The sequence below is a fragment of the Elgaria multicarinata genome, chromosome 9, assembly GCF_023053635.1.
Source record: "Elgaria multicarinata webbii isolate HBS135686 ecotype San Diego chromosome 9, rElgMul1.1.pri, whole genome shotgun sequence".
NCBI classification, from domain to species: Eukaryota; Metazoa; Chordata; class Lepidosauria; order Squamata; family Anguidae; genus Elgaria; species Elgaria multicarinata.
In genome coordinates this window covers 82969046-83031541 of record NC_086179.1, presented here as the reverse complement: position 1 = coordinate 83031541, position 62496 = coordinate 82969046, and the positions used below count along the sequence as shown (strand labels likewise).

The window sequence follows — 62496 nt, the reverse complement described above, 5'->3', positions numbered from 1 at the left end:
TTGACCTGGCACCGAAAAGATAACAATGTTGGTGCCAGGCGAGCCTCATCGGGGAGATCATTCCATAATTGGGGTGCCACCACTGAAAAGGCCCTCTCCCTTGTTGCCATCCTCCGAGCTTCCCTCGGAGTAGGCACTCGGAGGAGGACCTAGGATGCTGAGCGCAGTGTGTGGGTAGGTTCACGTCAGGAGAGGCGTTCCATCAGGTATTGTGGTCCCAAGCTGTGTAAGGCTTTATAGTAGGGGTGTGATCCGCTCCGATTAGGAGCGTAGAAGCAGTAGCGGATTGGCCTGCTCCGCCTTACCCAGAGGCGGAGTAGGAGCGGACCGCGGACCCCCTAGAAGCAAGGCGAAGAGAAGCGCCAATTTTTCGGAGCTCCTAGTTCAGGCGGAGCGCTCTGGTCGCCATCTTGAAAACATTTCACCTTAGGATTGCATTGCGGCAAATAATCGTGCATAACTATGTTCTTTTTGAAGCTATCGTTCTAGAAATTCTTGTGCTCAGAGAGTCGTGGATGGGGGTCATTTTGAGACCACTCTCACCTCTCTGCGTTGTCTGGGTCGCGTGCTATATTTTTGTGAAAATCGGGTCAACCGCGCGGCTCAAACGGCGTTTTCGGCTTTTCGCCCATAGGATTGCATTGAGGGAAAGACTCGGGCATAACTGGGTTGGTTTTTAAGCTATCGTTCTGAAAATTCTTGTGCACAGAGAGTCGTGGATGGGGGTCATTTTGAGACCACTCTCACCTCTCTGCGTTGTCTGGGTCGCGTGCTATATTTTTGTGAAAATCGGGTCAACCGCGCTGCTCAAACGGCGTTTTCGGCTTTTCGCCCATAGGATTGCATTGAGGGAAAGACTCGGGCATAACTGGGTTGGTTTTTAAGCTATCGTTCTGAAAATTCTTGTGCACAGAGAGTCGTGGATGTGGGTCATTTTGAGACTACTCTCAACTTTCTGCGTTGTCCGGGTCGCGCGCTAGAAGTTTTTTAAAAATCGGCGGGAAAAATACCTTTTTCAAAGGGCTGAGGGGCAGAGTCAGCTCCCGGTCATGATGATCCCAAAGTTAGAGGAGGGCATAGGCAAAACAGGTAACTTGGGATTCTGGGAAACTTCTCTTTCTTCATCTGAACGGGCTTTTCCCCGTGTTTTTTAACACAGTAGCCCCACCAAATGCACAAACACAACCTGAAATCATATACTAAGCCAAGAATAAGAGATAGAAACACAGCACTGCTCCCCACCCTAACTTTGGGGAACAACTGAAAAGATGTGGTGCAAGGGGATGAGCTCCCCTAGGGCATCTCATTGTGGACGTGCCCCCACTCTCTCCTGCACTGGAAGGCCATTAGAGCCTTCCAAAGAGAGTAAAACGGTGGAGCAATGCCTATCATGAGTTGAAGTGAATGTTCACTTTTTAGTGGTGGAGCGATGCCTGTTATGAGTTGAAGTGAGCATTTACTTCTTAATCTCAGAGCTGTTGGTGGCTGTCTTGAGTTGAACTGGCAGCTGCTTCCCCGTCCCCCGGGCACGTCCCCCTATTGCTGGTAAAAGACAGATATAGCCTTTTTTAAAAAAATCTTCTTGCTGTTTATTCAGCAACACTGCTGCTTTTAATTCCACCCCTCCTTTGTTTATTTATTGATTTATTCCATTTTATATGCATTACTGGCTTATCCTTGGCTCACTTCCTTATGCCCCCAGAAATGCCAGCTGCATGCCTGCCTGCCTTCCCTCCCTCCTCCCCTGCCCACCTCGCAGGGATGTTGTGTGTGGGGTGCCCGATTTTCAAAAATTCGCCAAAAATCAGGGGATGATGGGATTGCTTTGAAACTTGGCGTGCGTGTGTATATCCCCATGAGGTGTCATGGTGCCAAACATGAGGTTTCTAACTTGAACAGAAAAAAAGTTGTATAATTTTTTAGCTTTCAATGCAAGCCTATGGGGGGGGGAAACGGAGCTCCGGATCCGGATCCGGAGCTCCGGGCGGAGCGGAGTGGAAGTGGGCGGAGCGGGGGCGGGGCGGAGCGGCCCGATCCGGAAAATGGCGGATCTGCAAGTGAAGCGGAGCGGGGGGTCCGTGCACACCCCTACTTTATAGGTTAAAACCAGCACCTTGAATTGGGCTCGGAAACATATAGGCAGCCAATGCAAGTGGGCCAGAATCGGTGTTATATGTTCGAACCTTCTGGTTCCAGTTATCAATCTGGCTGCTGCATTTTGCACAAGCTGCAGCTTCCGAACCATCTTCAAAGGCTGCCCCACATAGAGGGCATTGCAGTAATTTAATTAGGCTTCTTTAATAGCTTGCTACCAATTTTCAGTGGCAAACCAGTGTGTGTGTTTTCCTGCCGACATGAAAGTTTCCCCACCTTGCCATAAGGATATTCAAATCTAGCTGCCTAGCAGGGCTGTTGTTGACTACTACACGCCTGGGGCTGAAGGAATACAAACACAATGGCTTTGTCTTACATGTGGTAATGCAGGTGCTGTAGATGTGTTCCCCAAATGAATGAATGAATGAATTCTCTGAGTGCCATTGTTAAAATATAATATCAGTAACAAAGATATTATTATATTATTATTATTATTATTATTATTATTATTATTATTATTATTATTTCTTACCCACCTCCCCCTTTGGATCGAGGCAGGGAACAACATTAGTACAGGAACCAACACATCTTTAAAAACTCTTGATTTTACATTGTCTGGGTAGGCCACCCGGAAAAGGCTGGTCTTCAAAGCTGCCTTAAAATCACATAGAGAGTTAATTTTATGAATCTCGTCCGGCAGGCCGTTCCACAATCTAGGGGCGACAGAAGAAAAGGTCCTCTGAGAAACTGATGTCAGCCTAGTTTTGGCTGACTGAAGTAAGTTCTCCCCAGAGGACCTGAGTGTGTGGGGTGGACTGTATGGAAGAAGGCGATCCTGCAGGTAACCTGGACCCAAACTATTTAAGGCTTTAAAGGTAATGACCAACACTTTATACTTTGCCCAGAAACTAATTGGCAGCCAATGGAGTGATTTTAATGTTGGGGTAATATGCTCACCCCTAGATGTACTGGTGATTAACCTGGCTGCCATATTTTGAACTAGTTGAAGTTTCCGAACTAGGTACAATGGTAGCCCTATGTAGAGCGCATTGCAGAAGTCAAGCCTTGAGGTTACCAGCACGTGCACTACTGCCTTTAGGTCTTCCAACTCTAGAAAAGGTTGCAACTGGTGCAACAGCTGAAGCTGATAGTAGGCACTCCTGGCCATCGCATCTAACTGGCCTGTCATTTGGAGCGACGGATCCAGGAGCACCCCCAAACTGTGAACAGTCTTTCAGGGGGAGTGTAGCCCCATCCAGAACTGGTTGACACACCTCCAAACCTAGGTCAGAGCCCTTGACAGCAAGCACCTCTGTTTTGTCTGGATTCAGCTTCAGTTTGTTTTTTCTCATCCAGCCCATTACCGCCTCCAAGCATTCATTCAGAGGAGACACACTATCCATAGCTGATGCTGTTATCGAAGGCATAGAGAAATATATTCGGGTGTTATCAGCATACTGACAGCACCCTGCCCCATGCCTCCGGATGATCTCTCCCAGCGGTTTCATGTAGATGTTAAACAGCATTGGAGATAGGATGGCACCTTGTGGTACACCATACAACAGCTCTTTTTTTGAAGAGCAACTATCCCCAAGCATTACCATCTAGAATCTACCTGAGAGGTAGGACCGGAACCACTGGAGCACAGAGCCCCTGATTCCTAAACCCCACAGGCGTTCCAGAAGGATACTATGGTCGATGGTATCGAAAGCTACTCAAAGGTCCAAAAGTACCAGCAGGGACACACTTCCCCTGTTAATACTCATGCGGAGAGCATCCACTAAGGCGACCCTAGCTGTCTCAACTCCGTATCCCACTCTAAAGCCGGTTTGAAATGGGTCTAGAAAATCTGTAATAATAATATAATTAAAATGGGTCTTAAAACTTGTAAAAGCCCAAGCCCCAGCTTCTATTAAAATGCCCTTTAGAAGCCAGGATGACAAAAAGAATACACAGCAAATACCAGCTGAGTCTCTCCATTTTGTGTCAGTGACATCTGGGCATCATCACCAGCACAGTCCTTGATTCATGGGCACTTGCAATGTTTCCAGAGACAGTGTGGGCATGTCTCACATTTTTCTTGTATTTTATGGTTGTGTGTTTTTATGGTTATGGTTTTTCTGCTCAATTCCTCGGCTGAGCATACATTGGGTTCCCCCTCCAAAATTTATATATTAATGCATAAACTAAAATAAGTACATTGGGTTTGGTGACCTTTCTGACACTGTAGAGGTGGCACGTATCCCAGTGTAAAGTGAGTATGCGATTGTTCTGGCCATCAGCTAAAACAGGGACGGGCAAAAGATAGATCTCCAGATTTTGGGGTTTCAATTCCCAGAAGCTCCTGCCAATATAGCCAATGGAAATTGAAATCCAAAATATCCAGAGATCTACTTTCCGCTCACCTAGGATGACCATACGAAAAGGAGGACAGGGCTCCTGTATCTTTGACAGTTGCGTAGCAAAGGGAATTTCAGCAGGTGTCATTTATATATATGGAGAACCTGGTGAAATTCCCTCTTCATCACCACAGTTAAAGCTGCAGGAGCTATACTAGAGTGACCAGATTTAAAAGAGGGCAGGGCACCTGCAGCTTTAACTGTGGTGATGAAGAGGGAATTTCACCAGGTTCCCCATATATACAAATGACACCAGCTGACATTTCCTTTTCAATACAACTGTCAAAGATTCAGGAGCCCTGTCCTCCTTTTCATATGGTCACCCTATATAAGAAGTATATTCCTGTTTATTCTTTTTCTTAGTTTTGTAGCAGATTGGTAAGAACATAAGTGCCATGCTGGATCAGAACTGAGGGTCCATCTAGTCCAGCACTCTGTTCACACAGTGGCTAACCAGTTGACTGCCAGGCACTAACAAACCAGGACATGGTGCAACAGCACCCTCCTATCCATGTTTCCCAGCAACTGGTGCACACAGGCTTACTGCCTTGCTACCCTATGCTAAAGCATGCTGGTTGAACAAAAAAGAACTATACAAAAACTGAGAACATCAGAGAAGTGAGTGAACAATGCCTAAATAGCATACTGAAAAATAAATGATCCTCACATTATTGAAGGTTTTTTTTGAGGGAAAGGTAACAGCAAGTAACCCTTTTTTCCCCCTTGTCATTTTGTGTCCCAAAAAGCAGTGTGGGAACAACGCTGGGTGCACCAGTGGGAATTGAAATTTTCCGGAAGACAGCATCATGTTCTTTTACTGACTATTTCCCTCTGTCTCTCAGTACTTGTAAATAAACTACTTAACTCAGATCCTGTCTTAAGGTTCACACCCATATCTCCTGAAAATACAATGCAAATATAAGGCTAGGAGGACAAATGCCAGCTAGCCTTCAAAAGGACATGTTCATTTCCTCAGTTTAAAAATAAGACCTACCACTGGAAAAATATACCTCAGGAGCTGTATAGCAGTGCAAACCTAACCCACACTGCTGATACGATGTTCTAAACATCAGTGGGTTTATTTTACAAGTTGACCTCAAAGAGGCACGGGGAGTTTCAAGTCGCAAACATTTTCACAAATTGTCCTCATAATATTTATCACGCGAGCAGGAGTTTAACAAATCTGTATTGTGAAATGAGGTGCACAATCACTGCAATGTGTTGTAATCAGGGCTGCCTTTGAACATGGTCCAGAAACTTTAGTTAGTTCACAACACGGCAAGACTGTCGACTGGGACTGGTCGATACTCCAGCTGTGAGTCCATTTCCAGGCACATTTCAAAACGCTGGTTCTCACCTTTGCTTCTGTTTACTGTAGGGTGACCATATGGAAAGAAGGACAGAGCTCCTGTATTTTTAACAGTTGTATTGAAAAAGGAATGTCAGCAGGTGTCATTTGTATGCATGCAGCACCTAGTGAAATTCCCTCTTTAGCACAACAGTTAAAGCACTGGTCAAGAGGGCAGGGCTCTTGCAGCTTTAACTGTTGTGAGGAGAGGGGGGATTTCATCAGGTGCTGCATGCATACAAATGACACCTGCTGAAATTCCCTTTTCTATGCAACTGTTAAAGATACAGGAGCCCTGTCCACCTTTCCATATGGTCAACCTAGTACTGTAGGGTGACCATATGAAAAGGAGGACAGGGCTCCTGTATCTTTAAAAGTTGTGCAGATTTGCAAATATTGAAGGCTGAGTTTCAGTTCATGTATGGGTTTAAAAGTGCAAAATTAGCTAAATTTGCATTAAAGTGAGAACTGAAACAATTCTCCATCCCAACTCATAAGTACTTCATTCACAGAAATAATGAATTACGCAGCCACACAAGTGTTGGCAAAGCCAGATCATGGGATACCTATACTGTACCAACTGCACTATTTACTAGTGCATTTCCAAGCTCAACCAGCTCAAAGTGCTGGTTTTAACCTCTAAAGCCTTGAGAGTGGTTTGTCACCAAGTTACTTGAAGCCTTTGCCTGTGGTGCTATGGAAAGTTCAGCGTTTGAGGCTCTTTTTGTTTGCCTGCCTTTGAGGGAAGTTAGGTTGGCAAGTGCAAGAGAGAAACCTTTTCCACCATGGCCCCACCTTTGAGAAATGGGTTGCCAACTAAAGTCCATCAGGCCCCATCCTTATGTTTTTTCAGGAAAGCTCTGAAGACCTATCTGTTTTCTTTGGCTTTTCCCTGTTGTTTTGTAGAGGCTCAGATAGATCGATGATAGAAAGACAGGAATAACAATTCAACAATTGTTATTCCTGTCTTTCCATCATCTATCTATCAATTGCAGGGGGGAGCAGGTTGTGCATTTTCTGGGCCTTGGGAAAGTGCACAGATCGCCTACACCATTAGCCTGGCTGGGGAATATCTGCGCACACGCAGATATCCTCCCAGCCAGGCTAATGGTGTTATGCGATCTGTGCACTTTCCTGAGGCCTGGAAAATGTGTGACCTGCTCTGACAACCCCCATGTCAATTGAAGGACATAGGGTGACCAGATGCACTGGGAAACCCCGAAGACCTCTGGGGAAAATGGAGGTGTCAGGGGCAACAGGGACTGGGCCTCAATTCACCAGGGGAAAGGCTGGGAGATGCGTTCCCAAATTCCGGAACGCGTCTTCCAACTCCTCCCCCAGCACCGATGTAGGTGTCTCCTGCGCGCTGGTGCCATGGCACCAGCGCACAGGAGAAGGCCTGCATCGTCACTGGGGGAGGAGCTAGAAGACACGTTCGGGACTTCCGGGAATGCATCTCCGAGCCCTCTCCCCAATGGTGAACTAGGTGCTGCCCTGATGCTTTTCGGCAATGCGAGGCAAGGGGCAGGGCTCAGTTCACTCCCTGTCCCAGGCCTCTGGGCCTGGCCCAGCCACCCGGATGGGGTGTGAAAACGGAGCCCCACCCATTTCCTCGCATTGCCGTGATGCTTTTCAGAAATGCGAGGCAAGGGGCAGGGCTCCGTTCGCTCCCTGCCCTGGGAAGGTCTAGGAAAGGTCTAGCAGGGGAAGGTCTAGGAAACCTCTCCACAAAAACACCCCATGCACCCCATTCAGACATCAATACACACACTACCAGCACACACACACACACACACACACGCATACACCCCCAGACACCTTAATCTTACCTGCTAATTGCTTCTTTGCTTGCTGCTGCTGCTTCTCCTTCTCCTCCTCCGAGGAGGAGGATCTGCACTGGCGGCCCCCAGCCCATTCTCGCTTCCTGTCCCGGGTGGCTGGGCCAGGCAAACTCTGTTCTAGGTGACAGATATTTATTTTTAAATTTTAATTAAAAATATATTATCTTCTCCTATAACAAAATAGTGCTGTAAGCCTATGCGGCAGAGTCTTGCTATTTACTGTTTTACTCTGTACAGCACCATGTACATTGATGGTGCTATATAAATAAATAATAATAATAATAATAATACTCCTACATAAGTGTGTTCCACAGCAGAAGGAAAGCCTGTTTGATTCCTGTATTCATGCTAGTGTGACATGATGAGTTAAAGGCACAATCCTATGCATGTTTAGAGAGAGAAGAATCCTATAACTCCTAGAATCTCCTAAACCAGCATGGTTGGCTGGAGTATGCTGAGAACTGTAGGACTTTTTTTCTTTCTAAACATGCATAGAGTTGCACCTTAAGCAAGTTTAAAATGTGAAACTCCTCACTTCTGTGGAATCTATATATAATTGCTCTAGTATCAGGAATGTAGCAGCTGTCAATGTGGTAGGTCCTTGAAATTATTTCGATGCTACAAACCCATGTCCAGTTACCTGGAAGTAAACTCAGTACAGTAAACTCAATTGAACTTACTTCTGAGTAGGATTATGCTGAGCTACCTAGTCATTCATACAAAGTTAATCAGAAATAACCTGCACTTCATATTGACTATCCATTTAATATTGCTAGTATATTAAATGTCGGACTTGTGGTGTAGTGGCTAGAGTGTTGGGCTGAGAGTTGGGAGATCCGGGTTCTAGGCCCCACTCGGCCATGGAAACCCACTGGGTGACTTTGGGCCAGTCACAGACTCTCCGCCCAACCGACTTCACAGGGTTGTTGTTGTGAGGATAGAAATGGAGGGGAGGAGGATTACGTACGCCGCCTTGGGGTCATTGGAGGGAAAATGGTGGGATATAAATGTAATGAATAAATAAAATGTAAACTCTGTAACCTTGTAACTTGGAGTCAGATGTTTTGATAGTGGTATAGTAACAGGGCTTGGTAGAAAATCACTGACGCCTTATGCTGGGTGCTTATCATTGGTGATACGAATCTGCAAAAGGCTATGCCTGGAGCAAAACCTTTAATATAAATTGACTTATGAAAATCTAGTTTATGTTACGTCTCAAGTGTTGCAATGTTTTAAAGAGAACCACATTTTCTTGCTTAACATTAAATCACACTGAATATTCCTGAGAAAAGATTGCTACAGTGACTCAATCATTCTTTCTCTCTTCTTTCTCCATCCTTTCAACACGCTGAATTCTACAGAACAATGAAATATCACATATTTCACATATAAGAAATATTATCTGGGAATAAGCCCTACTAAACTTGGGGAGGCTTGCTTCTGGGTAAGGCATGATCCTATGCATGCTGGCTGTGGAATGCTGGGAGTTGTAGGACATTTCTTTCTGGCTAGAGGATTGCACCTTTTGCCTCCCTTTCTAATCTTTCTTTACTTCATATTTCCCATTTTCTGTTTAGTCTAGCACTGGTGTACCCCTTCCTAACCACAGTGTTTTTAGCTATTTCTTTTCTAATCCAAGACATGTCTTCTTTAGAAAAATGGAAAATAATAGATTTTCTTTTCTATTGATCTTGTATGAGGACAGGGGTGGTGGTGGTGGTGGTGGAAACTACCAAAAAGAAATTTGTGCAGCAACTAAAAATACATATTAATTTCAGATACATTGAATGTCTCACTTGCCCTTTATTTCAGTGATTTTAACATTAATATATTATGTAGAACAGGTTGGTCTTAATTGTGAGTTGTAGAACCAGACACATGACCAAGACCACATGCCCTTGGGGGCTGGTCATGTCAGGATGGGCCCACATTGGGGGCTGGGCATGTCAAAGTGGGCGTGCCTCCTTGATGGCAGGCCATGTTGTCCTCCTTTTTGGTTTCCAAAATAATATGGTCACCCTAGAAAAGGTCCTCTTCCTAGTTTTTGCCAGAGGGACAACTAGGAGAAAGTGGCACCACCAGGAGGGCCTCTGATGGTGATGATCACAGAGGCTAGGCAGATGTATATGGGACAAGGTGTACTCTTGGGTATCCTAGCCCCATGTTGTTTAGGGCCTTGTAGATTAATACCAGAACCTAGCCTGGTAGCAAATTGGCAGCCAGTGCAGGTCTTTCATAATGATATTATATGGCATCAGCTAGACACATCACATAACAACCTCACTGAGGCATTCTTCCCTAGCAGCAGTTTCTGGACCATGGATAAGGGCAGCCTTATGCAGAGCACATTACAGTAGTCTAGATGTGAGGTTACCAACACATGGTTTACTGTGGTGAAGGTATCCCTGTCCAGGAATGGCCATAGGTGCACTAGAGGCTGCAACTGACTGGGCTGGATGTTTGTCATCATTGCTGATGTTTATTGACTGTATTAACTTTTGCTGCTTAATCACTGTATAAGATTTTATTATGTATATCATCTTGAAACGGCTTTTGCCCTTACAGTTGGACTATTTAATATCTTAAATAAATAAATAGCCATGTGCGCCTTGAAATAGAAGGAATAGAAACAATTTCTAAATTGCCACAGGTGAGTGGCTATTTATAAACTGGAATTAACAATGCATATTGGGTCCTTCCTTAAGCTCAAAGTAAAGCACTCCTCTGTCCCCTTTATAAACTTATTAGTGGGTTTTGTTTTTGTTTTTGCAAAGATGAACTTATTTCAAATGCAACAGCATGATCTGAAGAACTGAGTTATGAAACCATATTGAAAACAGACAAGTTATCTCGAGAATTATAAAACTGTGAGGACTGCCGTGGTCAAAGGTAATCACTTTGACCTGCATTACTATAGATGGGATAAGGTTCCATATGTGAAATTGGGCATTAAATTATGAACAAAGATGTTTCTCAGCAGGATTTGAAAAGCCTTATTCTAGTATCTGCAGTCATGAACTGAATTAAGCAGGCCTATTGTCCCAAGGAAAGAAACAGGATCAAGAGTGAAATAATCCATAATGAAAGCCAGGCTAAATCCAGTTGATTTATTGCATCCACGCTGCAAGAGGGTAGTTTCCGGGAATTGCTCCTCACATATGCCGTGACATACAGTATGTACAAGGGAAGCAACCACCACAACAGGAGTGAAACAGAACTACAAATAGTTTAATCTTTATAGATATTAGCTAGATGAATAAGAAAGGATATTCATCACGTCATGGAGAAAGTTCCTCAAATTACCCTGTCTGGATTTTCATATGATGCCTACTAACAAGTTCAACCACAACAGTTAATATCATGTCATGGTTAGGTGCATGAGCTATGAGCTGGAAGGTCCTACTTCAAATTTCACATCAGCCATAAATAAAACACTTCAGTGACCCTAAGCAAGGCATTTCCTTCAACTATTCCCCTTCTTTGATAAGGTGATCAGAAAGCATGCCGACCTGGCATGTTCCACAGAGACCTGGCTGGGAGATGACAGTGGCCCAACATTGACCCAGGCCCTCCCAGCTGGGTACTGTGTTAGTGAACATGTATGGGAAAGTGGGCGGGGTGGTGGTGGTGGTGGAGGGTTCTATGGTTGGTATCGTCAACGATCATGTATAAGCCCTGGTCAATAGATGGGGGTCGAGTAGCTGTGGTTTGACTATTGGACAGTATAGAAATATAATAAGTAAATCTTATCACTGTCTTTTTCTTTCTGGAGAAGGCAGCCACAAGCACAGTTAAAAATAGAAAGAGTTGTATGTGTGTTTGGATGCTACTGTTCTTGTTTTAATTAACACAGTTTAATTTAATATGTTCTTACAGTTGTTGTTGTTGTTGTTGTTGTTTTAAAAAAAACACCTGTATGTATCAGCAATCTGAACACTTTCAAAGTTGATGCAAAATTGTACCCAAGTCATACATTTGTCAGTTCCTGTCAGCAGTTCTCTGCAGGAGATACCAGCTCCATCTAGTGTAGGGCAGCAGGACTAAATCTTCATGCATTTAAACAGCTTTATTTTTGTCTTTCAGAGCTGTGCTAATAAAATGATATTGTTAGCAAGTTTTACTGTTGCTGACCTATTGAAAGGCCTGTCTCTAATTTCTTCTTCCTTCCTTCTTTCCTTCCTTTGCCTTCTTTTTTTTAAAAAAAATGTGGTCACATATTATTTACTCATTTACTGCTTTCCAATAAAATTGTCACAGAGGGTAACAGTATAACAATAAAATAGACTTGGTGCTCAACAATAAAACTATAACTGTACTGGTCAGTTCACACCTCAGGGAAAGCCTACATAAAGAGGTAACTTAAGTAGGCATCTAAATATGCCTCCGGTATCAGAGATAGTATGCCTATGTACACCAGTTACTGGGGAACATGAGCAGGGACGTTTCCCTCGTGTCTTGCTTGTGGGTTACTGTTGGGCAGCTGGTTGCACACTGGGTGAACAGAATGCTGGACTAGACATGGGCCCTTGTTCTGATTCAGCATGTCTTTTTCTTATGTTCTTAAACCTCAAGCTGTACAGGTCTGTCTTATCTCAGGGGATAGCACAGCCTTCCTCAACCTGGGGCGCTCCAGATGTGTTGGACTACAACTCCCAGAATGCCCCAGCCTCTGGCTGGGGCATTCTGGGAGATGCAGTCCAACACATCTGGAGCGCCCCAGGTTGAGGAAGGCTGGATAGCACATGCCAGAGGGCAGGTAGTGCAGCCCTAAATGTTCTACTACAACTACTCCTGAAGTGAACCTCAGAAGAATGTGGCACCCTCAGAACATAAGGGGTGAGGTGAATCCAAAGGTCATCTGGTCCTAAGATGTTTAGAGCTTTATGTGGTAACAACTCAACTTTAAATGTGGTCTAGTAGATTCTTGCCAGCCAGTGCAATTCTTTTAGTAGAGGCGTAATATTCTTTTTTAAAAGAGGCCCTACTTAGTAGCCTTGCAGTGGCAGCTTCTACATCAGGCCCGGTGGTAGCTCCCTGTAGAACACATTACAATAATCCAATCTTGAGATTACAAATAACTGAACCACCATGGCCAAGCTGAGGTAAAAGTCGTGGGCTCCTCTTGCCCAGTAAAGACGACTCAGCAGCTCTTCACGGGGGTCTTTTTCAGTCTTGTTTTCTAATTAGCCTTTTAAAAAAAAACCTGGAAAAGCTGGTCACGGGATTCCAAACCTTCCGCATACAAAGCACACAGTCCACCAGCAAAGCTACAGATTCTCTACAATATATATATATATATCTCACCACTTAGGTGAACAGTTATGTCAGGGACTCCAGCAAAGCTGAACCAAGCCCCTCCCTTCATTTCCTGAGATGATACTTTTCCCAGCTTATTTACATCCCTCATCCCTGGTAACCAGTTTATTAGTTGGAGGAGATAAATTGTTACTTCAGCAGGATAGTATATGTTTCCATGTGACTGCGTAGAGTTGATTCAATTCTAATTTATGTCCTTCAGACAATATCAATATACACACACAGGTTTAAAACAAAATTTAAAAACACAAACTCAACATTAGATACATCACATCCCACCCAAACCCCTATTTAAAATAGACACAGTAGACTCTCTTTCCAAATCATAAACCGACTCTTCGACACAATTGTTATACAAGACTTCAGTTTGTCAGTTCTGAGAATCTCCATGGCAGTCAACAGGAAAGAATCTTGAGGAATTAAATCTCTGTGAATTTCAGTATGAAGTGACAGATTAATGAGCAGATCAGAACTTAGTTATTTGGAATGTGCTCTTGATTCAGCTGAATCCCAGACCAAATCTGGCTGATTCAGTCAGGTTCAAGAGATGTCCAAATCAAAGTGAGGCTCCTCCAAAGAAGACTGAAACTGAAGGTTCTTTAGCCATTCAGATTCAGAGGGACACACAGAGAAAGACAGGGACTGTGGCCTTAGCTAGACCTACCTGATAATCCAGGATGGAGGAGGGAAGATCTCGCATTGCGATTAACACGAGATCCCTCCTCCATTTACACATGAGGTGTGATGACCTCAGGAAGAGAGGCGTCACACCCACCATTTTTTATTTTTAAAGTAGATGGAGCGCATGAATGGTCGTGAGCAAATGTAAGGGGCGCTGTGCCCCATGCGCAGCTCCCAGCTCCGTGCAAGTAATTGTGTGGAGCTGGGTCAAGCTGCGGCAATGGGCTATACATTCCGTGGTCTCAGGATCAGCCCGGGACTGCAGAAAAAGTGGGCCCAAAGTGGAGGGCGAGATCCCAGGGCAAGAGAGGGATCATCCCTCCCTGATCCCGGGATCCCCTGTGCATCATGTGGACGCACAGGGATGATCCCGGGGTTTGCCCCGGGATTTCACCCGGTCTAGCTGTGTTCAGATAAGAGGATAACCCATGATGGGTTAATTAAGCCATGATGGGTTAATTAACACATCATGGGATATTTCATCTGGTGGGAGATTTTCTTTAATGAAAATAACCCACTCTGATAACCCATGGTGTACATAGTTGGTTATCTAACCCATTCTGAGTTATTTTGTCATGTGGTGGTCACAGTGGGTTATTTTGGCTAGCTACAGAACTGTATTGGCAAGAGCAGTCAAAACAACTTCCACTCTGATGTTCACTGGCTTACTGATTAGCAACATGATAAAGGGACCAAGCCAGCAAAGGAGGCAGGCTAAGAGGTTTGGTCCCAGTCTTGCAAACCCCAAAGTGTTACAGGCATCTCCCACTTTTTGGTGCACCTGGGATTTTCACTGCTTTCAGAGTTAAGGTGTTGAGTTTTCATAGTGCATTGGGTGCCTCATTAGTAGAGGAGGCTGGCTATGAGAGAAGGACAAGGAAGTATGTTAAAATTAGTCTTGGGATTGTGGGGGAGTAAGACGATTCTATTTTCAGTGCTTCTTTTAGGGCAGCCGCGCAATCACAGCAGGACGCATCCAAATACTTCACAATAAAAGCAGATTATAAAGTAGAAAACATCAGAGTCATTTGCATGTAATTTGCAGCGAATGCACAGTATAACACTGGTGTGATGAAGCTCTCAGTGATCTTTGGTAGTTCTCTGACTCCCTGGAGCAGTGACATTCAACTTATTGATTCCCAGTGATAACAAATGGGATATTTGTATTTAATCCCACAGTCAAATCAAGTCACCTCCAAATTGCTCTGAGGCAAATTAGCCTGTTTTCCAAATTGCCAAATTGGGCTCTAAACCAAATCTTGTGGTCAGTGAGTACGCATGTTAGTAATCCAGTGGTTTCTGCATTTCCTGAATGTTCCAATGCAGTTCCATTTAGAAATGCAGGTTTAAAATACTATATAAATACATATTTCAATGCAAATGTTTGTGTTGATTTTTTTTTTTAAAAAATGCAAATTAATGCAGAAATGGGATGGACCTGACTTATGAGTGAACACATGCAAAAATTATATGGACAAGAAATAGGTTCATCCATTACTTTTTTAAAAATTGTTGGATTACAGGAATCAAAGGTATGTCACATGTTGGTATTCTTCATGGAAGAGAAATATTAATTTTCCCTTAGCACCCCAGTACTTCATTTGCTTTAAAGGGGTATCTAAAGTCCATTCTCTAATATATTGAGATAAAGCTTTCATTCTAATATAATTGACTCAAATTCTGCAATCCTAGCACCCCACAGAGATTCCGTCTTTAAGAATCTCCCAGCCTGTACCATCATCTCCATCTGCTCAAAGTGACATTTTATTTCCAGTGGAAATAAGAGACGCTTTTCACATTGGATGAAGGTTTAACACCTGGAAACCACTCTGTACACTTTGAGGTCGAAATGGCAGCCATATCAGATTGCATTCTTACATCAAGCACATTTTCTTTCAATTTATTTCTGACTGCATTCCTAAGAAAACCTCCAGATATTTTGGACTACAGCTCCTATCATCTCCAGTCAGCATAACCTATTGTAAGTGAAGATGGAAGTTGTAGTCCAAAACATCTGGAGGACACCAGATTGGAGAAGGCTGCTTGAAACCAAAACTCCATAATGAGATAATAGAACCCCTGATTGACAGTGTTCCCATAATATGAGCGTACATCGGTACATGTGTTGGGCTCCCTCCTGATTGATGCCAATCAGTCCTTGCTTTGTGGGGGTGGGGGGCGATGCTCATATTGATATCCCCGGGGCGGGACTAGCTGCTGCATTCTCAGAAGCCCCTTCACACATTGCTTACCAAACACCTGACAAGCTCTGAAGTGATCTTTTAACCAATAATTCTGAAAGATAAACGAAGCGGCTAGATGTGCTTATCTCTGCACTGTCTTTTCTAGGTGTGTAAATAAGGTTGCAAAGCCTCTGTGACATGCAGTGACCGGCTGCAAGGATTGGATGACAGGGCCAATGTCTAGATGCATGGCAGCATATATTGCATACTGCAGATGGGGTTTGAAGTTCTCTATTCCACTGCCAAGACATCAAAGCAGCTCTTGTTCTGCAGTAAGGAGTACTGCCTAACCTTCCAGCGTCTGTGTAGCAGAGCAATACAAAGTAATATAAGAACTGCTTCCATAGTACTTCTTTTTACAAGTTCCTAGTAACATTTTTATTTGGGAATCACATGGGTGGGACCAATGACATGGTTCCTTTTTCACATGAATGTCACCCTATCTCCTTCTTCAGGCTACAATAGCTCTGAGGTTGACAAGACCCCTGCACTGGCTTCATTGAATCGTAAGGACAGTGATGGATCTGGTGGTTAGTAGTGGCTAGAGTGTTGGACTGGGACTTGGGAGATCCAGGTTTCCCACTCAGCCATGGAAGCTCACTGGTTGACTTTGGACCAGTCACAGATTCTCAGCCTAAACTACCTCACAGTGTTGTTGTTGTTGTGAGGATAAAATGGGGAGGAGGAGGAGCATGTAAGCCACCTTGGGTTCCTTGAAAGAAAGTGGGGGGGGGGGGAAGCCAGGATAAAAATGTAATAACAATAAATAAAATAAAGTTGAGGGAGTATTATTTCTGCTTCAAATGACAAATGCACAATCCAACTAATAGTCAGCACCTTCGTGTCCTGTTGACTTCAGTGACTGAGGCCACAGCTAGACCTAAGGTTTATCCTGGGATCATCCAGGGTTCACCCCTGCCTGAGCACTGGATCCCCTGGGTGTCACCTAGATGAACAGGTTTGACCCCTGGACGATCCAGAGATAAACCTTAGGTCTAGCTATGGCCTGAGTGTTACAAGGTAGCTTCTGTGATTTATATGATTTATAACAGTAGTGACAACTGTTTTCAAAGTGTTTTATCCTGCTTGGTGTAGATCTAGCGTTAGACAGGGGTGGCTCAAGTGAAAATGACCCAGCTCAAGCATTAATTGCATTGGGTTGCTTTTAATCATATTTTCCCTCCCAGGCTAGATTACCTTCACAAGGCTACTGTGAAGATTATGTTTGGGAAGGTTAAGCACATGTGGGATGAAAATGTATCTGGATAAATAATGAATCTCTCTAGGTGGGAGTGAGCAAGACAAAACAGGGCAGGATGGATATGAGCAAAATTCTTAGGCTCCATTTCAACTGATGATGTCTTCAGTTTCCTTGTGCAGTTAAGTACGTAGCTAACTCTTCCCATTTCGATCAATGGGAATTAGAAGTGCTTATCTGTGGCTGGATTATGTTTTCCGATCAAAGGAACTGCTGTAGACTATCGGTGTCTCTGGTCTGATGCACAAAGCGACTTCCTTCTGGGCTCTGCTTGTAGAGATGATTGTCACAAGGTAAAACAGCAATGTGGTGCATTTACATGTCTGACATCATAACAAACTGGCTTCCTAGGCATCTACAAAATCCCTTCTGCCCTGTCCTCTGGGGCACACGACGGATCAGAAGCCACTGCTTAGTGTGAAGGGAGAGACTGCAGACAGAAGGGGGAATAGGGAATTCTAAGCTTGATTGGAACATTTCTGCTGTGCTGCCCAATTTTGAGTAGTGGGCTTTTTGCAGTTCGACATCAGCTTGCTGGGACAATAAGCTAATATCCCGTAGTTCCACAATATGGGCAGCGGAGTCAGCTCTGAGTCTAAAGAATCAGCCAGAAGATCCCGGGAACTCGAAAAAAGACTCCAAGAAGATGCAGTGAGAGATGCCAGGACAGTCAAGTTGCTCTTATTGGGTAAATAGATATATTCTTTCATTCACGTTCATCCTGACATGCATTGCAGATGTTGCTTTTAAAGTCGAAAGACACGCCAGTCTTTGCTCTTTCACTTGGGCTTATTTTAATTGTGGGTTGAAGGTTGTATAATGAAGGGGGATGATCAGAAAATGTGTGCGATCTTTTATTTGCAGACACGGGCTGCAAATCACAAAGCACTTAGAATTCTGGAGCAGATCCACACACAGAATCCAGCATGGGAGATATGTGGGTTTCTCTGCCAGAGAAGTGGATGTGTATCCAGATGAGTATTCTTGGCATCTGGTCATGTGCTACTCATGGCAGGCATTAGCTTCTTGAAGTTCTAGACTGTTTAAGCTTTGGAGTGTTCGGATGACCCTCCAAGAGCAGGAGTGTGTGCACTGGGCATGTCCACATGCCCTAGGGGACCTAATCCCCTTGCACCACATCTATGCAGTTGTTCACCAAGGTTAGGGTGGGTAGCAGTGCTGTGTTTCCTATCTGTTATTTATTTGCTTAGTATATGATTTCAGGCTGTGTTTGTGCATTTGATGGGGCTACTGTTTTAAAAAACACTGGGAAAAGTCCATTCAGACTAAGAAAGAGAAGTTTCCCAGTATCCCAAGTTACTAGTATCCCGTTTTGCCTATCCCCCCTCCAACTTTGGGATTGGAGGATGCTTCATCAGGTGATCATGGCTGGGAGTTGAATCTGCCTCTCAGCACTTCAAAAAGGTATTTCTCCCACTTTTTTTACCCTATCTTTTAAAAAATTATAGCAAGCAAACGGCACCACGCAGAGTGCTGAAAATAGGCTCAAAATGACCCCTACTCACAACTCTCTAAGCACACCAAGTTTCAAATAGTTAGCTTGAAAAACAAAAAAGTTATCCACTAATCTCTTCCGCAATGCAATCCTATGGGTGAAAAAATCCAAAATGGCGGGCGGAGCGCTCCGCGAAAAGAGGAGCGCTCCGCTTATGGTCGCTTCTCTTCACCATGCTTCTCCAGCCCCCTGATTCGCTTCTCTTCCACCTCAGGAGGAGGCGGATCACCCCAATTTGCTGTTGCTTCTCCGATTCTAAGCAAAGCGGATCACACCCCTAGTGTCAAGCAACAATTTCTCTCTAATCTCTCTATAAAAAGAGCAACAGAGTAGAACGTGGTTAACCGATTCAATATCATTGCTTCCACATGACCATAAGTGATCAGGAAAACTGATTTTCTGAAAACTCCCCAGTAACAGAGTAGATGGCAGGACATTAAATCTTGCCAGAGTTAATGCACACCGATATTTAGGGATGTTAGGTATTGAAAAATATTTCGCTTCTGCCATTCCATAACTCAGGTTAATGCCTAAGAACAGAGGAGAGCAAGTTCTATCTGCTGCAGATCTTAAAACTTGTAGGTCACAGTCTCTTACCCTTTGAAACAAAAGGGTTTTGGCCTGTTTTGCTTCCATCATTAATAGAGACTCAGGGCATAAGCCCAGAGAGTTGATCTTATTCCAGAGAAGTTTCATCCACTCAGTGACATATGAATCATTACGTATCTTGTGGAGGAGTTGAATATCTTTAAGCAGGCATTAAAGATTCTATTTTTCTGGCAGCCCTTCCCTTTTTAGAATCTTACTGCTGACTGTCATATGTTATTTTATGCTGTATTGTTTTATGGATTGTTTCATCCTGTTCAAATTGTTTTTAGCTTTGTATGCCGCCCAGGGTATTTTGTATATAGGTGGGATATAAATTGAATAAATAAATAAAGACCAAATAGCACAAAACAGAAAACATGGTGCATTTCAAGAGAGAATATACATAGGAAGGATTATTTTCGATGTATCTAAAGCAACCCCCCAAGGAAGGAAATTTCTTCCAAAACACATCAGGTAGAATAACATATTTTGTTCAGGCACCTGAGAAATTATCTTTTCTATTTTGTGATATATTACTACCTTCCCCTCTTGCTATTTTTTTTTACTGTAACTGTAGGTCACTCCAATCTCCAGGATGCACACAGGACCGCCTAAGTATTGCAGTGCTGGATAAGATACATAATGCACTGAAATGAAAGGGCTGCCGCCTTGCTCCCCTGGAACTATTATTATTATTATTATTTATTTATATAGCACCATCAATGTACATGATGCTGTACAGAGTAAAACAGTAAATAGCAAGACCCTGCCGCATAGGCTTACAATCTAATAAAATCATAGTAAAACAATAAGGAGGGAAAGAGAATGCAAACAGGCACAGGGTAGGGTAAGCAGGCACAGGGTAGGGAAAAACTAACAGTAGAAAGTAACAGTAGAAGTCTGCACAACATCAAGTTTTAAAAGCTTTAGGAAAAAGAAAAGTTTTTAGTTGAGCTTTATATGCATCTGCTGATGTGTTTCCCCATGGGAAATGGGCCAATTACACACAGATATGTTGAGTAGAGCAAAAGAGATGTACTTGCTTGGGATGTTAATTGAGATGGCTTCCCAGGTTTTGAAATGTACATTTACATAATTACAATGACTTTTTGTCATGTCATCTAGTTGATAACACACGAACTAAAACAATATTTGTAAAAAGTTAATCTCTAGTACTTGTAAATATTTTAATGGTTTCTCTGATTAATAGTAAAAATTACCAGGTGCCACTCACTAATGTTGTAACATTTCCAAAGTTGTGTCAATTTATTGATTAAAACACTTCATGGATGATGGAGTGAGGGGAAATGCAAATGTCACTTGCCAAAAAGAAAAAGAAAAGAAAGAAATTCAGCAAAGTATTTCACTCAAAAGCTGCTAAGTGTAATCCTGAAATGTCTACGGGCACATTCCACCAGGAAACACGTTTGCAAAAACTCAGTTGAAATGAATGGGAACTATGCATGTGCTCTTGCTCTGTGCCCATTCATTTCAGCTGAACTTGGGCGAGAAAACTTTGGTGGATTCTACCCTGATTCTCTTATTGCCATGAAAGAAGCTAACGTCCAGAGACTCATGCCATGATTTTTAGTAACAAACACTTTCATTTATGTTTATGATCTCCATATGCCAAAAGTAGTACTAAGGATGTGTGAAAGCCTCCTAGTATATTTCATTAGTCTTAGGGTGCAATCCTATGCATGTTTAGACAGAACTAAGCTTAACTACCAGCGTTCCCCAGCCAACGCTTGGAGCTGTAGGATTTATTTCTGTCCAAACATGCATAGGATTGCACCCTAAGTTAAACTTTTCCCTTCCCTCAAAATCCCTCATTGCCCTGCCTCAACTAACTTCAGCTCTTGGTTATGCAAACACAAAGCTAATTGCAATCAAGAAGTCAAAACAAGCTAATAATAAAGCACAGTTTACTGGGTAAACGTTGATTTTTCAGAGAGAAGTAATAAACCTAGCTAAGGTGAAATACATGGGACATCAGGCAAGTACAATCAGAGTTCCCAAAGAACAGCGTCAGGTGGAAGGCCAAAGGTCAATAACTCAGAAGGCCAAAGGTCAATAACTCAGAAGGCCAAAGAAGAGTCAAGGTACAAGATACAGGAGCTGCAGCAACTATGTTGTTTCTAACAAAGGCTAGATTGAGCAAGCGGACTTATCTTTCCTGAGCCCCACCCACCCAAGGCTCAGCTGTGGTAAATTACGAACCTTGCTCCTGAGGAACAAGGTTCCTCTGGAGGAATTCCTTCTTACAGGTTCTCTTGGACTAGGTAATTGTACAGTCTCTGACTCTAAAACAGAACTCCCCTCCTCCTTCAGGGATAGGTCCATGGTCCTCTCTGCTAAGAGCCCAGCTTCCCCCCAGGTCTCCTGATATGGTTGGTTCCATGGTGTCACCCATCTCTGGAAGTTCTAGTTCTTTGGAGAATTCCCCAATCAGGAACTCCCAGATTTTCCTTGCATTCAGTGGCAGTGTAGTAGTGTGCGTAAGCCACCTAAACAACTTGGTTACCTGTGTCATTGAGACTCTTTTCATGTTTGTAAAACTACTTGAATATGCTGTCAACACCAACTGACAGTTGCCCTGGGGCTGCAGAATTGAAGGGCAGGACACTCTAGCCTAGGGGGTGGAAAGGCAGAACCTCAGGCCTGGGGACCAGATTGGCCCCTCTGAGGGACCCTATCTGATCATCTGGGAATCTCCAGAAGGACATGCCCATTTCTTCTGACCTCCAATTTTTTAGTGGTTTTCTAACTTCTGTGCAATTTGCCCCCATTTGAGAGGCTGAAATGAGGCTAAGTTACTGGCAGGAAGAGTGTTGAGTTAAAATATGCTGGTATTTTTGCTTTTCTGGGCAGACCCCTTGTATCTTTGGTCCTGCCCACCATTGGAATGGGGCCCCAGGAAGCTTTTTCAAAACAGAATGTGTCTCTTGGGCTGAAAGAAAGTTCTGCACCCCTGGTCTAGCCTGCCATAATCCAGGGGAAGAAGAGATGCCGGAAGGTTGCTCCTCTGCCTCCCAGCAAGATGGGAACTGACCCAGCCCCATTGATCAGCCAGAGCAGGAGCAGCTTTAGGGATCTTGCCCCTCTCCTCCCTGCTGAAAAGAAGATTAAGAGCACAGTCCAGTACTCAGAAGTAAGGCCCACTATGTTCTATGGCGCTTGCTCACTCCCAGGGTAGTGGACATGGGGTTATAGCATTAGCCAGCAATCTTATACAAGCTTACACTGGGTGCAGTTCAGAGGTCGTGAACTTGTGGCCCTCCAAATGTTGTTGGATTTTAATGATTGGCGGTGACAGGAGATCTATTTCAACAACACTTGGGGGCAGACCCAGGTTTGCCTCTCCCGGTCAATGGGGGCTGGTGGCTCCCATTTCGGTGGGGCTGTGAATCTATTCTGAGTTTCAGTCAGAACAAGCCAAAACTCTAAAAAATAAAAGCTATCCAAGGTGCTGAACCCATCCCCAAAATAGGTTCTGCACCTTGGATAGCTCCTTTAGAGTTCTGGATGGTTCTGACTGAAACGTGGAATGGATTCACAGCTCCACCGAAATCAGAAGCGCCAGCGCCCACTGCTGCCAGTAGGGACTTACTTCTCAGAGGGACTTACTTCTAAGTAGACATGCATAGGAGTGAGCTGTGTTATAAGAGCACTGTAACTAAGAGCACAGGCCTGAGTTTGCTTTTTCTCACCCCTCTAACAAACCTTTTGTGTTGTGTCTTTTTGATTTTAAGCCTGAGAGCACGGACTCTCTTATTATTGAGTTTTGCAAGCCACTCTTGGAGACATTTTCAGCTGAAGAGCAGGATAAAAGTGGGGTAAAAGTAAAAGTAAAGGATAAAAGTAAAAATGCTAACAACAACCAGGGACCTCCAGACTCAGCTTGAGATTTTGTATAAATGGTATTATTATTATTATTATTATTATTATTATTATTATTATTATTATTATTATTATTATTATTATGGCAGAGCATAGAAAATATTGTAGGCTAGGAATGATCCAAAGGCCAATTAATTCTGCAAAAGGTTCACTAGGATTACCCTGAGCTTCATAAAGAGGGATTATTATTGCATCCTCAGATCTTGTTTCCTCGCTGTATTAAGGACCAGATGTCAGCATTGTTCCTTTAGCAATAACCAGGGCAGTAAAGCATCAACAGGAAAAGATCAGCACCTAGTGACTAAGAAGCCCTGCTTATATGAAAAGAAAATAATATTTGTGAAAGGGATCTCTTACAATTGAATATGCCATTGGCAGGCTTGAAGGAGAAAAAAAGTTACTTTTGTAGATTTAAAAGAACCCACTCAAGTTGGAGAGTCTAGTTTGCCAGTATTTTCATTTACCATGAAATAAATATTGTCTCTGGGGGAGGCATCACATGATGGTGTTTCTTATGGAATTATCATTGCTTCCACGTTGGTAGCTTGGCCATTTGATCTTTCTTTTAAGTAGTGTGCACAGAACTTTTTCGCCCTGCACAATCAATGCCAGGCAGTGGGGAGGGAAAGTTGCCTGTGATGAATTTTTTGAATATTTATTGGCACCATAAAGAGGGGAGTCACAGTGATTCCAGCCTAAACTTCCGGAACAAGAGATAAGGAGTAACTATATAGTGGATACATTTTTTCTGAGTGATGCAGAAATGGAACGGAATCAACTGAAAGTAGGTCCATCCCTATCCAAGGTGCTGGAATTACATTTGTCTCCATCACTTTCTGGCCTTCTTTGGCAAGGTGAAACCTACAAATCACCCACAGATATAGTGGGCAGCCTCTATGAGCCTTTCTACATGAGGCTTTTATTGTGCACTCATGATTCCTCACTCATGGTAGTTTGTGAGCCCTTTACTCAACGTCGTCATCCTCCAGGACCTCTTGTGTGCTTTGCAACCATGATTGTGTTTTGTTTTGTTTTCCTAATAAGGAAATTCTAGTGTGAATGGCACTATAGAAACCTAGTGTGTGCAATTCTGCTATACCACATCAATTCTGCTATATCACAGTTCCATTACACAACAGTGGTTGTGTAATGGAATATAAAGAAAGGAAGAGAGCGGGGATGGGTGGCGGAAACGTGTTAAGGAGCCAATCTTAATAGTGCAAAGAATCCGGAAGCAGAAGCCTCGGTAAAGGTGCAGGCTAAAAGCTTCATGTAGAAAAGTCTTATGTCAGAGGCAGGCAGTATGGTGCCTGCAAACACCAATATGTTCCCAGGCACCTTCTTTGGTGCCCACCAAGATACCCTCTTCCTCCTAAATTATTTGAAAAATACGTTTATATTTTCTTACTGGGCCCATGGGAGACTTTAATTATCTAACTGGCTTTTGCTAACTGCATAGCAGCACTGTTTTCATGGCACATTAGTGTGCTCATTCAAAAAAAGGAAGGCAGTAGTATGAATAATCAAATGTTTGCAGAGTGCCCAAAACACACTACTACACGATAGAGAGAGAGAGAGAGAGAGAGAGAGAGAGAGCCATTTATGACTGTGCAGGTTGATGCATCAGGTATACTTGTGAATAAATAAGGTTAATGATCACTTTCTATCCCTGTATATATATCGTACATTAGTGTGCTCAGATGCACAATTTGGGAGTGTGTCTAACCCTTCCTGAACCCCAGCTTTGCCTTTCAGATACAGTGACCTCATTTGCTTATTATTTTCACTGTGAACCTCCAACCCTCCCTATACTTTGCATGTATATGGTTCTCATGAGTACTTTCTGCTCCATAGGGAAAACACCGCAGCCAAAGACGTTTGAGAGAGGCTCTGGTTTGTTCAGAAATGCACTTAAGAGATACCGGACACTGATTCCACATTTGCAAGTCCCAGATGCAAAAGCCGGTTGTTGACAAAGTTGTCATCATTTATAGGGAGTTAGCAGATGGCCATTTCAACCAACTTTGCATAATCACTGATTTTGTCACCCGTACTTTTCTCTTTCGCTTTGGGTTTTAGGGAATACTTTCCATATGTTTGCCTGTTTAGCATTATTGCTTGAATTAGGGGCAAATTACATGCTATAAACAAATAAAAGTTTAAAAGCAGCTACAGCAGGCTGATCATTTGAATAGGAGAATGGCTGGGAGCAGGGAGGAAGAGAAAGGGATATTTAACCTTCACCCTAATAGCAATTCTGCTCACTGCTTCCCAATGGTAGTTTTAATTTCATTTCATTTTGTTTTTTTAAACAAACAAATCGACAAAACCACCAGGCATTTATTACACGCGTTTTGTTTATTTTACACTCTGCCTTTCTATCAGGAAATGGCTCTCAAGGTGGCTCACAACAATAAAAGGCAACGTTTAAAATAAAGCATGACTAAAGCGATCATAAATCAAAGGCATTAAAATGCAATTAAAAAGCACAACAATAGGCAGCACCCAAGCCAGCAGACCGTTTTACTTGCCAAAGGCCTTCTGGAATAAAAATGTATTTGCCTGCTGGGGGAAGGACTACAGAGAGGGAGCCAGCACCTGGGAGCAGCCCCTGAGAAGGCCCTGTCTCAGATCCTCACCAAACATGCCTCTGATTGTGGTGGTACTGAGAGAAGGGCCTCCCCCAAAGAACTCAAAACCTGGGCAAGCTTGTGTGGGATGAGGCAGTATGTCAAATAGCCCAGTCCCGAGCCATATAAGGCTTTATAGGTCACAATCAGCACATTGAATTGTGGAGCTGCTGTAAGAAGGGACTCATAGGCTCCCTATAACTGGCTCCAGTCAACGGTCTGGTCGTAGCATTCTGGAACATATAAAGTTTCTAGGCAGTGTTTTTTTTATTACACTTCATTTATGCAATGTGTCATTCATATTGTATGTAACTCATATTGAAATGTTACTGAAATCTATATTTTGGGGGGTGGGGTTAGTTCTATTGCGCTAATTAGCATTACCTTAAAAATTATATGCGTACAGGACTGGAAAGAACATGGGGACCGTCCAGCCTAAAACCATGTCCACACAGAGTTAGACTAAATGGGTTCCATGGTTAGATTCCTTGCAAACTCCGCTGTGGGGTAAAACCTGCATGTTGCAATCCTTAAATGATAAACATCCAGTCATGGCTTGGCATGTATGAAACGTTTTCTGGAGGAGAAGGCTATCAATGGCTACTACTCCTGACAGCTATGTGCTATCTCTGGTATCAGAGGCAGTAAGCCTATATACACCAGTTGCTGGGGCTCATGGGTGGGAGGGTGCTGTTGCACTCATGTCCTGCCTGTCAACAGCTGGTTTGCCACCATATGAACAGAGTGCTGGACTAGATGGACCCTTGGTCTGACCCAGCATAGCTCTTCTGAGGTTCTTATGAAACAGAGGACACCAGTGTCCAGATCACTTTTCATACGGCTGCTCTTTTTAAAAGAAGCAATTCAGCTGCAAATGCTGCAATGCTGAGTGTGTATATGTGAGAGTTAGCAGAACCCTGAGGTTCTTGGTGCTAATGGTGCATCACTTGGGCAGCAGCATCAATGTCACAGTGGTTTAAAGAGCATCATAATCAGAGCTGGATCCAGATGTTGGAGGGCCCTTGGGCAAGGCATCCGCAAATGGATCCCCTCCCCCGGTGAGTCTACCATCTCACCACCATCATCACCAGCTGCCATTGCTCCTCATCCTCTGTCTCATTGCTTCTGCTTGCTTGCTTAACAAGCAGACAGCAGATTGGCAGTAGCATTTACTGTTCCTCCTTACCACCACCAGTACCACCAATGTTTGGGCCACAGTGAGAGGCAGGTAAACAAGCAGACTGCAATGGTGAAAAAATGGAGCAGGTCCAGGGGGCTCTTGTCAGTGGCCCCCTTCTGGAGTGTGGGCCCTCAGAAGATGCCCAACCATGCCTACCCTAACCATAAACATAGCATACATAGGTCCCCACCCTCCAAGGATCACTGTGAAGGAGCACAGTGTAGAACACCTTCAGATTGAAGCTAAATGCAGTCACCAGGCTGTGTAGCTAATGTGCGCATCAGTTGATACAATCCCATTTCCCCCTAACATTATGTGCTACATGAATTTGTGGGGAATGTATTGTGGGACGCTGGTTGTGAAATGCCATTTCCAGAGAGCTTCATCTGGAGTTTATGTTGTGGCCTTTTGGGCACCAGGTGAAGGCCTTTTTTTTATTATTTTCCCAGGATTTTTAATCCTTCTGTTCTATTTTTAATGTGCTATTATGTTTTTAGATTTTCACCCTGCTGCTGGTTTTTATTTTTGTTTTATACTATAGCCTTAAACTTTAAAAGGTGTGATATTATGTTCTATTCTGCTGTGTCTTACGACTTGAATTGTTGTGGGCTGCCCAGAGAGCTTCAGCTATTGGACAGTATAGAAACGTAACAAATAAAATAACATAAATGTGTTGTGGGAATTGTTCTGTTGTTGTTTTTGCTGATTCATGTCCTGAAGGGATAATTTTCTCCAATCTTTGTTTACTTATATATTTGAAACATTTGAAAAACCACACCTTTATATTGTATTTCACTAGAAAATGTTTTTCCGTTAAATATATGTACTACCCATCTGTCTATCTGACCACTTTTGTTGATTGACATATATGAGTTAACATTGGTGGGACCAAGCTTTGCTAGTGGACGATAATGTCAAGGTGTAATTCCTCAAAGGTTTTCATTCTGTTTTCCAAAACCTAAACCTGCTTTTTTAAAGCAAATAAAGCTGCCACTTTTGAGTATGTGCCTGTGATGAATTACTTTCTTCCTTTGTCCTGTTATTTTCCCACGTGTTTTTTGCTACTTTTGAAGATATTAATTCCGTATTATGCATCTGACACATTTGTCCATGTTCATTGTCCACAGGAGCTGGAGAATCAGGGAAGAGCACTATTGTGAAACAAATGAAGTAGGTGCATCAATATTCATGTCACGTTTCATAGAACAAACGGCTTGTTAACTATAATGAAAAAGGGGAGAAAGGATTCAAACAATTCGACATTCTAATGCCAACATACAAATTAAAATACAAAAAGCAGTGGTATATATAGCTGGTTTACAGCTAGATCTTTTGTCCAAGATTTTATGGTCTGAAGAGCCTTGTACGTCTGAAGTCAAGGGTCACTTGTTTAAAGGGATACAGAAAATGAACACCTTTCCCTAAAGCTTTCGTGGATATTTCCCTGTTTTGAAAGCCATATTGAATGCTCAGGGTATTTATCCACCCAAGCAAATATGGCACTTTCTCAATGGCAAGATTTTACCATGTATCACTTTGCATATTAGTTAACACCCTAATATTATTTGTTATGCTTCTCTATTTATCTAAAGCATGGGTGGGGCACATGGGTCACCATGGCTGTTTATGTGCAGCCCCCTGGTCCCCGCTGCAATCACCACCATTGAAATTCCAGCAAACTTGCTGGGAAACAAACCTATTTCCCTGCAGAATTGGGCTCCTGACAGCCCACCAAAAAGCTGTTTCACAGTTTGCTGGGGTGCAATTCTGCCTGGAAACAGGCTGTGCGTTCCCAACTGCCATCCAGTGCACAGTTTTAGAACCCTGCCAGCTCTCCTCTTTTTATTATTTTAGGCTCTGCTATGAATTGCCTTCTTCTTTTTGCTTCTTAGGATCATCCACAAAAACGGCTACACAGATCAGGAATGCAGAGAGTACAGGTCTGTGGTTTACAGCAACACACTACAATCCATTCTGGCTATTGTAAAGGCGATGTCCACACTAGGGATTGAATATGGGAATCCACAAAGCAAAGTGAGTACAATGCCTCTCACAAGAAGAACGATTTCATTGTTGCATCGCTGGTGCCAGGGCATATATTTGGAATCCTTATCTTAGAGCCTCAGTGTCAATCACTTCATGGACTACCAGACAAGTCCATGGACCACTGTTTGAGAACCTCTGGCCTAGACATACTAAGAAAGGAGAGGGGGAGAATACTCCTTCCCTACTCTGCATGATTACTACTATAAGTGCTATTACTGGGTGCGAGTATGTATCAGGGCTGGTGTCAAAGGTGGGCATGGTTATTAGGCACAGAGGGCCCACACCTAAGCAGAGACCCACTGACAAGAGCCTTGTCAATGGTGGTGGAGAGAAGGAAGATCAGCAGATGCCTCTGTCTAGTTGCTTAGTGCCTCTCTGCATGTCAAACAAACAAGCAAGGGGTAACAAAGATTGAGGCAACAATAGGAGTAAAGCAGAAAGAACTACCCCCCCGCCCATTTCCCACTATCAAGAACTTTCTTCTACTCACATCTGCTAGGCAGATTAGGAACTGCCGTCATCTTGTCCAAGCTATCATTGTTCTGAGCAACACTGAATTCCTATATTTATATTCCTGTGCATGAGGACAAAAGGTCTTATAATTCATATGGGGCTGGGCAGTTTGATGTTCATACATACCCAAGAACTCTTGCACATGTGAACTGCCAAAAGTGCTTCTAATGGAAAAGTGAAAGCACTGTGGCCTTCCATAGACACCACAATGAGTTTACAGAATGGAGACAAAAAGGCAGAGAGAGATTTAGTTATCATTCTGAACTGCGTTTTAATAGAACATTAACATAAGTTGAGTTGTGCAAATTTGATTATGGGTGTCACTTAAATGGAAGGTTGATCAGCTATCCTGATAGTGAGTCAGAGATTAAGTTTACACTGAAAAGGAGAAGAGAAACTACAGAAGAGAACAATGAAAAGAGGAACAGCGCAGCAAAGAACAGGCTGTCCTAGGAGGACAATAGATGCAGTGCAGATCTGAGTACAATTGTGGGCTAAACATGCCTTAGATAAACAAACATTAATAAATCAATAAAATAAAGAGCCAATGTACACTGCAGAACTGTGCAAAACAGCACGATTTACCATGGAAGACCTCTGTTTCTTACGTCTAAAACCCAATGTGACTTCCATATAGATAAATATGTACCCGCACATACACAATACTATCTTTTATCAGATATTTTGGAAGCTGCCATTTCAGCAGATTAGCCTGTATTCTATCTCAAAGGTCAATGTCTGAATGTTACATGTCATTTCTACTTGTAACGTGCTTCCTGTAAGTTACTGTTTGATACAATTCATCTGATATACCTTGAACTGAATTGCAGGGACTTATCTCCTTTTGGGTATTCTTGCTCCATAGTCAACTTCTTATCACAGTGGATTATTAACTCCTTGATCTCATAAAACTGGTAAAAAAGTGGTAAATACATCTGTGCCTGTAGCAAAAATTGTCAATAGCTATGAAAATGCAATGTCAGAATAATGCTAGTATTTTTAGTTTCCTGGAATCTTCGTCAAACAAAGTCACATACATTTTCCTATGCAGCCCTTGCAACAAGAGTAGGCCAGAATTAGTATCATTATATTGTAGATGATGGTGTTGTATTGGGCTGGAGGTTTTAGGACTTATACACTCTCTACTTTCTAGGTTCAAAGGTGTCTCCAACTTTCAGTTTGCTGGGATGCTGAAAATGCAATGCTGGGAATAAATCCGATTTAACAGGACTTATTTCTGAATCGACAAGCATTGGATTGTCTCTCAGCATGTTATTAATGAAAAATCATCCCAAGATCAATTTGAGAACACAATTTCTTTTACTAATACAAGGCTGAGATAAAACGCCTCCCACCCCATTCACAGATGGCAACCTAGAGGCCATTTCTTCAATTTGGGAGGGATTTTTCCTACAGCTTTTGGGGAGCGTTTAGTGTTGGCGGTCAAGGGCGGAGATTTCTTGCCCTGCCCCATTTTAATTTATGCCCGATGGAATAGTGACAGAGCTCTTTTCGATAGATGCCATTGCCTGCCCAGCTCTGAATGCTCCTGCAATGATGTTATGTTATGTTATACAGCATTTTTCAGAGGTGGCATCTGGAGGGCACTTGGCAAACGGCAGTGCTGGGTGACAGTTCATTTCCATGCACAATTCAAGATGCTGGTTATCACCTTATAAGCCCTAAATGGCTTTGGACCTGGCTACTTAAAGGACCATCTCCCCCCATGCCCGTCTTTTAAGATCAACTGTTGTAACTAGGGGTGTGCACGGACCCCCCGCTCCGCTTCACTTGCAGATCCGCCATTTTCCGGATCGGGCCGCTCCGCCCCGCCCCCGCTCTGCCCACTTCCGCTCCGCTCCGCCCGGAGCTCCGGATCCGGATCCGGAGCTCCGTTTCCCCCCCCCCATAGGCTTGCATTGAAAGCTAAAAAATTATACAACTTTTTTTCTGTTCAAGTTAGAAACCTCATGTTTGGCACCATGACACCTCATGGGGATATACACACGCACGCCAAGTTTCAAAGCAATCCCATCATCCCCTGATTTTTGGCGAATTTTTGAAAATCGGGCACCCCACACACAACATCCCTGCGAGGTGGGCAGGGGAGGAGGGAGGGAAGGCAGGCAGGCATGCAGCTGGCATTTCTGGGGGCATAAGGAAGTGAGCCAAGGATAAGCCAGTAATGCATATAAAATGGAATAAATCAATAAATAAACAAAGGAGGGGTGGAATTAAAAGCAGCAGTGTTGCTCAATAAACAGCAAGAAGATTTTTTTAAAAAAGGCTATATCTGTCTTTTACCAGCAATAGGGGGACGTGCCCGGGGGAGGGGGAAGCAGCTGCCAGTTCAACTCAAGACAGCCACCAACAGCTCTGAGATTAAGAAGTAAACGCTCACTTCAACTCATAACAGGCATCGCTCCACCACTAAAAAGTGAACATTCACTTCAACTCATGATAGGCATTGCTCCACCGTTTTACTCTCTTTGGAAGGCTCTAATGGCCTTCCAGTGCAGGAGAGAGTGGGGGCACGTCCACAATGAGATGCCCTAGGGGAGCTCATCCCCTTGCACCACATCTTTTCAGTTGTTCCCCAAAGTTAGGGTGGGGAGCAGTGCTGTGTTTCTATCTCTTATTCTTGGCTTAGTATATGATTTCAGGTTGTGTTTGTGCATTTGGTAGGGCTACTGTTTTAAAAAACACTGGGAAAAGCCCGTTCAGATGAAGAAAGAGAAGTTTCCCAGAATCCCAAGTTACCTGTTTTGCCTATCCCCTCCTCTAACTTTGGGATCATGTGATCATGACCGGGAGCTGACTCTGCCCCTCAGCCCTTTGAAAAAGGTATTTTTCCTGCCGATTTTTAAAAAACTTCTAGCGCGCGACCCGGACAACGCAGAAAGTTGAGAGTAGTCTCAAAATGACCCGCATCCACGACTCTCTGTGCACAAGAATTTTCAGAACGATAGCTTAAAAACCAACCCAGTTATGCCCGAGTCTTTCCCTCAATGCAATCCTATGGGCGAAAAGCCGAAAACGCCGTTTGAGCCGCGCGGTTGACCCGATTTTCACAAAAATATAGCACGCGACCCAGACAACGCAGAGAGGTGAGAGTGGTCTCAAAATGACCCCCATCCACGACTCTCTGTGCACAAGAATTTTCAGAACGATAGCTTAAAAACCAACCCAGTTATGCCCGAGTCTTTCCCTCAATGCAATCCTATGGGCGAAAAGCCGAAAACGCCGTTTGAGCCGCGCGGTTGACCCGATTTTCACAAAAATATAGCACGCGACCCAGACAACGCAGAGAGGTGAGAGTGGTCTCAAAATGACCCCCATCCACGACTCTCTGAGCACAAGAATTTCTAGAACGATAGCTTCAAAAAGAACGTAGTTATGCGCGATTATTTGCCGCAATGCAATCCTATGGTGAAATGTTTTCAAGATGGCGACCGGAGCGCTCCGCCTGAACTAGGAGCTCCGAAAAATGGCCGCTTCTCTTCGCCTTGCTTCTAGGGGGTCCGCGGTCCGCTCCTCCTCCGCCTCTGGGTAAGGCGGAGCAGGCCAATCCGCTACTGCTTCTACGCTCCTAATCGGAGCAGATCACACCCCTAGTTGTAACCCTCTTAGGCGTGCCATTGCGTTCAGAGGCATAGCTGGTGGTAATGCATGAGAGCTTTCTCGGTGGCTCATGTGTGGAACCCCCTTCCCCAAGAGATTGGGTCTTCTTCTCCCTCTTTATCTATGTTCCAATGGAAAGTGAAGACTTTTTTTTCTTGAAACAAGCATCTGACTCAGCCTGCTTCATTTTATTTATCAACTGTTAGAGGGATTTTGAGCGGGGTAGTGGTGGCTGCTGCTTTTTGTTTGTAAATGTGTTTTTAATCATTAGTTATCATTTTGTAATGTTGAAAAGGCACTCACACACTTAAGACCTAACATGTGTAGGTTTAAGATGGGGAACAGGGAAGCGAGGGGGGGAGAATTCTGAGCACCACACTTCAAGAAGGATGCAGACAAGCTGGAGCGTGTTCAGAGGAGGGCAACCAGGATGATCAGGGGTCTCGAAACAAAGCCCTATGAAGAGAGACTGAAAGAACTGGGCATGTTTAGCCTGGAGAAAAGATTGAGGGGAGACATGATAGCACTCTTCAAATACTTAAAAGGTTGTCACACAGAGGAGGGCCAGGATCTCTTCTCAGTCCTCTAAGTGCAGGACATGGAATAACGGGCTCAAGTTAAAGGAAGCCAGATTCCAGCTGGACATCAGGAAAAACTTCCTGACTGTTAGAGCAGTACAACAATGGAACCAGTTACCTAGGAAGGTTGTGGGCTCTCCCACACTAGAGGCATTCAAGAGGCAGCTGGACAACCATATGTCAGGGATGCTTTAAGGTGGATTCCTGCATTGAGCAGGGGGTTAGACTCGATGGCCTATGGCATCTCCATCACCCATCTTGGTAAATGAGCTAGACAGGCTCAGAGATCTGTATAGCTAGGAGGGGTAGAAGGAGCAGAAACAGGAGGCAAAATCCTCTTCCTGCTTTGCTGGCAATAGTCTGGCATAAAGGTACTCAGAAGCCTCTGAGGTCAGAAGTGTCCTGTCCCACTCAGTTCAAAGCATCTAGAGGTGCTGAGGCCAGCAAATCAGGGCATGTACAAGAAAGCTGAGTCAAGGACAGTTTCACATCAGGTCACATCGAGTCCAGTCACTATGAATCAGGCCTCATCAGATCACGTTGGAGTAAGTCAGGTCAAGTCCCGAGCGAAGCTTGGAGGATGGCAACAAGGGAGAGGGCCTTCTCAGTGGTGGCCCCCCAATTATGGAACGATCTCCCAACAAGACTCGCCTCGCACCAACATTGTTATCTTTTCAGCACCAGGTTAAGACTTTTCTCTTCTCTCAGGCAGTTAACAACATAGGCTGAATTTTTAATTGACCCCAGAATAGTTGTGTTAAATTGATATTGTTTTTAAATAGACATTTTTTTAATGCTTTTAAATTTTTGTATATCTGTTTTTAATGTTCATTGTTTTTAACTTTTCTAAACCACCCAGAGAGCTTCGGCTATGGGGCTGGTATATAAATGTAATAAAATAAAATAAATAAATAAATAAATAAGTAAGTAAATAAATAAAATGGTCAGGTCTGCTGAGCAGCAGAGCATGAATAGACCAGGCAGGGTCTTTCAGAACCTTGGACAACTCCAAGCTAGCTGAGGTTCATTCAAGGAGAGCTGTTGACTCAGCTACAGACAAAGGCCAGAAGCTCTAGACATGCAGTTAGCCCCTCAGAGAAGGAATTTGTTTCTTAAAGGGATATTGCCTAATTTGGTAGCTGCCGGCTCCTATGGGGTGGAGGTGGTGAAGGCTGGAATGGGGCAGTGCATCTGAGGAGTCAGTTCGAGGCACATCCTCTGGCCTGGAAGGCCCTGACATAGCAGGGGTTGTGTTAATGAAGGGAGTCTCCTCTACTTCCAACTTCTCTTCAGAGCTAGAAGACCAAGTAAGACTGTGGAATAGGATAGGAGGTTTTCATCTAACAGAAACAGCTCTTCGTGTGTCTCAATATTTCATTCGCTCCGAGACCTATCAGTGCATTAGGTTGTCAGTGATATTGTAGTATTGTTGTGTGTTTTTTGTTATTTAAAACATTAAATATCATCCCCAAGCTGAATCATCCAATGCATAGTATTTTAGAAGGAAACAACAGGAAAGATTCATTTACAAAAACCTCATTTCAGGACGATGAACAGCTGCTTTTTGCAACAGCAGATTCCATGGAAGATGGCACCATGCCTCCTGTGCTGGCTGGAATAATCAAGCGACTGTGGAAGGACCCAGGGATCCAGGCCTGTTTTGAAAGAGCGTCCGAGTATCAACTCAATGACTCAGCTGCCTAGTAAGTGATACATTTGGAACTGAATTCTGTAGCCCCCAAATGTTTGTGTATAGGTAGTTATGTTAAACGTTGGTCTTTCACAATGATACACTTGCATCTTAGGGCTAAACGACATCTGACACTAATCACGTGGTTTGCTCTGGACTGCAGAATTTTGTTGTTCACAAATAGCTGTTGGGCACAGGAAACCCAAGCTGAATTAGGACCCTAGTGGGGACAGCAGGGGGACTTTCCTCCCTTCTTCTGGACTTTAAACCAAATCAAACCACCTGTTCATGCTATTTGTACTGGGGGCAGAGGAAACTCAAAAGAAGCTAAGGAAGCATTTTTCCCTATACACATGGCAGATGTGGGGGTGATCCAGACTGGGGCCATATCACTGGGGTGGGGCAAAGGGTTAAAGTGCTCTTCCCTCCTTACATCAGGCCCTTAATTCAGATGCAAATTTGTGAGAGAGAAATCCTGCACTCAAGGGCAAACCTTAAAACTTGATGTTGTTTGGACTTTACACTGTTAGTTTTACCCTACCCTGTGCCTGTTTACATTCTCTTCCCCTCGTTATTGCTTTACTATGATTTATTAGATTGTAAGCCTATGCGGCAGGGTCTTGCGATTTACTGTTTTACTCTGTACAGCACCATGTACATTGATGGTGCTATATAAATAAATAATAATAATAATAATAATAATAATAATAATAATAATAATAACAACAACAACATGTAGTTTGGCCCACAGAAATTATATAACTCTGTTTGATTCTGACTTCAGGTTAGTTTCTGTGTTGCTTCTATTCTTATGCTCTTGTGTCATCATTATTATGATATTGTTGTTAGGTGCAGCAATAATAAAGTAACTGTTCTGCTTCATCAGAAACAGTCTTGTCCCAGGGAGAAAAAACCCCATCGCCCTCCAAATTTCTCAGCTTTCAGGAAACAACTATGTTTATCTCTTTCCACTTCCTCCTCAATTCCTTTTTGACTTCTTCTTTCTTTTGCACTAAGGCTGCTAAATCTGAAGCTCAGCATGGACATCATAAACTGTGTGTCGAGGAAGTATGTGTGCATGTGTAGTCCTGTGCACGCATAGGGCTAAAGTGAAATGCTTTCACAGGACATGTAAAAGCATCCAGGCCATAACCCCAAGCACCCCTGTGCCCCAATGCATTCATAGATCTTTGCATGTTAAGCTTCAAAGTCTGTTTAGGAGCTTGTAAATGAGTTTGTCTGAATGTACTTGTAGTGCTCTTGCCAGTCAGAACCCAGGGTGCATGCTGGATCGTGTCTCATCTCCATGTTAGCCCTAAGCATGTTGCAGGTGAACGCCTCCATAGGGCTTCTGTGTAAGGGTGCAGTTTTTATACCAAATTGGTTACGGTGATGCCAAAAAACCATTACTTTTATCTAACTTCTGGTCATACTAACAGAAGCAAAAATAGAAAATGTGCAGCATGTATTCTTCAGTGGTGGCTCCAATGTCAGTTGGAATCCACTCCAGGAACAAAAACAAAAAATGGGCTGCAGTTGGAAAAATATGAATAAAGACAGAGTCCGAAGAGCACCCAACTGCATACACTGAATGCAGTTAAACACTTAACAAAAGCCAAAAGAACATTAGGTGTCTGTGTACACTCCTATAAATTATTATACCAAATAAAGATTGAAGTTGTAAAAGTTTTCAAAGCAAAAAATATTTAAAGCAAAATAGCCAATTATATTAACACTCAAAGTGATATATTATAAACTTAACAAATTGCATATAGACATAATGGGATTCCTATACATTAAATGGAATCATAAACATAACAAATTGCGTATGCACATAACAAAATTCCTATATATTCAATGGAAAGAAAAACTCCTTGTTGGGTTCATGTGTTTTTGATATACAAAAAAGAAATAACATTTTTGTTATGACAGGAGTCCGGTAAAATCCTGTTTCATCTTGTGCAATTTCATCAGATAAACGTTCAGATAAGTAATCTTTATCATCTGTAGAGCGAACAAACGCTACATATAATAGCAGAAAAGGTGACATGAAATTTCCAAAAGTGTATGCAGTTTTATTGGGAATGCAATTTATTGGGAATCCACTCCAGGACTAGATTTACACCTTGTATCAAATCAGCTTGGAAGATGACAACAAGGGAAAGGGCCTTCTCTGTGATGGCCCCCCAATTATGGAACGATCTCCCTTATGAGGCCTGCCTGGAGCCTGGAGCCAACAACATTTCCTGGAGCCAAGTCTTGACCTGGCAGCACCAGGTCAAGACTTTTTTTTTCTCCCAGGCATTTAACAGCATATGTTGAGTTTTAACTGACTCCAGAACTATCTTTGGCCTGGCTGAGAGTTTAAAAATTGTTTTAAATGTTAGCTATTTTTTATGGTTTTAAATTTTATATATTGATTTTTTAATGTTCAGTCTTTTAATCTTTGTAAACCGCCCAGAGAGCTCTGGCTATGGGGCAGTATATAAATGTAATAAATCATCATCATCAAATCATTATGATCCCATTATGGTGATACTTGTGCATCTATACCTCATAGGATGCACAATGACATTTCTTACATTATTTTGGATAATGTGGAATAAAAAGCAGGAAACTATGAAAGAGATCAGTGCACTTCAATACTGCTATAAATCAGTACTGTAGATTGAGCCTTAGTTTCGGTCAGAACTCTAAAGCAGCCATCAAAAGGTGCAGAACCTATTTTGGGGATGGGTTCAGCACCTTGGATAGCTCCTTTAGCATTCTGACTGAAACCCAGAGCGTTTTCACAGCCGCAATGTCATCAGAACCACCAGCCTCTGCTGTTATTCCTTTAAATACATTGGTTGAATTCCTCCTCTAAACTTTCTTCCAAAAAGCCATAGAGAGCAGAAATGCAAAACTTTGGCAAGTATGCAATTCTTAATCTCTCTCTCTCTCTCTCTCTCTCTCTCTGAATTCTGCAGCTACCTCAACGATTTGGACAGGCTAACAGCGCCTGACTATGTCCCCAATGAGCAAGATGTCCTTCGCTCACGAGTAAAGACCACAGGGATTATTGAGACCCAGTTTTCTTTCAAGGACTTGCACTTTAGGTAATAAAGCGATTCTTCAATGTTCCTTTTCCTTTTATGTGCAAGGGGGAGTGCAGTTTCAGGGAAGAGGAGCACCCTACCTCATTCAGAGTGCTGGGTCTGGAATCCCAAACTGCTTCATAGGCAGTAGGAGGCTTCAGTGTGGTGGCCATGGCCACAACCAGAGCCTCCCCCAAATGAATGTTCCACTGGGAAGCCATGCAATTCTTCAAGTGGTGTTGACCATGTAAGACTCTCCAGAAGCCCTGCTATACTAACTTTCCATGGAAAATAGAATAAGAAGAAATACCAGGTGCTGCTCATAGCCCTACTGGGTTCTAGCTGAATCTCTCGCTCCTCACAGCTGCTTTTCATATTATGGCTGTGCTGTAGAGGTTACTTTAAATCACTGTGGTGAGCAGCTAAACACGCAGATAGGTGATTTTCTCCAAACCACTGGAGGATATAGGTGGTGGGATGTGTGGTGGCATGGAGGAAATGGCCAAGTCTGTGTGAAAAGCTGTTGGATACAGACATATATTTTGTGGTAGCAACCATGGGACCGACCCTACATTTAAATAGACTGAGGAAGCTGCCTCAGGCAGCAGATACTGAGGGCTGAGGAGTGTTGGAGGACAGAGCTCAGTGTTCCACAGAGACTGCCCTCTATTCCCTGCTAGCCTGTTGCCCTCAGGTGTGGTGGAGGTTACTGCCCTATTGCCAGTGTTGAATGAAGATTCTGTTGCAGCACATGTACATGGGATTGGGGGGAAGGTATCTTTTTGTGTTCAGCCAGTCCTGGGCAGCCCCCATGCAGAACAGTTGAAATCAGTCAACAGCTGGTTGGCCACTGTGTGACCAGTGTGCCAGACTAGATGGACCCTTGAACTGATCCAGCATGGCTCTTCTTAAATCAACTTCATTGTGGCAGGGAACAATGCAAAATACTGTTTTGAGGAGACATTCCAGATGTTTATAGGTGCAACCATTATTGGAACTCTGCGGTCTTCCCTGACTGTTTGAACCTTGAGCCCAGCTCACTTCTTCCCGCTTTACCCCTAGGCTGGGCTTGTCTCTGTGCTTTTTCCATAACATTTACTTCCACAATTTATACATTAAAAAAAAGTTTATCCTGCTTTTCCCCTCCAGCAAGAAGCTGCTCAAAGCAGCTAACAAAGTACAAAGGCAGATGCAAGTATAAAAATGACAATGATCCATCCTTAAAAAGCATACAAAAGACAAACAAAAAGACAAAGAGCCAGAACTAGCAGTAAAGAAGTTAGAACCGCCCAGAGAGCTTCGGCTATTGGACGGTATAAAAATGTAATAAATAAATAAATAAATAAATAGATAGATTAAATAACAACGGAATCATAGGTTTTAAAAAGAAAAAGAAAAGATGCATTGCAATCACTGGCGGAATACACATCAATTAATTTATTTCATTTATTACTCATACTTCTTCACTACTTTCCAAAATGAAATTCTTCCAAAGTGTCTTACAAAACAGAGGAAAACTAGAGGCACAAAGCCACAATAAAAGGCAGCAGCAGCAATAACCATCCAGATTTAAAACATTAAAATGACCATTCAAGCCAGCCAGATAAACAATAAAAAGGTAAAAACTCAGCATGAATTTTTATTTTTTATTTATTACATTTTTATACCACCCAATAGCTGAAGCTCTTTGGGTGGTTCACAAAAATTAAAACCATGAAAAGCTAGGGTGACCAACTGTCAGGATTTCCCCGGATTTGTCCTGGTTTTTGTTCTTTCCATGGTGTCAGGGGGGATTTTCTATAATTTTCAATAATGTCCTGGAATGACACACCTTCCCCTTTAAGGCTGCCATTAGCATGGCAGGAGGGAATGACATGCTTTCTTGAGGCACGTCATTCCCCCACCCCGAGCAACAATTGAGGTCTTAAAGGGGAAAGTGGGTCATTCGTGGACATTATAGAAAAGGCTCCAATTGGAGTGGATGGTGGTGGTGCAGAATGAAATCCTTTCCCCTCCTCCACTCCAATCAGGTTCTTTAAGGTGGCGGGGGAATAACGTACTTTCTGCAGGACTCAGAAAGCTGCTTCCACACACACACACACTAGGTGTCCTCTTTTTTGGTTTCCCAAATATGGTCACCCTATGAAAAGCACAACAAAACAACCAGCAGTCTAAAAACACAAGTACAAAATACAATATAAAAACCACAACCAGGATAAAACCACACAGCAGAAATTGATATAGATTAAAATATGGAATTAAAACAGCAAAGTTTAAATTTAAGTTAAATTAGGTGTTAAAATACTGAGGAAATAAAAAGGTCTTCAGCTGGCGACGAAAGCAGTACAGTGTAGGCGCCAGGCAGACCTCTCTGGGGAGCTCATTCCACAGCCGGGGTGCCACAGCAGAGAAAGCCCACCTCCTAGTAGCCACCTGCCTCACTTCCTTTGGCAGGGGCTCACGGAGAAGGACCCCTGTGGATGACCTTAAAGTCCGGGCAGGTACACATGGAAGGAGGCATTCCTTCAAATAACCTGGGCCCAAGCCATTTAGGGCTTTGAATGTTAGTAACAGCACTTTGAATCGGGCCCGGACCTGGACTGGCAGCCAATGAAGTTGTAAAAGGACTGGAGTGATGTGATCTCACCAGCCAGTCCCTGTTAGTAAACAGGCTGCCCTGTTTTGTACCAGCTGAAGCTTCCGGACCGTTTTCAAAGGCAGCCCCACGTATAACGCATTGCAGTAATCCAAACGAGAGGTTATCAGAGCATGGATAACTGTAGCTAGGCTATCTCTGTCCAGATAAGGGTGCAGCTGGTATATCAGCCTAAGCTGATAAAAGGTGCTCTTTGCCACTGAGTTCACCTGACTAAAAAACCTCCATAGCCAAAGGTGGTAGCATCATCATCATCATCACAGCAACAACAATTCTTAAAGCCATAGAGAGGAAGACAACCTATACGCATACAGCAAGGCATTGTCACTGAGAAAGTTCTTTCTCACATTGCCCTGGCCTGTCCCTTGGAAGGCAATGGGACATGCAAGAAAGACAGAAAAGCTGATTTAAAGGGCAGGCAGATTCACATGGGAGCAAATGGTCCTCCAGGTGTCTTGGTTGCGAGCTGTTTAGGGCTTTAAAAGTAATGACCAGCACTTTGAATTGCACCCAGAAATGAAATGGCAGCCAGTGCAGCTGATACAGTAATGAGGCACCTGACTCATAGCTACACATGGGCAGCCCAACACATAGAATCATAGAATAGCAGAGTTGGAAGGGGCCTATAAGGCCATCGAGTCCAACCCCCCCCCCTCTCAATGCAGGAACACACCCTAAGGCATACCTGACACACATAGGCCCGAAGCCCCCCACACCTTGGCCTCTGACTTTTTGTGAAGTAAGCATCATGGGCAAAAATGGTTTTGCCTGCTCTGTCTCTTGCGCCGTGAGAGACAAGCGGCTGCCTGCCAGGCCTAACGTATCGTTTCCAAGTCTAATATTTAAAAAGTGGTGCTTGTTGTTGGCAGCCGAGGCAAATCAGACAGTATTTGTGAAATGCTTTGCATGCTGTTTACCAAATTAGGTAAGCAAATAGCAAAGAAAAGACAACGTGCTGCATGAGCAGTGTGGATTGGTTGGACATATGCTTCAGCTGTCCCTATCAGAGTTCATTTCTAGTATTCGTCCATTGCAAACCACTGTCCATGTTTTGTCTGCATTTTTGGCTTTGGGAGATGGATCTTAAATCATTTTAATGTGTGTGTGTCCCCCACAACCACAACCCACACATGCAAGTGTCTAGGGCATGATGGAGCTCTGCCCCACAGGTTGGATCCGACCCATTCAGCCCACCATCTTCTCTCCTGGGCCCCTCTCCCCAGGCAAAAGTTCCCTACTTAAAGCACCTCATCTCCATGTTTCTGCAGACTGTAATCCTAATTTACAGAGCAGTAAACTCCATTGAACTCAGTACGATGTACTGCTGATTATGCTTGCCTTCACATCACTGAGCAGTGGACAGATGCAGCTTCACTTAATTGCAGTTGCATATACACAGTGGAGGCTGGTGGCTCCCATTTTTGGTGGGTCTGTGAATCTATTCTAGTTTTCAGTCAGACATCTAAATGAGCTCTCCGAGGTGCTGAACCTATTTGGGGGATAATGTGTAAAACCTTGGGGAGTTACTTTGGGTTCTGAGTGAAATCCAGAATGTATTCACAGCCCTACCAAAATCAGAGACACCTGCCTCCACTGCACATACTTACAGGCAAATTAATCCTTGAAAGACTGCTTCCTCTCACTTGGGCCTGCCCTGCCATTGTGTTCATCATCTCATGCCTCGATCCATGTCCGGTTGACCTCAGAAGCATGTTTGGATGGAATACGGGACAGGGCCTTTTCAGATGCAGCTCCCTAGATTTTGGAACTTCCTCCTGCAAGGTATTCTGTTGACTCCATCCTCTACAGTTCTTAGATGGAGGGCAGATAAAAAGTTGTTACTGCCGCTGTAGTTTTATCTGCACTGAATGTCTTTTTCTGCTGTTTGACTGTATTAAAACTGTCTCTATTTTAATGCACTCTGATTTTAATTATTTGTCATTTATATCTTTTATGATTGTATGCTGCTCTGGAGACTCTTTGGGGGTCAAAAAGTCCCTTAAATAATTTTATAAATGAATCCTAAGGACCCTGATTGACATACTACTATGGATGAGGCACTTTTTGAATAGTTGATTTTTCCCATATGTTATCACACTCACAGTGGAATTCCATACATGTCAACTCAGATGTTAGTCTACTGAATTCAACAGGGCTTACTCCCAGGTACATGAGTAAAGGACTGCAGCCTTAGATTGCAATCCTATGCACATTTACTGAAGAGTAAGCCCCATTGAGTACAGTAGGATATGGCTGGGATCTAGCCAACCAAGTATAAAAATAAAAGTTTTCCCTTTTGCCTTCCAAGAGCCTTCCTTGGCTCTGGTTTCTGCATCTACTGAACTAAGGAACATGAGATGGGAAACAGATTTGGATACAGCCACTCATTATGTAATGCCATGTGTGGTGTAGTGGTTAGAGGGACTTAGGAGATCCTGGTTCTAGTCCCTTCTCAGCCATGAAATTGACTCGGTGACTTCGGGCCAGTCACTACTTCTTAACCTAACCTACCGCACTGGTTTTTTGTGTGAGAATATAATGGAAAGGAGAGGACCTTGTAAGCTGCCTTGGTGTCATGTTTCCAAGTTCTCCCACCAAGATGTGAGACAATAAAGAGGTCTGCCGTGCAATCCACAAAGCTTTATTCAGTAAATAGACATCTCTTCACACCTGAAGAGAGTGTGAATGCTAGGAGCTATCCTGTAAGCTTAATTAGCCTAAGAAAGCAAGGCACTGACTTATCAACTAAAATGAACAGTTTCCCCAACAGGCTTTTTTCTGAATCCCTCCTTCAGGGAGGGTCTTTGAGTTGAAACCTCAGGCAAGTGGCTTCCCTAGTGGACCACCTCCCACCTCCTCTCAACACCACCCCCTTGACCTTGTGGTGGACTCCGGGATCTGTCAACTCTGAAATTCCTCCCCCTTTGACAGAGTCTGAGTTCCCCGGAGGTGGGAGTATGATCTCTGAGCCTGGGTGTCCTGTCCAATAACCTCCTGGGAAGATTCATCCTTGACTCCTGAAGTCTTGGAGAATCTCCTCCCCCACTTCCTGTCTTGGCTGATGTGATTCTGGTTCTGGTTCTTCTTCAGTCTCCAAGTCCGATTAAGCCTTCAAAATCCAGTCCCCTGACACTAGGAGTAATGGGCCTGATCCTAACACCTGGGTTCCTCATAAGGGGGGGGAAGTGGGATATAAATGAAATAATAATAAATGTTGAATTGTAACTGTCCTGTGCCTGACAGGGCCAATGCCATACCTTCATTACATGATGCCCTCCTATTGGTGCTGTACGATGGGAGCAGCTGTGAAAATCAGGTGCCAAATTGTTTGGCATGGAACATTGAGTGGGGGGCGGAATAGATGCTGAACATTTCTCTCATTTCCTAGGATGTTCGATGTGGGAGGACAAAGATCTGAGAGGAAAAAATGGATCCACTGCTTTGAAGGAGTTACGTGCATCATATTCTGCGCAGCCCTTAGTGCCTATGACATGGTCCTGGTAGAAGATGAAGAAGTGGTGAGTCAGAATAGCTGATGGGATTGGGAGGGGGAGGGGGAGGAGAGCGAGAGATTTGCTCTGTTTGCAAAAAGATTTAATGCAGCTTTGGGATGGTTTATTAATGGCATTATTCATATTCATTGCTCTGATAACCTTGGAAAGGTTAATCTGAAGGATTTCTGCCACCTTGATAGAAGTACTTCAGAGTCAAAGTGACTGGTGATGAAATCTAATAGCCAACTTTTCCCCATTTTAACAGAACAGGATGCATGAAAGCCTCCACCTGTTCAACAGCATCTGTAACCATAAGTACTTTGTGACCACTTCTATCGTACTGTTTCTGAATAAGAAAGATCTGTTCCAAGAAAAAATAACTAAAGTTCACCTCAGCATCTGCTTTCCAGAATATGAAGGTCAGTGCCGATTTCAGGTTTAAGGGGGGCTCTCTCATTTTTATAGATCTATGGTCACAAACAATAGAAATGTCCCTTTGTGGCCACCGTAGTTAGCAACTATATATCTGTGAAAACTACAGAGCCCCCATCTTAATTTTAAATCTCAGTTCTAAATCTCAGAGAAGGTGAGTCCAATGGACTTATGGTCAGCCTCATGCTGGATTTACCATGCAGATGGGTAGGCGGGGGGAGCAGCCCACCACCACCTTGAATCAGCCTGAGGCACTCCGAGGCACTTTGTAACCGATCCGTTTCACCTCGGGATGCCACAGACTGACCTGATGCTGCCTCGTATTCAGGCCAATTCAGCCCACCTCACCTCAGATTCGGGGGTTTGGCCCAAGGCGGTGCACAGCTCTAGACTGTTTCTATGGAAACAGCTGGAAGAGAGAAGATCTGAAGGCCAGAGACATTGCCTCAAACTTTAGCATCTTCCTGTGCACTGTCATTCACTTCATCTAGGAAACTGCATGTTCAAGCATTCCCTAGAACCTGGGATGTTCATATTCCAGGTGTGACAGAAGAAGGGAGGTGAATGGGTTCATTCACAAAGTGTTTCACCTTGGAAGAGGGGGCATGAAGACAGGTGGGACTGAGAAGTAGAGTTATGTGACAATTTGTGAAAAGTGAGGGAGTCACTTATCACAAGCACATTGGTTCACTGAATACACCATTACGTGGTGCCAACAGAAATACATGTTCTTGCTTTACCTTGATTGGAGGTAGGCCAGAGATCAACCCTTCAGGAAGCACCATATATGACTAGTAGGCCGTGTCCAACCTGGTGGGTCAGAAGTTACATAGGCCTGCTCTAGACACCGTCACACATTTCCATGGCAAAAACTGTTTTCTTGCACACAGTAAATGAGAATTACAGAGACATTTAAATAGGCCCTAGTGAGTTCATGCATGATGTATACCTTCTTTGAGGGGGTCAGTGGATTCTGAATTAGATCACAGGGAGGACAAGGTTTTAAAAAGTCTGACATACTTTACGGACAGTCCCTTTTGTTTCCCTCCAACTAGGATCCAACACCTTTGAAGATGCTGGTAATTACATCAAGAACCAGTTCTTAGACCTGAATGTAAAAAAAGAAGATAAGGAGATATACTCCCACATGACCTGTGCTACAGACACCCAGAATGTTAAGTTTGTGTTTGATGCTGTGACAGACATAATCATCAAGGAGAATCTGAAGGACTGTGGACTCTTCTAGCTTTTTGCCCTGGCCATCTTTGTTTCTCTCTTTCCTCTGTTCTTTGTTGCATGTTTCTCTTCTTTGTTGCATGTTTCTGATTAAGGCTGCAAATTTATGCCCACTTTTTGGAGAGCCTTATTGACCTCACTAGGACTTAATTCTGAGTAAACATGCAGGGGATTGAGCTTAAAGGGGGGAAATGGGAAGTAGAAATTAAATTCTGAAAACCAGAGCTTTGGGGCTAACTAACAGGTCTGGTGCCAGACCTCAGTAGACTTCACCAGACTTCAGTGAGGGTGGGGGCACCCTTCAGTCTTTCCCACTGCTGTTGCATGTAGCAGGACTTTTGAATGGGCACTTAGCATTCCTCTAAATGCGCTGCTGGGGAAACATTTCCCTGAGTCTGCAAAATTGGGGATGGACCTTTCTGAGCATTAGGCCTGGGATCTCCAACACGGTGCCCACTAGCATGCCCACAGACTCCTCTCCTGGCACCCACCAAGCTCCCTGTCACTCCTGATTTGTATTTTATTTCTTAAGATTTTTTAATTAATCAGGGGGGTTTACTTGAGAGGCTGGTGTCCTGCAAAGCGCTCCAGCACCATCTTTATTTGGGTTCAGAAATGTCGTTTTGTATTTTGTTGCTCAGACCTTACGTCTGCCTTCTATTTTGTTTACCGGGCAAGTTATTTTCCTTTTGGCTTCTGGGAAATGAGCCTTTTGTAATTGGTCATGCCACCGGGGCAGCCATTTTATGATTGAGCAAGCCCCTAGCAACCATTTTGTCAGAGAACCCACAACACACTCTCAATATTCCAAATGTGCCCTAGGCTCTTAGCAGCTTCATGCCAAACTCTGATGCTGGTCCTACTAGCTAAAATGTTGTGTGAAGCCACAGCTGAACACAGCCAAATTTGGTAAAACAAATTTGGTAAAAACAAAGCAGGCACAACTGTAATCTCTCCTCCTCCTCCTCCTCCTCCTCCTCCCTTTATTCTGAATTTTTCCAAGATCAGGGCCAGATCTATACCAAGCAGGATATAACACTTTGAAAATGGTTTGAAAACTGTATATGGAATGTGTCCTGGGCTCAAATAGTTGTCACTACTATTATAAACCATTATAAAGCAGTAGCGTAAATCCTGCCCAGGTCTTTTGAACTTGCTGGGAATTTTGGTTTGCTTATTCCCTATAGCAATCTTTCTTGTACCCCAACCACCAAATCTGAAATATGATTGGTATAAAATATTCAGCCCCAAACATTTCATTGGCAAATTTGTTTACCGAATGCTGACATCGCTTTTCGATTGCGGAAGTGGAGGGTGAAATAACGAGACGAGACAACCAGGTTGGATTTAAAATAGGGCCACATTTATGAAGTTGAGCAAATGGTGATGGAGGCCTAAACGGGCATCCTAGCTAGGCCACTTATAGGCCGTATTGGGATCGGGCGAGCCCATCGTATCCAGATGGGTGGTGCATGTAAGTCACCACCCATCCCGCTTCCCCTTTCGGGGTAGGGAGGCCTTCCGATGTCACTCCCACTCACGTTGCAAAACTCTGAGTAAGTGAGTAAGGTTGGCCTCAGAGGTAACCCTTATCCCATCATCTGGTGTCACAGGACTCCTAGACGTGGGCCTCAGATGTTACCAATTACCTCAATGGTGCCTATATAGGGCTCACCAAACCTAACCTTGTTCCCGATCCCGTACATCTGCCCCCGGGATAAATGTGACCAAATGAAGCCAAATTAACTTAATTAATACTCCCCTGCTGTCTTATAGTGTGAAGTAGGTGAAAAAAAACTCCCAATCATAAAAGAGATTGAAAGTAAAAAAAATCCTACTTGGCCTCCCAAAGGGCAACCAGCAAATCCACACTGTCTACAGGGAGGGAGGGAGCCACATTGAGAAAAGGAGGCCGGGGGGGGAGGGCGATCTGCCTTGTAAAGGATCGCCCACGCCACCCGTGCCAGGCCCAGCATGGAGGCAACCAATCACGCGCCTCCACACCTCGCCTCATTCGCCCGCCACCCGCCACTGCATCACCACGCCCAGGCAGGGCCAGACGTGGCTGTAATGGCCTTTGTCATTGTTTCATTGGCTTTCATTAGCTGGCACTGCAAGCCTTATGATGAGGTGTGATGAAACAGACTATATTAAGGGAACAATCCTGCCAAAGTTAAGCACCTTTAAACCCAATTGATTTCTGTGGGAGCTTTCCCATCAGAATGCACTGGATCTAAATGTTAGCTCCATCATGTCCTAAATCTCTTTCTTACAGATAACTGGAAGGAAAATGTCCTTGCTGACAATCTTGTCAGATACTGTAAATGACATTACAAACACTTTGATAAAAACATATGTAATAAATGGGATTAATAGAATAATGATCAATAAAGTACATTTTAGAGGATTCCTATTGATTGCGACATTCTCTTCCAGACACAAAGCAACTGTTCTCTTCCCACCCAGAAAGTCTAGCTGGCAAATTTTCTGCTACGTTAATTTATCCATTTTAAATATAGCAATGCTCAACAACTGCATCTATGGTTCCAAAAGTTGACCAGGCCATCAACGGAGTGGCCATCAATGTTTATGGAAAAATCACTCTCCAGATGTTACTGGATTACAACTCCTATTATCCCTGAACATTGGCCATGGTAGCTGGGACTGATGGGAGCTAGTCCAACCACATCTGAAGGGGCACAGGTGCCCTGCCAATCTCCTATATGCCGCATGGGATAGAAATACATGGTTTTATTTATTTATTTATTTACAACATTTATATACCGCTCCCCATTCAAGAATTTCAGAGTGGTGAACAAATAGAATAAAAACACATTGAAAATACATTTTTAAATTAAACAAAGTGCAAATAAAACTGTGGCTGGTCATTAAGGGAAGGCTTCCTGGAACAATGTTTTCAGGAGGCGCCAGAAGGAATATGAAGTTGACGCCTGCCTGACCAGAAGGGGGCCACCACACTGAAGGCTCTTCTCCTGCTGGACTCCAATCAGACCATAGGTCCAGGTGCAACCACCAGGACTTTGTCAAAAATGTCAAAGCGGTACCAACTTCCACCTCTTTCTCTCTGTTATACTAACAATGTGCAACCTACCATGCATTTGTCCTTCCCCACTCTGCATACATGGCTGCATCTGGGGTGCAGGCAGGAAGGACAATGCCTGATGTGATGTCATTTCGACAACTAGCCATAACGGGGGGAGGGGAGGAAGCGGGGAGGCATACAACACGGGTTTGATGTTTTCAGCAGCAGCCGTATGTTTATCACGTTGAGACATATTAGAAAGTACACTTTGGTTATTTGGAGTTTAAACTGGACAGGACAACTTGCTCAATCAGATCTGGCCAACGAGCAGTTGGAGTTGGGGCACAGTGAAGGTGATCAACAAAGACTTTGTGAACAAACATTGAAGAAACACGAATAGAAGCACAGCTGGGGCTTTGAAGGGCAGCACAATCTAAATTTCACTCCAAAATATCGGCTTCAGCTCAACCCTAGAGTCCCCTGACGTGCAGTTGCTTATGGGATCAAGGGTTGTGTGGCTAATTAACCTGCAATCCCCTATTGTAATCAAAACTATAGTGGTTCTGGTGGTGGTGGTACATTGCCTGCTGTTTCTCAAGTCACCCAGTGTGAGCTTTGGTCCCAGCAAACTCACAACTGTGTTCATAAGACCATAAGAAGAGCCCTGATGCTGGATCAGGCCAAGGGTCCATCTAGTCCAGCACCCTGTTTGCACAGTGGCCAACCAGCCATCAGCTGGGGACCAACAACCAGGACATTTATTTATTTATTTATTTATTTATTTATTACATTTTTTACCGCCCAATAGCCGAAGCTCTCTGGGCGGTTCACAAAACTTAAAACCATAATAAAACAACATAGTGTTTTGTGTCATAGTGACATAGTGCAACAGCACCCTCCCACCCATGTTCCCCAGCAACTGGTGCATGATTGGCTTTGATCGTGTCTGCTGGTCCGGTAGGTCTCTGTTCTAGGTCACTTTTCTGTTTGCACATTAGCTTCTGAAATCCACCCCTTCACTGTGCTCTTATTTGCATGCTATTGTTCAGTCAACCCTTGCTAAAATAAATACCATCCATGCAAGGAGCATTTTTTTAAAAAGCACCGCAACATAAATATTTGAATTCCGTAACACTATAGTACAAGAGAGTGGAAAAGAAACTGCAAACCTGACATTTAACTTTCTATCGTCAAGCAAAAGAATAGTCGACTTCCATCTATCCTTTTCATCAAGATACAAAAGAATGCACTCCATCTACCAGGAAGCTTGTGCATTATCAGAAAGAGGCTGCATAAACAGTAGGTTTATGCAAATGGATCTATTCTGAGAGAGAAAAGCAGATGCCCCCAAAAGGTATTTGCCGTGTTATGGATCATACAATATGGTTCTTAAGGAATTTTTTGCCAGACAGCCCTGGAACCGATCCAGTTTGGAAACTCCTGTGTTTATTGTCTTTTAGAAGTATTCATCATTATACCAGATTTCTAGCAAGGTTTTTATCCAGGGCAGTTCCTCCCATCAACCCCCAGAAGACAAGAAGGGGGAGGGTTCAGACAACCACTCTCATGCATTAACATCGGGTATGAGGGGCATAAGGCTGTGTGTGCTGGCTACTTCCATCCCCACTGTTGATCCACCCACTGGCTAATCCTCCACCCCCATTGCCCATGCGTCCAACAAGTGTAAAAAAGCGCACCTATGTACATACCAGCATACATGCAATGAGTTCCTCCATGAGTGTGGGGACCATGGGTCAATTAGGATCCTACCTTGAATGAAGAAGGTCTACAGATGTAAACCCAAATGCACAGTTACAAGATGGGGGATACTTGGATCAGCGATACTACAAACAAGAAGGATCTTGGAATTCTTGTAGATCACAAGCTGAATATGAGCCAACAGTGCAATATGGCTGCAAGAAAGGCAAATGCTATTTTGGGCTGCATTAATAGAAGGATAGCTTCCAAATAGTGTGAGGTACTGGTTCCTCTCTATTCGGCCCTGGTTAGGCTTCATCTAGAGTATTGCGACCAGTTCTGGGCTCCACAATTCAAGAAGGACGCAGACAAGGTGGAGCATGTTCAGAGGAGGACAACCTGGATGATCAGGGGTCTGGAAACAAAGCCCTATGAAGAGAGACCAAAATAATTGGGCATGGAGAAGAGAAGATTGAGGGCAGACATGATAGCACTCTTCAAATACTTAAAAGGTTGTCACACAGGAGGGCCAAGATCTCTTCTCGATCCTCCAAGAGTGCAGCAGGACATGGAATAATGGGCTCAAGTTACAGGAAGTCAGATTCCAGCCGGGCATCAGGAAAAACTTCCTGACTGTTAGAGCAGTATGACAATGGAACCAGTTACCTGGGGAGGTTGTGGGCTCTCCCACACTAGAGGCAGCTGGACAACCATCTGTCAGGTATGCTTTAAGGTGGATTCCTGCACTGAGCAGGGGGTTGGACTCGATGGGCTTATAGGCCCCTTCCAACTCTATGATTCTATGATTCTAAATAGTACCCTTTCACATGGCTACCAAATAGACAGCTAAAGGGGCATTGGCTAGCAAGTATATTGGAGGTGGTGGCTGAGCTAGCCAGAATGGCTCAGAAAAGTTCTTATGCATTGGATGAACTGATGGGGGAGAGTCATGTGTAGCTCCTTAAGGTGACAACGCCTCCTGGGAGAGGGGAGAAAAAAGAGTGGGCTGTCTGAGCTTTCCTTTTTAATATTAATCACACTCAATTATAGATGACTAGAAATAATAATACATTTGCCATAGCATTTACATTTCATTTGAGCTGACATCAAAGAAGGCTGCAGAAAAGGTGGGTTTAAGAGGAGAGGAACACTGAATATACCCACATTAACACAGATATTATGAAAGACCTTCTCTGTAAAATAAGTTCAGAGCACTTGATTAAACACACAAAATGGAGCAGATCTAAAATCCAGATTTTATACACTACACAGTTAGGAGCTATAACATTCACAAGGGCTTAAGTGTGGTTCACATATTCACATCCATCCGTTGATTTTACTACTCTTGATTACTGTCTATCTAATGATTGGCAGATCAAGTGATTCGACTGAAAAACATTACATTTCAGCTGGTGCGAGGCAATACAAAGACCCTGCCCACTCACCAACATCATCCGTTGATGTGGCGGCCACATGTTGAACACGCATCTTTGAACCAGCCCTTTTGGACACATCTGATCAATCCTATGCATGTTTACTCAGAAGTAAGTCCCACTTTGTTCAGTGTAGCTTACTCCCAGGTGTATGTGCGCAGAATTACAACCTGAACCAGAAGAACATTGATAGGATCAGGACTTAAAACTGGCTCTCCGAGCAAGATGAGAGCAGCAATGGGTTGAATATATACTGCATATACGTGACAGGCACAATTATATGACAATGCAATAATGCCAGTGAATCATTGGACAGACGGGGGAATAATACTGGCAGAAGATCTTAAAATTGGGTTGGATCCAGATTTCATCATAGAGTAGACCCATTGAAATCAAAGAGACTTACGTTACTGGGACATTCAGCAAGGAACAAAACTCAGCTGAAATGAGATGGAATGGATTGCAGCAAAAACGTTGGTTTGAAGGTTTCCCTGCAGCCTAGTTTTATGCATGTTTACCTGGAAGAAAGTCTCACTGAGTTCAGCAGGACATACTCCCAGGATTGCAGCCCTAATCAGAAGGCAGTACTGGCATTAATGAATATACATGGTACAGCCACTTGAGGGCATGCTGGCATCATCTACTTTGTATTGCTTACATACACTTCTCAACTGTTTGGGAAGCATCAGCAGCTGTTGTAATGACGAGACCAGGCGTTTTAAAAGATCAGAAATAATAAGCCATTTAGCAGTGGGCTAAAAACTTCCCCAGCTGTTGATGTTCTAGGAAAGCAGTTAATGCATTATATAACTTGTAAACTTTGAAAGAGGAATGCAGTGGGCCCAATCCATCAAAATGTTTAGCCCAATCCTAAGCATGTTTGCTTAGAAATAAGCCCCACTGTTCTCAGTGGGGCCTCACTCCCAAGTAAGTATGCATAGGACTGCAGCCTCAGAAATCCAACAGAGTTTAAGTAAGTGCATCCAACTTAAGTGCATCCAACTGCTGTCTATGGGATAAGGGTTCAATTCATGCATTACTGCAATTGTCCAATGTTTGCGGCCCTTTAAAATTGTACTCCAGCTTCCAGCCCCAAACAGTGGCTTCTTCTTGCCTCACAGTAGGGGCCGCCTTTGTAGAGGGCACCCACATTGGATAAGTTAATTTACAGATGCTAGATTACATTGTCCGAAACCAGTCTCAGAAATGAGGTTGTGTGGGTGGAGGATGGATTTTTCAATTTGTTTATTCAATTTGTTGCATAAAAATGCAGGTGCAACGTGTAGTTTCCGATGAAGTTTGTTCAGTCCGTTTCTTTGTGTTCTGTAATAGCGGCAAGAGAGAGACCAAATACGTGTGTTCCCAGCAATGGTGGAAGGTCGGGGTGGAGGGACAGAAAATCATACTGGGGCTTGTCTATAGAGCTTCTTTACCCCGACCTAAATGCGCATATTTGCGTTTTAGGTTACATGACGCAGCCGTCCATTCGCCTCAGCGCTGGGTTTTAACTGCAATAATGTGCATATTTGCATTCTTTTAGATCGGGTCCAAGTTCACACCGCATTATGGCTGTGTGTCTTTGGGGGAGTTATGTCAGTTTGTGACATATGGGCAGAGCTTTGAGGGTAGGATAATGTGATTGGCCCATTTCCCATTTTTGCACCAATCCGCTGCCTCCTTTGTTCACGCCAGTTTTAGTTTGAAGTCTCTCTGCGGGGCTCTGCAAAGAAAGCTTCTTAAAACAAATGTATTCCTCTCTCTCTCTCTCTCTCATTTCTGTACCACCCAATATGTGAAGCTCTCTGGGCAGTTCACAAAAAGAAAGAGAGGGAAACAGGCTGGCCGCCTCTCCACCCACACCCTGCCCTGCTTTCCCCCTTTCTCGTATCCAGTCTCCCTCTCACTGCTAGGGATAGCCTCCGTTTTCTCTCTCTCTCTCTCTCTCTCCTGCCGATGACTCCCGAGTTCTTCTATTGAGCTGGCCGCCTCTCCACCCACACCCTGTGCTGCTTCCCCTTCCCCTTCTCTCATCGTCTGCCGATCAAATGTATAGCTTTGCTGGGCTATACTCCATAGCATCATATATGCGATAATGTGCACATGCGCATTAGTAACTGCATTACAAAAAAAAATTCAGGAGATAAATCGCTGTTGTTGCTGCAGTCTGACACTCTTTACCTAGATTCAAATCAATGAAAATCCGGGTTTATATTCAATGTGCAGCAATCCCACTGTGGTATAGACGAGGGCCTCTAGGGTACAGAGATCCTATTCCCAACCCTAACTAAATGCAACAGTGCCCCCTTCCTGTATCTTGCAGATGAGGTTGCAATATATCCCAAGACTTGCAACTCCTATCCTGCATCGAGCAACTTGCCTGCCAAAGATCATCCATCAGCATTCACATGAAACCACTGCATTGTTATAGGCGTGCCCACTATTTTAATCTAGATATGGTAGGAATGGAACCAGACAGACTACAGATTTGTTTGGACCATATGGGGTTGTTGTTTTTATCTGGTCCTAGGCATATAAGATTTGGCCTAGGGCCCAAATCTTACCCACCTTAGATCCTAATTTTTCTGTCCAAAGTTCCTCAGATAGGAACACTCCTTTTAGTCAACCACCAATTTTGGGGTGGTTTCCTGGCTTTTATGCAGCTTTCTCCCCTAATGTGTCCCCTAAGTCTTCAGTTGTGTTCACACAACACGACATGAGTGTGGGCTATCGTTGAACTATGGTTTGTTGTTGAACTGTGGGTTGATGTGTTGTGTGAACCCAGAGATGTGAACAAATTAGGGGTGTGCACGGACCCCCCGCTCCGCTTCTCTTCCAGATCCGCGATTTGCAGATCGGGCCGCTTCACTCTGCCTCCGCTCCACCTATGTCCGCTCCGCTCCGCTGCGGAGCTCCGGATCCGGATCAGAGCTCCGTTTCCCCTCCCCCATAGGCTTGCATTGAAAGCTAAAAAAGTATACAACTTTTTTTCTGTTAAAGCTAGAAACCTTAAGTTTGGCACCATGACACCTCATGGAGGTATACACACACACACCAAGTTTCAAGCCACTCCCATCATCCCCTGATTTTTGGGGAATTTTTGAAAATCGGGCACCCCATTCACACCCCTTTCGATAGCTCCTTCAATTTGCATGTTAGAAACCTCAAACTCGGCACCATGATAGCTTATCCAGGGATACACATGTACACCAAGACTCAAGGCAATCCCATCATCCCCTGATTTTTGGTGGGGCTCTAACCTCTAACGCACCACCCATAACCCCAATTCACACCCCTTTCGATAACTCCATCAATTTTCAAGTTAGAAACCTCAAAATCACTACCATGATAGCTTATCCATGTGTCCACATGGACGCCAAGTTTCAAGCCCATCCCATTATCCCCTGATTTTGGGGGAATTTTTGAAAATTGGGCACCCCATTCACACCCCTTTCGATAGCTCCGTCAATTTACACGTTATAAACCTCAAACTTGGCACCATGATAGCTTATCCAGGGATACACATGCACACCAAGAGTCAAGGCAATCCCATTATCCCCTGATTTTTGGTGGGGCTCTAACCTTTTAACTCACCCCAAATCAAGTCCCATTTTACAACTACGTCAATTTGCATTTCAGAAACCTCACCTTCAGTCCCATGACAGCTTACCCATGTGTCCACATGGATGGCAAGTTTCAAGCCAATCCCATCATCCCCGGATTTTGGGGGAATTTATGAAAGTCGGACACCCTAGTATCTGCAGACAGCTCAATGGGCCCATTTCAAAGGAAATCCCAACATGCCATGAATTGGGGAGTAGAGATAAACCTAAATATGAATCTTCTTCCACACTTGAAAAATGGATTTGGAACTTGAGCACAGGAAGGTCTTCTCCCCTGAGTCAAAGCAAGACACACAAAAACCATCCCTGCCAGGTGGGCAGGGGAGGAGGGAGGGAAGGCAGGCAGGCAGCAGACATTTCTGGGGGCACAAGGAAGTGAGCCAAGAATAAGCCAGTAATGCATATAAAATGGAATAAATAAATAAATAAATAAATAAATAAATAAACAAACAAAGGAGGGGTGGAATTAAAAGCAGCAGTGTTGCTGAATAAACAAGAAGAATTTTTTTTAAAAGGCTATATCTGTCTTTTACCAGTAAGAAGGGAGTGGACGTGCCCAAGAGGAGGGGGAATCATCTGCCAATTTGACTGGTCCTGTCTAGGTACCAGTCTTTAAGAAGCAAACGATCACTTCAACTCATGATAGGCATTCTCTCCAGTGATTTACCTTTGGAGGGCTCTGATGGCCCTCCAAGGACAGGAGAGTGCACAGGGCACGTCCACATGCCCTAGGGGAGCTCGTCCCCTTGCACCACATCTATTCAGTTGTTCCCCAAAGTTAGGGTGGGTAGCAGTGCTGCGTTTTCTATCTCTTATTATTGGCTTAGTATATGATTTCAGGTTGTGTTTGTGCATTTGGTGGGGCTACTATTTCTAAAAACACTGGGAAAAGTCCGTTCAGACTAAGAAAGAGAAGTTCCCAGAATCCCAAGTTACCCATTTTGCCTATCCTTTCCTCCAACTTTGGGATCATGTGATCATGACCGGGAGTTGACTCTGCCCCTCAGCCCTTCGAAAAAGGTACATTTCCCCGCTGTGTTACCCGATTTTTCCAAAAATTCTAGCAAGCGAACCGCAGCACGCAGAGAGCTGAGAGTAGGCTCAAAATGACCCCCAGCCATGACTCTCTAAGCACAAGAAGTTTCAGAAAGATAGCTTCAAAAACAACACAGTTATCCCCTTTTCTTTTCCGCAATGCAATCCTATGGGCGAAATTTTTCAAAATGGCGATCGGATCGGTCCGCAAAAAGAGAAGCACTCTGCGTATGGGCGCTTCTCTTTGCCATGCTTCTACGGGTCCCCGGTCTGCTTCAACCCCGCCTCTGGGCAAGGCGGAGCAGGCCAATTCGCTTCTGATTCTCCGCTTCTAATCGGAGCGGAGCACATCCCTAGAACAAATCATGGTTTGTTAGCCATGAAAAATGCACCGTTCACAACCCAACAACAAACCATGAGTTATCTTTGTGGGTTGTTCATGGTTGTCATGGCTGGGTTTACACAATACAATAAGCCATGATTCAATGACAACCCATACTCAACTTTGAGTATGGGTTGTCCTGTTGTCTGAACCCAGCCTCTGTTACTGGCAGTAAGACCTTTAACCTCAACCATGCTGGTAGTTTTTTGGTATTTGGGGCCCTGCCCCTTTTGCCTTTGGCCCCACCCCCCAAAGGAATGTGGGCCTCAAGAGCTTCTCCCAAATGGAATTTGGACCCATGGGCTGAAAGATATTCAACAATCCTGCTTTAACTTTTACTGTTATCAAATAACGAAGTTCATATACGCACATTGCCTGTTCTCAAGTCAATTCTTTTTAAAAATGCAAAATGTAACACCGCCATTGACAAATACGTTATAAGATATTGTGTTAAGTATGGATTTTTTAAAAGTATGGATTCAGTCCAGCAACCTTTAAGACAGAAAATGTGTATGAAAAAGTATTTCAGGTACTGGGGGGGAGCAATCCCTAGACAGCATCTGGGGGTGGGGAAGGAATATTTTGGATTCCTGGATCCAAGGTCGGAGAAAATGCTCCAACCTCAGGTCCAGGAATCCATCCTCCTCCCCCCCCCCCCGTTCGCAGCTGGCGCAAAGATAATCATGCAACCTCGGATCACAAAAGCAACCTCGGAGAGGTTGGTAAAGGGGGTGTTTGCCATGACACAGGCTCTGAACAACAGGCTCGGCTGCAGAAACTCCTGCTCAAGCCAAGCACCACCGCTTGATACGCCTGAGGTGAGGGACAAACACCGCCTTTCTCCAAACTATGTGGAGAAAGGGGTTAAATGGAGAAGGATTTCAATATAAAATAATGTGCTGTGAATTATATGTGCTGAGGTGAAATATTGTCAGAGTGGGTAAATGAATAAACTTCAGGTGATAAATGCCAAACAGACACGTGGGATTTTTGTGGTAGTTAAAACAAAATAATTAAGATTTATTTTAAAAGTTCACAAGCTTTGTTTCAAATTAAAACATTTCAAAAACCTTTTTGAAATCTTTCATCCAATCCTTTCACTCATTCACATACACGCTTTCCTTCTTCTTAGACAATCACTCTTGAACTTTATTATCACTATTGTTTATTATACACAGTCTATCTGCACCCCACCATTGCAAAACACAACTCTCTATACTGAACCTCAAACTCTCCAGAACCCAAGTACTCTACACACAGAGAGCTAAAGCACTAAAGGCTAAAGACTCTAAGAGTACCTAAAAGTCTCTCACAATCCCCTCAGTCATTCCCTTATATATCACTCCTCCTCACTCCTAAGACATTCTAACTCCACCCACTCAGGTCAACATTCTAAGCACCACAGACTTACCAATTTCAGACATACATTAGGGAACTGACTTGTGGGGTGTAACGCCACAGTGTTTCTCTGGATGGGGAGGGACCAGGTTTTGCTGTATCCCCAGGCCTCTCCAGTCTCCTTCCCTCCTCTTCTGCAGTGCCCCAGCTAGACGGCTGAAAAAGCTCATCTAACTAACCTGCACAGCAGTAGATGTGCTGGAGGTTGCCTCCGATACACCTCCCACTCTGCATTGGATGCTCGTAAGCTCCCGAGTTCAGAGCCTAACAAGCAACAGTGATGCAACTGATAGGATTACGCAGATCCTGGGTTGAGGAGTATTCCAGGACACTAAACCAAAGTCTGGTCTGGTACCTGTGGACCTGTCCCATGGGAAGAGGACAAATGGTCAGAAAAAGGAGAGGGAATGATGCCTGTCCATTGATGTGTTAAGCATCCACTGGGGATGCACCAAAATGCCCTGTGTAAAAAGAGTGAAACAGACATGTACCATATTAGCATATCCTCTAGTATGTATGTGTTCACGGGAGGGATTGTGGCTCAGTGGTAGAGCACACACTTTGCATGCAGAAGGTCCCAGGTTCAATCCCCGGCATTTCCAAGTAGGTCTGGAAATATTCCACCCTGATATCCCTGAGAGCTGCTGCTACTGATGGCAACAATCCCGAGCTAGATGGACCCATGGTCTTATCCAGCATAGAACTGCAGCTTCCTACATTCCTATGAATCTAGCAGCCTGCAGATACTGATAAAACATAACGTGTTGCAAAGTTTGGGAAGCTTTTCTGACACCACTACATGCAAACATCATTTCCTCAGGTTTTGGGGTCCCCCCACCCCTTCACAAGACCGCATCTGGCATTCTTCAAATGATTTCTGGGGCCTTCAGTGCTCTTCTTTGATGTAATGTAAACAGAGCACTCTGGCAGTCAGGTTCTCGGTCATGCTGTGGGAAGCAGGGGGTACCTCCTTGTAGTCGATATGCAGCAGAACAAGATCAGGCTTTTCTGGAGAGCCACCATGAATTCGGCGGAGCAGATTAAATAATACCCCTCTTTTAACCACTACGAGAGCAACAGGCTTGTTCCATGTGATCAAGTAAAAGACCCCCTAATGTGCCAGTGTCTCCACCTTTCTCCTGAACAGCTCTGGGAACGTGATGTTGATGAATACATTAGAATTACTGAGAGCTAGCATGATGCAGAGTTTATGAATGCTTTAAGTAATGTTTTAATGACTGCTGGCTGGATTGAAAAGTATTTTAACTGCTGTTTTAAATCTTGGTTTTATTGAAACAGTATATTGCAATTTTATGTTTGTTTTATGTAAGCCACTACGGGAGGGCTTTTTGCCCTGAAAGACAGCCTAGAAATACTTAAAATAACATTTATATCCCATTCTGTCTCATGAGCACAGAGTAGTAGACAGTAGATTCCCCCTTCCATTAATAGTTATGTCCCTAAGAAGGTCACATTATAAGGAAATAACATGGTTTGGGGGGGAAACGGTGAGGTAATAGAGTGGAGATGCAGGGCAGAGCAGCTCCAGCACATTTTTCAAAACAGGAGTGACAACATCGTCATATAGGTCCTCCTTGTTCTAGGAAGCAAATGAGGTAATAATGAGGCTTTCGAGCTCAACTACAGTTGATTATAGTAAGGGAGGCAGTGGTGGTGAAAATGTAAACAAAAGGAACCCAAAAGGCGACCCCCCGTAGAAACATGTGTTTACTTTGGAATTGTTCTTTTTTACAGATGTTTTTGAAGAAGATACTTCGAAACAAGGAATAACATGAATCTTGTTGACTAAATTTGGTCTTCATATACTGTTTATGTGATTAGATGATAGTGTTTGATGTCTATGGGTCGGATTTCCATGCAATGACTGTTTAAATCTGGTTTGAAATCATTGTAAACTACAATTGAATGCTACACTGATGTGATAGTTGATTGTTGTAGACTTGTATTAGTATTGGATTGAAAATAGTTATTCTAGTATAAATAAGGGTATATAATTTTTGAATGATGATTTAATTCATTGGGTTTATTTTGTTTCTATGGTGGTCGCCTTTTGAGTTCCTTTTGTTTACAACTACAGTTGATGACAGATTAAAGGAATCAAATAAAGAAATATATTTGGTCTCTTTGATCCCCCCAGTAGTGTAGTGATCCCCTCCTGAAATGCAGGAGCTAATTGTTTCAGTGTGTGTTCTCGCTCGCTCTTACACACACACCCAAGTGCAGCAGTACATAGCATAGTATTCAGTATATTAGTACCAATGTTCCTGAAATCCTATGCTTAGTTGCCTGGGACTAAGCTCCATCCATCTCAGCAATGCTTACTTCTAACTGCATAGGTTCTACTTGGAAAAGCCACTGAGCTTTAACAAAAAACGTTCAGTCAGCTGGAATGTAAACATGAGCTTTTAATTAGAAATACAACCAATCTTGCAAAGATAGCCATTTACATGGCTATGAAGTAACCCTGTCAAAGAAAACCCAGCCTCTGCTTATTTTCTTCAGTCCCTAATTTAGAGTGACCATATGAAAAGGAGGACAGGGCTCCTGTATCTTTAACAGTTGCATTGAAAAAGGAATTTCAGCAGGTGTCATTTGTATATATGGGGAACCTGGTGAAATTCCCTCTTCATCACAACAGTTAAAGCTGCAGGTGCCCTGCCCTCTTTTAAATCTGGTCACTCTAGTATAGCTCCTGCAGCTTTAACTGTGGTGATGAAGAGGAAATTTCACCACGTTCTCAATATATACAAATGGCACCTGCTGAAATTCCCTTTTCTATGCAACTGTTAAAGATACTAAAGCTCTGTCCTCTTTTTTATATGGTCATATGAAAAGGAGGACAGGGCTTCTGTATCTTTAACAGTTGTATAGAAGAGGGAATGTCAGGAGGTGATATTTGTATGCCTGCAGCACCTGGTGAAAATCCCTCTTCATCACAACATTTAAAGCTGCAGGAGCCCTGTGTAGCATGAACAGATACAAAAGAGGGAAGGGCTACTGCAGCTTTAACTGCATTCTTTACTCGCAAACAATGCAAATGGCACCCTGATCTGGATTAAGATCACTGTCTACCAGGAGGGAAGGTTTAAGGCCCCCCTCCATCACCCTTGCAGCTGCCTCCATCTCAAAATCCCTCTTCTCCCATGTAAGGCTTTTTATTTGTTTTTCTTTTTAAAGCTTCCATGAGCTGTGTGACCAGGAAAATATTTTGCTACTGGTGAGTAAATTTTCTTAGGTGTTGGTACTCGGATGCATTCTGTCCAAGAATGTTACTACCTCTTCTAATTTTCCTAGTATAGGGAGACTGCCACACGAATGTCTTTGTGTGATCCGTCAGTAGCCGTCCATAAATTCAGAAAACGGATCCCTGTGCCAAAACCCTGCCAGAACAGATGGACGTAAGCGACTGCTGTGACCCCCCCAAACAAAGTGCCACTAAATCACATGCGTCAGGAAGCCCTCCTATATTTAAGTAAAACAGGAAGTCCTTCGTAGAAGCGCTTCCTGTTTCACTTCCTCTAGGAGCACT

At 43.6% G+C, this 62496-nt stretch overlaps 1 protein-coding gene across 1 annotated transcript; it reads left to right on the top strand.

Annotated features, from left to right (window-relative positions):
* Positions 1 to 17750: 17750 nt before the first annotated feature.
* On the top strand, positions 17751 to 46347 carry GNAT3 (G protein subunit alpha transducin 3). The gene is made up of 8 exons (XM_063134950.1): positions 17751 to 17868; positions 28122 to 28164; positions 28887 to 29028; positions 35298 to 35455; positions 38412 to 38540; positions 44564 to 44693; positions 44935 to 45088; positions 46157 to 46347. Exons 1-8 carry the CDS (start codon positions 17751 to 17753, stop codon positions 46345 to 46347), a joined length of 1065 nt encoding a protein of 354 aa, XP_062991020.1.
* Positions 46348 to 62496: the final 16149 nt, after the last annotated feature.

What these genes read in the sequence shown, in the direction of transcription:
- GNAT3 (XM_063134950.1), top strand. Translation starts at nt 17,751, where the DNA reads ATGGGCAGCGGAGTCAGCTCTGAGTCTAAAGAATCAGCCAGAAGATCC. An exon ending in ACTATTGTGAAACAAATGAA is followed by an intron (nt 28,165 to 28,886) that starts GTAGGTGCATCA and finishes TTTGCTTCTTAG; the next exon opens with GATCATCCACAAAAACGGCT. An exon ending in TTCAAGGACTTGCACTTTAG is followed by an intron (nt 38,541 to 44,563) that starts GTAATAAAGCGA and finishes CTCATTTCCTAG; the next exon opens with GATGTTCGATGTGGGAGGAC.